The 71551-nt window shown below is 37.2% G+C and overlaps 9 protein-coding genes across 9 annotated transcripts; 2 read left to right on the top strand and 7 right to left on the bottom strand.

The window, feature by feature from the left end:
* Positions 1–19493: 19493 nt before the first annotated feature.
* CBG27540 lies at positions 19494–28300 on the bottom strand (the record flags this gene model as incomplete). The annotated part of the gene is made up of 15 exons (XM_045239183.1): positions 19494–19516; positions 19603–19732; positions 20084–20272; positions 20322–20384; positions 20967–21044; positions 22223–22309; positions 22356–22454; positions 24979–25167; positions 25219–25326; positions 26127–26303; positions 26532–26576; positions 26974–27051; positions 27740–27838; positions 27903–28106; positions 28157–28300. The coding sequence occupies 15 exons, from the start codon at positions 28298–28300 to the stop codon at positions 19494–19496; spliced, it is 1713 nt and encodes a 570-aa protein (XP_045099990.1).
* A 270-nt stretch (positions 28301–28570) lies between these two features.
* Positions 28571–30394, bottom strand: CBG27539 (the record flags this gene model as incomplete). The annotated part of the gene is made up of 3 exons (XM_045239182.1): positions 28571–28675; positions 30051–30182; positions 30227–30394. The coding sequence occupies 3 exons, from the start codon at positions 30392–30394 to the stop codon at positions 28571–28573; spliced, it is 405 nt and encodes a 134-aa protein (XP_045099989.1).
* Positions 30395–34768: 4374 nt separating this feature from the next.
* CBG27538 lies at positions 34769–35189 on the top strand (the record flags this gene model as incomplete). Its single annotated transcript, XM_045239181.1, has 3 exons — positions 34769–34786; positions 34832–35014; positions 35058–35189. 3 exons carry the CDS (start codon positions 34769–34771, stop codon positions 35187–35189), a joined length of 333 nt encoding a protein of 110 aa, XP_045099988.1.
* A 391-nt stretch (positions 35190–35580) lies between these two features.
* CBG27537 lies at positions 35581–40445 on the bottom strand (the record flags this gene model as incomplete). The annotated part of the gene is made up of 12 exons (XM_045239180.1): positions 35581–35673; positions 37464–37613; positions 37658–37897; positions 37946–38044; positions 38087–38188; positions 38238–38318; positions 38627–38788; positions 38890–38964; positions 39011–39151; positions 39199–39555; positions 39693–39884; positions 40317–40445. The coding sequence occupies 12 exons, from the start codon at positions 40443–40445 to the stop codon at positions 35581–35583; spliced, it is 1821 nt and encodes a 606-aa protein (XP_045099987.1).
* Positions 40446–41847: 1402 nt separating this feature from the next.
* CBG17421 lies at positions 41848–43461 on the bottom strand (the record flags this gene model as incomplete). Its single annotated transcript, XM_002643978.1, has 3 exons — positions 41848–41952; positions 43167–43325; positions 43372–43461. 3 exons carry the CDS (start codon positions 43459–43461, stop codon positions 41848–41850), a joined length of 354 nt encoding a protein of 117 aa, XP_002644024.1.
* Positions 43462–44247: 786 nt separating this feature from the next.
* Positions 44248–46165, bottom strand: CBG17420 (the record flags this gene model as incomplete). Its single annotated transcript, XM_045239179.1, has 4 exons — positions 44248–44634; positions 44820–44948; positions 44999–45107; positions 46092–46165. 4 exons carry the CDS (start codon positions 46163–46165, stop codon positions 44248–44250), a joined length of 699 nt encoding a protein of 232 aa, XP_045096201.1.
* Positions 46166–46202: 37 nt separating this feature from the next.
* Positions 46203–47020, bottom strand: CBG27536 (the record flags this gene model as incomplete). The annotated part of the gene is made up of 3 exons (XM_045239178.1): positions 46203–46544; positions 46798–46878; positions 46928–47020. 3 exons carry the CDS (start codon positions 47018–47020, stop codon positions 46203–46205), a joined length of 516 nt encoding a protein of 171 aa, XP_045099986.1.
* A 683-nt stretch (positions 47021–47703) lies between these two features.
* Positions 47704–61230, bottom strand: CBG17418 (the record flags this gene model as incomplete). Its single annotated transcript, XM_045239177.1, has 11 exons — positions 47704–47766; positions 48938–48991; positions 49145–51613; positions 52235–56586; positions 57000–57504; positions 57551–57730; positions 58245–58383; positions 58429–58664; positions 59451–59679; positions 60830–60923; positions 61095–61230. 11 exons carry the CDS (start codon positions 61228–61230, stop codon positions 47704–47706), a joined length of 8457 nt encoding a protein of 2818 aa, XP_045096200.1.
* Positions 61231–61413: 183 nt separating this feature from the next.
* Positions 61414–63185, top strand: CBG17417 (the record flags this gene model as incomplete). Its single annotated transcript, XM_045239176.1, has 4 exons — positions 61414–61519; positions 61566–61622; positions 61668–61723; positions 62931–63185. The coding sequence occupies 4 exons, from the start codon at positions 61414–61416 to the stop codon at positions 63183–63185; spliced, it is 474 nt and encodes a 157-aa protein (XP_045096199.1).
* Between the last annotated feature and the right edge of the window lie 8366 nt (positions 63186–71551).

Below are 71551 nucleotides of genomic sequence, written 5' to 3'. Positions count from 1 at the left end.
CTCAATCGAATCCTACAAAGTACATGTTCCAAAACACCCTAAAAATTAAGAAATCGTGTTCAAAATGTTATGTTTTTGCACTAAAAACGCGATTTAACTTTCAGAATAGTCCAGATAGGCTATTCTTAACTTATTCTGAATTTCTCAACAAACTCTGGGCTCACAAGGTGAGGAAAAAACGTGTATAGAAAAAACCAATGAGCGCTAACAGGGGAAGAACTTAAATAAGACAGACACATTTTGGAAAAATAAAGGAAGAAAATCGACAATTTTCCACTCTATCCAACGAGTAATTCGATTCATTACCGAACCGCTCATCGCGGCGGCACATCTTTTCGCGCTGGAATAAAAAGGTGCTCATTCGCATCATTGTTCTCTCTTTGAAGTGTTCATATGAGGCGGGGAAGTGAGAAAAAATTGAGGGACGTAGGGAGGGGTAAATAAGGAATTTTAAGTATTCTGATTCATTTCCGCTCTTGATTTTTAACTAAGCTGATTACTGTGTGTTCACACCAATACTAATGGGACACAAATTGAGCCAGAATCAATATTGAGACGATGAAAAACAATTTTGATTGGAAATTTTTACAAGAATGATGTGATTTTTCTAATACTTAAAATTTTAAAGGTTTCTCCTAAATTTCACAATGTCGTGTTTTTGCCCCTCCTTTTGCTCTCAACGCTAACAGTTTAGGTGTGAAAATTCAGCGCGCACCTAAATGCCATGTTAATTGGGCTTATCACAGATTAGACACTTACAGCCACGTCTGATAAGAGCATTTTGGTTCAAATCGCATCCAAATGTAACAGTTGAGTGTGTTTCTCTCTATCTTATTATTTACATTTGTACTCCCTACTTATAAGGCACTAACGTTAGTGTCAAAAATCCTGTGTACTTATGAGTGTGTTAGCAAATTTGATTTGATTACACATGTGGGGTGGTGAAAAGAAGATTACGGTAGGTTTGATAAGAAATTCCTGGGATGGCAAAGGGAGGAGCAGAACTTCAATTTTTGGGAATGGGGTGGGTGAAGAACCTTGTTCTCTGAAAAAATAAGGAGAAAGAGGTGTCAACTACCATTTGGGTGAGAAAAGGGGAGTGGGAGGAAAAGAAGGAGGAAAAAGTGGACCCTTTTTCCATCTCGCCTCAAATAAGATTACGTATTTACAATCTCAAGATATATAATGGCCGCAATTGAGGAAATAAATCATTTGAGGTGGTCTATTAGGCGCATTTTCGACATGCGGCACTGGAGCCGGGTCCCGTTTTCTCCTTCATAGAGTGGTGGTCCCCCTCCCCCCACCCCATTTTCTTTGTTACCGCATTAGTACCTGAGAAGGGTAAGTTCGTCTATTACATATAATTGAGAGAATGAGGCTTGGAGAAATTTGAGTGAAGCTCAAATACTGGATTGAAAAATTAAGAGCAGGTCTAAAAATTTGAAAAAGTTCGAACTTACACATTAAAGGTGGGGTTTTGTTCATAAACTTCTCCTGAAGAGTTGAATCTGTGGAGCCAACATTAAATGTGCCACGTTGCTACGAGCTGAGCTACGGTGAAGCAAGATAGGCTACGGCAGCGCTAGCTGAGTTACTGTAGCTATATCTAAGGTACGAGGGCGCTAGTCGCCACGTCAGAATACATACCGTAATCCTAAAAAATCTAGGAAGAACATCTTGTCCTTTAAAAGTAGAAAAAGTAACAAATACTGTGAAATATTAAAAAAAAATTCGCAAAAATTTTTTATGGAATTTCTCCTAAGAGGAACTTTATTTTCCAAAAATGGAAATGCCATTTTAGGGCTTAAAATTGAAAATACTAAACAAATTTTGTAGGCTCGGAATCTGAAAATACGAGTTTTTCGAAAATCTCGTTAAAATTTTTTTAGAAAAGGCTATAGCAAACTATCGTATTTTTCGAACACATTTTTGAATATTATTCTCCTAATTTTTCGATTTTTCGAAAAGTATCACCGTTTTTTTAAAATTGTATATTGGTGAAAAAGAAAATATAGGAAATAATACTTTAAAATAAGATCAAAAGAAACGGTAGTTCGCTCTTGCACCTTTAAAACAAATTTGACAAAATATCCGCTCTCAACCTTTCAGCAATATCTTTTTTTAAATTCACATCATGGAAAACAGTTACAATATTAAAATTTAACTAGAAAATTGAATTTTTCAGCAAAAATAGACCTTTTTCGAAACATCTGTAAAGTCTCAAGACTAGCACAACAGTGTACATATACCGAATCTATGTCTCGGCTTTTTTTTCTACCAGCTGACCAGCTGACGAAAACCTGTAAGATTCTGAATTGGCTAACAGATTCAAAACTACACACGAACACAAATCGAGGGGTTCCTCAAAACATGATGAGCAGTTTTATGAGGTGCCTGTCTCAAATATGAAATAAATGTCGTGTTGAGACAACGACATGAAAAGATGATGATGAAGAAGAAGAAGAAGAAACGGCTGCTCCTTCTTCTTCTTCCACACCGAATGCTATTATTGGAGTGACACGACAAGCGTTTGATTGAGAGGTTCGCCGTGCTGCTTTTTGGGTGACCCATTCTCCGAAAATGGGTGGCGATGATGATGAGACCGACATGAAAATGAGCCATTATACCAAACAATACCGTTTGTTTGAAACGAAAAGGTACTTGAGAAACACACATGGCAAATTAAAGGGTGCTGAGGAAAGACGAACAGGTGATTATTCTCGACCCACTGGCGCCCAGGGTCTTCTTTTCTTTCGGAACATTTAGTAGGCTTAACATTAGAAAATCAGAAAAGATGAAAAGTCAGAAAAATATCTAATTAGTCTAGAAAACAGCCGAAAGCTCAGAACAGGTGAGCTAGGAAACCCTAAAAAGCAATATGTTCCACGAAAATGTTTGATAAGTCTAATCTTTTGATAAACATGGGTGGTCACCAATGTCCGAGCTCAAACATATACACACTCATCTATAAGTTCTCTAGATTTAAAAATGAATCACTTGGCACACAAGGTACCAAATGAAATCCGCTAGAAAGTGACTTATAATTGAATATTGGAAAAGAACTAATAAGTTGTCTAATTGAGAACAATAGAAAATAAGAAGCTGACCAAAACTTCTTCTTGCACACCGCCCTCGGCACCCCCACCACTATTCAAAGAAGGCTTAAATCAACTGGAAAATATGTGCGCGGTCCGGATAATTCTTCTCTAATTACTCATATTTGCAAACAATCGACGGCGGAAATGGTCAGAAGATTTAAGAAGAATGAAGAGGGGGGATAAGGAATTTACTACTGTATTTTTGCGGGGTTTCGCTTTCATATCTCGCTAATTACAGAGTGTTCGATGTGAGACAGCTGAAATAAGAGTTTTCTGGTTCACTGCGCGACGTCTTGTTAAACTGTTCAATTGAAAGAATGGCAGAAGAGGAAACTTATGCTATAATCATCTAGTATTATTGTCTACCGGAGGATTAAAGAAGGGGTTTTATTTGTCTTAAATTACATCAAATTGTATTGGAATTACTGTAGATATTGTCCCGAATTTGAGGAACCAACTCGGATTCTGAATTGGAATAATTCAGGTTACGGTGGATTCCGAATCTCTTATTTAACAAATCTAGAATCCTGAATTCTAATAACCAATGCCTATAATGTGTGATTGACTTCAAAATTTGTGAAAACTGAAATTGCAGCTTTCTTTGGTTAATAATAAAACATGTTAAAACGAAACTGCTGTTCCCTTGATGATTTCTTAATTAATTTGAAAAAAAGCTGCGTCTCATATTTCTCAAATTTTGAGTATTTTTATACAATAAACTAAAAAAGTGCAAATCGAAATTTCCAGTTTTCTTTGAAATTAGGATACTTCAATAATCCATATTTTCTTGTCCGGCCCGCTGAATTTTGTGCCTAAAATTTACTTCAAGGCGCATGAATCAAAAAAGTATAGAAGCTTTTGAAAACGGAGAAAATTTGGCTTAAAATTATAATTTTCAAAAATCTTGAAATGTTTAAAGGCGCAAGACGCCAATATCGCTGCCGGACTTGAATTTTTTCAATTTTCAGTTAGTTTTTGACCAGTTTGATCATTTTCAGGCGTCTGGAGCTCGGCTGTCAAGTTTTCGATCACTTTGAAAATCTTGGATGGTGTAAAATATACTTTTTTTGCATCAACATAATTTTTGTGAAAATTCCTAGTTTTTCAGCTATTTGCCGTTTTTTGAAAAACACCTATTTTTTCGTTTTTAGTGCAAAAAACGGACCAAAAAGGAACGTCTTTCAGAAATCGGCAAATAACTGAAAAAATAGGAATTTTCGAAAAGTCTGTAAATGCAAAATTTTAAACTAAGTTTATTTCACAACCTCCAAAACTCAAAATCTGATCGGAAACTCGACTTTAAAAATTTTGAAAAAATGAACTGGGAGATTTCCCAACCTGCTTCCTCTGACTGTTGCTACAGTAACCCTGATCACACTACAGATCCTTCACTTTCCAAACACCTCGAGGTCTCGATTCAAGTCAACTACTCTACTTGAAAAGGATTAGCATAATTGTGCCATTTTGAGCCAATAACCAAAAGCATTCTGTCATTTCGGCTTTGTACGACATGTTTGATGTTTGAGGAATTACACGAAGATGGGGGGGGGGGGGGGGACCCGTTTCCCGTTTAACCCATATACCACTTTCTTTTGGTTTTTAAATGATGATTCCATGTGTGCCTATTTTATAGAAAGAAAGGGGGAAAACTTCTCATGTCTCGGTATTCTTCACCATCAAAAATTGAATCCATGGGGCTCATTTGGACCAGCCATAAAACTAATCGTAGTTTCTACTCGGAGAGAGAAAAAAGAAAAAAGGAAAACAAAAGATTAAATTTTGGAGGATTAGAAATGATTGCGCAACAAAATCTATGTAAAAGTGAAATTCTTGTAATAATATATGGGTGTAAACGAAGGAGAAGAAAAAGGAAAAATGAAGGGGATGAGCATTTTCCAATATGTGCGCTTATGATTAACGGATGACTATCATCACTATCTTGTCCGCACCTATTCCGCATACATGGCGGCTCTTTTGCTCATTCCTGAAGGACGTATGATGGATACTATGGCAAAAAATCGAAAGAAATGGATATATACAATTTTGTTAGAACAAAAAGATGCCCCGATGAGAAAACCGTGGGGCGAATCAACGATTTTTCTGGAAAAATATGAGAGAATGAGTCATAAGTGGGAAAGTCAAAATGTATGAATGACAATAAATCGAATTATGAAGAATGGTAGAGAAGTAATGTCCACAAAACACAAGGAAAACGGACATTCGGATAGGTGAAGAAAACGATGAGATGATTTTTGTATGACAAAGCAATTTAAGCAGGTGCCAATGGTGCAATGGGGCGTAGCGATGAGAAGAAGGATGAAGGATGAACAACACAACGCTCATTATCCTAACATGGTATTTCTGAGGATGGGGAAGGAGGCCAAAAATGGCAATTGGGTCAGTTGTTTAGAAAATCATCATCATTTCTCCAAACACCATCATTTTTCACACCTGATTTCACTTTTATTGGTTCATAGGAGGAAAAGTTTGAGAGGGGGTGGAAAAGGATGATGTCGGTTACGGTAAAAAACTAATTTGAAAGAAAAACATCTGTGAGATGCTTTGCGTAAAATTGATTTTAAAAATAACTTTTTAAAGATAGATATTGAAAATCAGTCGAGTTAGAGCTGAAACCATCTTCTTTTACATGCTTTTTGATCTCAATTATCTCGGCTTCTATAAGCGATATCAAAAAACTGTATACAGAAAAATTTTTGTCATAATATCTCTTGCATTTGATTAGTTGACAGATTTTTCATATCTATTTGAGAAATTGAGATATTTGAGCTCAAAATATGTGTATAAGGTAAATAAATCTTAAGATTTAAGAAGAAACTCTAACGAATAAGATATTGAGATAAAAGGAACGGGTATTATGGTTCCGGTAGATTATACATTTTATTTGTTAACACATTTTTTATATTTCTTATAGGAACCGAGATAATTGAGCTCGAAGTTCAAGTAAAGAGTGACATTCTAATGCAGCCAAAGATTCGGGAAGAAACTCTATCGAACGAATTCCAAAAAGTGAATGAATGGGTAATGTGGTTATGGTAGGAAAGAAAATCAAAAGCTGGGATATTGAATGGTGGAATATAATTTTTAAAGAAACCTCTGCCAAGATTGCTCATCAAAAAATCCATCAGTCTAGTCATCCTGTACGCGCTTTAAACTCAATTATCTCGGTTTCAATGAGAGATATCGAAAAACTGAAAACTGTTAAAATGTTTGTCAAAAAATCACTAATATTTCATTACTTAAGAAGTTTTTGATGTCTGTTTGAAGAACCGAGATAATTAAGCTTAAAGTGCACGTATTTGATGGGTTTCTATTAGAGAAAATACGATAGATACCGTTCATGCTCTAATCTCATCTTGTACAAAAACTTTGAGCTCAATTATATCGGTATCTGTGATATTTATATATATATATAGATATATATAAAAGTTATCAACTGACAAAACGTTTGACATAACATTACTAACATTTTATTAGTTGGCCAATATTTGATATCTCTCGCAGGAATTGAGATAATTGAGCTTAAAATACATGTATAAGATGGCTTAATTTAAAGATGTAGGAAGACATTTTATCAAAAATTCATCTGTGATGATTTTAATCAAATTACTCACAAACATATTTTTCGAAACTACTCACCCTCTCAAAGACGTCATCAAAATTCACTTCTTTGCAAGTGAATTATTAAAATTATTAAGAGTTTATTAACGGCTCAGAACACAAAACCTAGTGTGACCTGACTCCGGGCGCGAGACCTAAGAAACTCTTACTGTAGATAAGAGAATTTTATTGAAACAAATGACATTTAGGCGAAAAAAACAACACACATCACAGGCTAAACGAAGCGTCACCTAAAATGTTTGAGAGAAAAAGTGTTCAGTAGTGGGGTCATGCTTTCACAGCCATTTATCCCCGGCTCCCAATTGGCGAAAGGAGGTGAGAAGTGCGAAATTGGGGCGCGAGAAACCGGATTTGCATAAGGGACCCCACTATTTTTATTTCTTCCCTTTCTCTCCAACTTTTTAAATTGAATTGACCTACCATAACGTCTTTAAAACTGTAACTTTTGGGAAAAACGCTGAAAGGAGTCGTGGGACCTTTTTCAAGAGGGGTATCCAAATAAAAGAGGGGGAGGGGCACACACACATTTGGTATGACAAGCACACATAAAAACGTGTGAAATTGTGAATTGTGGGCGTGGTTTTAAGCCTCGACCAATTGAGAAGGAGCGACGCCATGAGTTGTGTACGCTTTTGTGAGGAGAGGGGTTTAACTTAAATGGGATAGTAGAGAGGGGGTAAAAGTTGCCAAAATGAAACAAATTTTTATAATCCTTCGAGAGTTAAAAGAGTTAAAGGAACTAACAAAAAAGTACAAAGTGATCCGAACAAATCAAAATGAAATGTGAGAACATGGCCAGATATAGAATAAATGATTTGTTTAAAGGAAGATTCATCTCTCATGGAGGTGCGGGTGACACTTCTCCTTCCTTTTTTTACCCCCATACAAATCGTCTCCATGTCATATCATCCGCTTCACTTTGATCATGTATCATGATGATTCTACCCTTTACCTATCCATCATTTCATATATTTTTTCCCTCTCACACACTTCCCATTTACTTTTCATTTTATTATCTTATCTCGACCGTTTCGTTAAAATAACACGGACCCACACGAACCGGTTCTCCCCTTTCCTCACTTCATCGAAACTCATGGCGCAGTATCAAATTAGTACTACACAGAAAAGCGAGAAAATTTCGACAGATTATCACACCCTTTCTCCCCCCTCGTGTCTCTCTTTGTCTCTCTCTCTCTCTCTCTCTTCCTTGCCTCCTAACACTAATAAATCATCAATTCTAACCCTATTTGGACCCTAATCACGTTATCAATCGTTTTAGTGTACATCGATTCAAATATAATGCTGCATACGGTTAGCGCGTCCAAACATAACGTGTTGCGTGAGCTGCAATATGACAAGAGATGAAGCCATATAAAGGGAGTAATGTGGTAGTAAACGAATGGGGAATAAGAATTATACCCGTACACAGGTAGCAATGAATCTCAAATCAAAACCCCGTAGTTATGTTCCTAGGGGTCTCATGTCGTGCTTCCTGACAACCTAATATGTGTCAGTTCTTACCAAAAACATGTAAATCAATCAAACCTCTTCTCATCTAAATATCTTTTTTGTTTTCTTGAGAAGGTCCCCCCTTTTGAAAAAAGGGGTGAGTATCATTTTGGGGGTCCCACTGTCCGGTTGTACCAATGAAAAATGAGCTTCGGAATATGATCATTCGCCGCAACTCTTTGTCTTTTCCGCTCCTCCTCCCTTTTTCGAAAAATAAAGCTTTGCTTCTAACTAATCACACCCTAATACCTTTCGGTAAACTCATTTCGCAAACATGCGTACAGATCCTTATCTCTGTTAGGAATCTTTCCCTCTTCTTCTATTGAAACATGACTCTCAAATGAAACCCCTAAGAAATTCAAGGAGTCTGGTAATCCTTGATTTAATAATAGAAGTTTTGAGTGTTCATTGGGTTTTAATAGTTTTTGGAGAGTTTGATGAAATATAGAATGATTCTATTGGAATGAGGGATTTTGTTAAAATGTGAGGAATACAGTGAAAAATGAAACGGACTCAAATTTTCAGAGAAAATTGAATTGGTCAAAACCATTTTTTGTGGATTACTGTAGTTTTTTGGAATGAAGGCAAATTGCATTTTTTGTCAAAAACTTAGTTCAAATCTGGTTTAACACAATTTTCTGTATTTCTCTAGTCCCTAACTGTCCCTTTTGAGCTAATTTCTCTCGTTTTCTGTTAGAAATAGGGGAATGTAGTCATCTGGAAAAAAAAAGTATAATTTTATTAAAAATATTTTGCAAGGTAAACATTTTTTGAACCGTAAAAACCAAAATACTGTATTTTCACAAAAACCAAAATACCATATTTGCTCTGATGGAAGTCCACAATAAACCGTCAACTTTGAGCTCAATTATCTTACTTCGTATGGAAGATATCACAAATTTGTCAATTAATAAAATATTGTTGATATTATGATAAACAATTCATCAGTTGACAAATTTTGACTGTCTTTCGTAGATTTTGAGATAATTAAGCTCAAACGTGACGGTTTGAGCGGGCTTCTAAGGAAATATGGTAAATAATAGCAAAATCAACGGCTAATGGGCCCTTCTATTACAGGTTTTGCAATTGATACGAAACAACTTTTCCAAAAAAATTTTTGAAAAATTTAAGAATACAAGTACCTGACTGATATATAATTTTTAAAACACATTTTACTCAATTTCAAAGAAAATTTAACTCAAATTTTTATTTTTGGGTTACTGTAGCCTAAATCCACAAAACAGACCTTTTTTTATTCAAAAACGAGGCCCACTAAAAGCACCAAAATCTGCTCTCCGATTACATCTAATTTCCTAAAAGCCAGCCTCACACACTCATAAAATTGGTCACTTCAAATTTCCGCAAATCATTTCAAAAAAGTACACCTTCTTCAAAGCTCCTCTCTTTTCCCTTTCCATTCCACCTAAACTACTGTAGAACAGGAAACTGAACGAGGAGGTCTTTCTAATCGGCTCAGCACCTCCCTCCCCCACCAACCAAAATGACATAATTGGCCCAAAAATAGTTGCGGTTGCAATAAGAAATGATGATTCGTCACAACATTTTGTGAGTGACGAAAACTTGTAAAAAGAATTAAATATGTATTGCAAACCACGAGGAGGGGAGGACTGTAAAACGGAAAGCTCTACGACCATCATCATCATCGGAAGAGAAGGAGAAGACAAAATTTTCGTTCGATTGCAAAACAAATCGAATGATTCGACTTGTTTCTGATCCTTTAATGATGTGAATTATTCAAAACTTATGTGTATTATTTCCTCTCTCTCTCTCTGTCGTAGTATTCAAAGATTGACGATTTGCGGAAGATTAGACAATTGTCTAGAAAACGGAGAGGAAGTTGTTTAAGAGGATGGTTTCTGAATGTTGAAAACAAAAGCGGGACCTTCTTTTGAGGATTAGGGAAATTGGAAAAAATTCCTTCTCGAATTTTTGGTATTTTCAGCTAAAAATAGTTAGAAATGAGGAACTTATTGTACTATTTTGGTACAAAAATCGGAGCTGTGGAAGAGGAACACCGCTACATGTGGCCAAAAGCCCCACAACGACAACTACCGTAACCTCAAATTTTTCCGGCCAACTCTCTCTGTTTTTCATGTTTGTATAGGTTTTTTTCGACTTGATTGATGAGAACCAATGAAAAACAAAAAAGGTGGATTGAAAACATGATTATTTTAGATTTCAAAGAAGTTTTTGGATTTCAAGGAGATTTTTGGATTTTAAAAAACCTTTCAGATTTCAAAGATCTTGAGAAACATTAAACTCCAAAATTATATTGATTAGAGTCTAACATTTTTGTTAAAACCCAAAATTTCCCTCTGAAATCCAGTCTATTCAAACCCCCCAAAATTTTTTTGAACCAATTTTTTTTTCACAATTCTAATTTTTTAATCAAAATCTAAAAAAGAAACCAATTAGATCCAAAATATTTTTCGGTTACCATAGTTCTTGTTTTGGGACCTTCAACCGCGGCCACCGCCATTTCTCTTCAACAGCTTCAATTTTTGCACCATAATAATAACTTATAGTAACAAATTATATTCCCCGGATTACGGTAGTACCTGGCCAAAAACTTTTCTTCTAAGAAGCCCAATTCTTCATTGTCTTCACTTCAAAATATAATTGCTTTTTCGAGCAATTCATTGAATAGAGCCAATTCAAAAACTAAGACAATGACTCAAATTTTTCAGGGTCCCCTCTTTATGGAAAACTAATTGGCCTTTTTCTCCCCAACAGATTTTGGTGGAGCCTATTCTTCTTTTTTACACATATTACATTGTAAAATTGTTGCCATTACGTGAGTGTAAATGAGCGAAAATGAGGGCCCAATAAGAAGAGAGGGAATTCTTCAAATGGATTTTTCACATCTTTTTCTTTTTTCACTGCAATTTGTTTGCCCAGATTTTCCAATATAAGAAGGAGTAGGGGCCTTTGAATCTGCTTGTTGTTGGATACTAACAAATTTAATTACTAACACTTTTGGCACCATCCCCCCGAATTGTGCCATTTAACGCTTCCTCTCCCATTTTGACGGGTTTTATTAAAATTTCTTCACGCTAGGGGCAGCGACAAATTGAGATTTGAACGAGGAGGGAGGAGAATTGGATGAGTGAGCACGCAATTTTTGAGGGTCTTGTGTTACTACTAATCGGAATGAAAATTGAATGAAGGAAAAAGGGGGTTGAGATGAAAAAAGTTTCGATAATGAACGGTTTGTGAAAAAAAAAAAACAAAAGAAGTGGTGGATGATCAAAATGGCAACAATGAAATGGGATTGGAGATTTCAAACGAAAACCCTTTTTTTAATCCGTTTAACTTACGAATTTTTTTCGTTGAAACAATGAAAACCATATACCAATTTTGAAATGGGATTTCAATTAGTCGGTTTTTTCAAGCATTCAGAAACTATTATTTTGGTACAAAAGAATTGGAGCAGTGACAACTACCGTAACCTGAAATGGTTTCATTTTCTGGATTCATTTTCTCAATTTTTGTACGTTTTCAGTCAATTTTTTCACTTTAAAAATTTTTTCCAAGTTTTCTGTGAATAATCAACGGAAAGACTGAAAAAAGAAAATATAAAATATGAAAACAAAAAGATTTTATTTTACGGTTTTATTTTACTGGAAATTTTAGTCACTGCAACCGTTTTTTTTTCGCCCATAGCTCAGATTTTTTTGTATCAAAATAATACAATACTTGCTGAAAAATTGAAAATGTTTCCCACTTTTAGTTTAAATCGAGATGTCTTTAACATACCGTAAAACTCCTAAATAGAACGACACCCGGATCGTCCACTTTGAGCCTATATATCTCATTTTCTGCAAAAGATATCAAAAAGTGGCTAACTAGTAAAATGTTGCTGATATCCTGATAAACATTTTACTAGTTAACCACTGTTTGATACCTTTCAAAAAAAGTGAGATATATAGGCTCAAAGTGGACGTTCCGGGTGTCGTTCTATTAGAGGTTTTACGGTATAATCAATTTTGTTGGTTATGACTGAAAAGTTTTCAGATCTACTGAATAAAAATATACCTTTAGTTTTGAAAATGATTTTTATGTAGAAAATCAATTGAATGATATATAACTCTTGACAGCAACCAAGTGCTGCAGCTTAGAAAAACTCAAAAATGGTTCATCTGACTTAAAAGAATTCTAAAAATGTTGTAAATTAGAACGTTGAACATTTTCAAGCATTATCTCACAATTTTTTTGCTGAGTGGATCTAAATTTTTTTCTAATTTTCAAAAATGGCTATTCTCTACAAAAATTGGTAAAATTACCAAATTCCCTCTAATAAAAGCCCCACAAGCAGACAACTTCAAGCCGGTTTATCTCATGTTTTGTAAAAGGTATCAAAAATATGTCAAATGATAAATTGATTTCCATAATTCCACCAATATTTTATCAGTTGACTAAGTTTTGATATCTTTCATAGAAATCGAGATATTTGAGAAACAAAACTACCGTATAGGAAAATGATTGTGTTAACCGAAAAGAAATAAAACTCCGATTGAAGAGAGGAAATCTTATATTTGTTGGGTTAGTTTTATGGGTTTCCTGGTGGTGTATCATCACTGATGGTCATAAAACAAGACAACTCACGAGTTCTTGAAATATATGGCATCAGAGATTTGAGATTTGAAAAATAAAATATTTATGATATATTGGAACTTTGACACCTGTTAAAAAGTTTCTCTAGATTTAAACTTTGAAAAAAACGCAATTACTATCCAAAACGGAAGGAAATATTTACAAAAGGTAGTATGCGACCCGATGACTCATCCAGTAACCATCACCAAGTGTCTCATTTACACAAAATACATATTAAACAATTGGACCATGTGGAGCCCATGCATTCTACTAATAAAATGATCGACCTTTTTGTTATTATACAAAAAAATGGTAGCCCTTTCATAACACAATACAAAAAAAAGCAACAAATAAATGTCCTAGCTTCCGATTGAGAAAAAAAAACGCAATTTTTTTGAATGAGGAACGGTTAACCAATATCTTAGGGAGGCGATGACGGATGCATTGAATCAAAGGCAACTACAAACAGATGCTCGTTAGTTGATGTAGAACATAGTCGGGATTTTGATGATGATCGGACCGAGATTTTATGGCGAAAAATTGAATGATATTGTTTTCAGATGAGACGTATTTTTTCTCTATGTTGAAATGAAAAATGAAGGCGCAAAAATATTTATTTGTGCCGAAAGTCTCAGTAATAAAGTTCTGCCTGTTATCACTCTGAGGTACGGTAACCTGAGACTCGTCTTGTCTGAACATGACAACACATGTCAGGTTGATCTCATCAGATTACACACGTCTTTTCGCCTTCACCGCAGATCTTGTTAATCTTCTCAATTATCACCGAGCTGCCGTCGCGGACGAGGTATTGAGTTACAAAGGGAAAGAATAAGACAATTATTGATATGATCAGCTTTTGTTGGTGAGGATAATAACAATATGAGGGAAGAGTCCGTGTTTTCGAACTTCAGAAAGCAACAAGAAATTTTGACAAGAATACTAAAAGTTTAGACAGTCGTTCTAAACAATAGTGGACAAGCACATTATTTATTTTTGATTTTGAGTGATATATTCTAAAAGTGTTCCATATTGATTATCACAACGTTGACTGGAGATATCGAAATCTTGTCAACTGATAAATCAGTCATTGAATTATCACCACTATTCAATCAGTTGACAAAATTTTGATGTCTCCCACAGGACCATAATAATAGCTGAAAGTTGACGGTTTAAGTGAGATCCTATGAAGAGAAATACGGTATGTCTGCATTTGAGCTGAAATATCTCATTTCTGAAAAAAGGTATCAAAAATATGTAAACTGATAAAACGTTGGCAATTTTTTGATGAGCATATTTTCAGTTCAAACAATTAGCCGATCTCTTACAGTAATTCAGTTAGTCAAGCTTTAAGTCCAAGTATATAAGAGGAAATACAGTAAAATTTAAAAAATTAAAATACAAAATTTGACTCTAGAATAGACCGATGTACGGTATTAGCCAAAAAGAATGCGTCGGCACTGTCAACTGAAGGTTTTTTGACTGTAACTTTCTTCAAAAGAGAGCTAAAGTGTCAAACCTTTTTGTCAAATGTAGCAAATAACCCTAGAAAAAATTAAGAAACGTCTTCACCCTGAGAACGGAAAACAACTTTTTTGGCGACAAAATTCACTTTTTGGAAAATTTCGGGTTTTTAGAGGTTTTTTCTTCAAAAACTTGGAAAAAATAGAAGACGATGATGAATAATTTTCAAAATCAAGATAAAAATTAATTTTACGCATTAATAATCATCAGGTTTTTGAAAACAAAAAATCAAAAAAATCCGAAATTTTCCAAAAAGTGAATTTCGTTGCCAAAAAAGTTGTTTTTCGTTGTCTGGATGAAAACGATTCATAATATTTTTATAGGGTTATTTGCTACATTTTACAAAAAAGTTTGACACTTTAGCTCTCTTTTGAAGAAAGTTACATCCCTGTCGACGAATTTAACCTGTCGACGCATTCTTTTTGGCAAGTACTGTACATATTGAAAAGGAATTATTTCAAAATAATACAACTTTTAGTTTTGTCATATTTTTTTGTTTTTCCAGAGAATATATTAGAGGCAATTAGAACACTCTGAATTGCTGATTCAATGCAAATTTCATCAGGAATCGACTGGTATACATATTGAGGACAACACTCTTACTGAGTTTTTAAAAATTTATTATCTACCAAAACACCTGGGATAGGAGGGCCGACCTTTCTTTTTTACGATTCAGACCTTCCTTGTATTGTAGGGGCCCTTCTAATGCAGGCTCAGGAGTGACAATGTTGTGGTTGCCTTTCGAGCTCAATTATCTCAATTCTGACAGGAGCTATCAATAATTTGTAAACTAATAAAATAAGGATGGCCTGATAATGAGCATTTTATCAGTTGACAGGTTTTTCATATCTGTTACAGAACTTGAGATGAATAAGCTCAAAGTGAAAGTAAAGGGGTGGAAAATACTATGATGAAACATTTGAAAATTTTATCTGACTCTGAAACAAGACAAATTTCATATTCTAAATCTTGATAAACTCAAAAAAATTGGTTTATATGGCATTTGTGTTTTAAAAGCTCTTTTTGGATCTGCTGTGACGTTTTGAAATGAAAAATTGAAAAATTAATATTATATTTTTTCGAAGGTGTTGATGGGAACATGGCTGATAATTGAGAAATAGACATTGATAGCCAATATTTCAGTTTTTGATACCAGCTGAAAACTTTTTTAACAATTCGCAAAACTGCATTTTCATGAGAAAATTCTCATTTTAAAAAACCAAATCTAAATTGAATTTTCTCGGTGCCATCGCTTTCGGAAAATCTTAATTTCATATTTGAAACTTGATCCGTTGCTTTTCTTTTTTTTTTCAATTTCCCCGATTATGGAGGCGCATTAAAAACAAACAATAACGGATTTTTTTTCTCGATGCAAAATATTTATTCGGGAACAGTTATTTTCAACGAATGAACAATTCACATAAATTTTTTCAAAAATTGGTGGAAAGTGATGTGGAGACAAGGGACATGAAGGAAGGGAACCAGAAAAATTTTTCGTGGAGTTTCAGGGGGAAAATCAAGTGTCGTGGGGTTTTCTAGAAGGTTTTACAAGTTTTGGGAACGAAAATCGTGGGGATGAAGAGACTCGAAAAAGTAAGGCGAGAAACGAGGATTGAGAGAGAAGGGAGAAAAAAGCTCAAATACAGTATTGATGGCCAGAGATGGGCTGAAAATTGGAAAAATTTGAAACCATGAAAAAGGAAAAATAATAAATGAAGTGGTTGTTTGAAAATCAAAGCAAAACCAATTTACAGGATAAAATAAAGATCGTTTCTGTTTTCCAATTAAGAGAGTTGACTATTTTCAACAGAAACAAAAAAAGCGTTTAGGTGACGGGGTGGAACAGAATTCGGCATTCCAAAACTCAAAAAAATGGGAGAGAGAGAAAAGCATGAATTGAGATGTGATGATCATAATTGAGTTGAGAAATGGGAAAAAGTCAAGTGAAATGGTTGTGTGCAAGTGTAAAATCATGAAAATTGTGGTAGTTTAATTATTTCTGTTTTCAAGTCAAGAGAATTGGCTATTTTCAACCGAAACAATCAAATATGCTGGGTTCGGAGACGAATACAACAAAAATGGAAAAAAAATGGTCAGAGGAGAGGAAAGAGCTGCTTGTGAAACTTGGGTTGTGACTTTACAAAAGTTAGTGTAGATTGGCGATTTCCAAAAGTGTAGACAAATGAATTCATTTCTGGAAACGTGATCAATTTTTGTTGCGAAACTTTATAAAATTGATTTTTCAATTTGACAACCGTCCGTTAATTAGAGGACCCAGTAGATTTTAATGGTTCTGAAAAAACTAAAAGTGATATCAAAATTCGGTAAACGCCATTCGATTTAGAATACAAAATAACCCCCAGGTACAAATTTTCATGTTCTTACCTTTTTTTACACCCCCGTACCAACAAAAAGACCCTCCAGCAGGCGTCCAATAATTATAGGACCCCATAGAAAAATGAAAAATCTCAACTATTTTAAAGTAAAAAAATTGAAATTTTTTGTTGGAAACTGTTGAAATAGCCTTAAAACAGTCTATTTTGACGTTTTACGCAAAAATTGATTCCTCTATTGAAGTTTTAGAAAAAATTATTTTCAGACATTTTCGTCATTTTTTGGGTTTTTGGAATAAATCGCGAATAACTTGGCTCCTGGGTAAGATTTTGCGCTGAATTAATAGGATATATCTCAAGAATGCTTATAATCATGTTGATATTGTTCTAGGAATTCTCGACCACTGGTAGCTCATTATTAAGCTTGAGCTTTGAACTGAAAAAACATGCCAAAACGAGAAATTTTCAAAGTTGTATAAAACGTCGGAAAGATGTTCTAAGTTACTAAAGTTGCCATTGAATTTGTTAGATTGTACGGAAACTTAATTTTATTTGTGAAATCAAGTTTTTAACGAAAATCAGAATTATCGAATTTCTAGGTCAGTTTTGGAAATTTCAGTTTTGCCTAAATTACAAACCACGGCTCGGAATAGCACCAAGACAATTAGTAAACACTCGAAACCACTGCAGAAATATTTCCAATTAATTGCAGCGCAAAATCTTACCCGGGAGCCAAGTTATTCGCGATTTATTTCAAAAACTCTAAAAATGGCGAAAATGTCTGAAAATAACTTTTTCTAAAACTTGAATAGAGGTATCAATTTTTGCGTAAAACGTCAAAATAGACGGTTTTAAGGCTATTTCGACAGTTTCCAACAAAAAATTTCACTTTAGTTGAGGTTTTTCATTTTTCTAGGGGATCCTATAATTATTGAACGCCTGCTGGAGGGTCTTTTTGTTGGAACGGGTGTCTAAAAAGAGGTAGAAACATGAAAATTTGGGCTCTTTATGATTTAACGGGGGTTTCCAAAATTAAGGAGGGTTTTGAGAATAGACGGGGTTTTGAGAATTAACGGGGGTTTCGAAAATTAACGAGGGTTTTGAGAATAGACGGGGGTTTTGAGAATTAACGGGGGTTCTCAAAAGGTGTCAGTGTCCCGGTTGGGGAAGTCCCCAAATTGTCTGAAAGCGCTACAGTTTTATGTTTTTTGCTTCTTTCAGTCGATTTATTCATTTTTGAAATCATTTTTCCTTTTTTCTTTGTTTCCATTTTTAAAGGAGGCGAGACAGCAAAAATTTCGGGGGACAGTTCGGAGGACGAAATCGCGCCGCGCTTATGTAGACCATCGGTCGTCAGGCGCCTTCGCGCCCCCGTAGCTCAGCCGGTAGCGGAGCTGTACCCCTGGGCTGCCTGTCATGAGTTCAACCTCTCATGGGGGTTCTCTATGCAAAATATCAGGAAAACTTTTTATTTGGTGTCTGGCCTCCTTTAAAGTTATTTTGGTTCTGTTCTCTGAACGATGTTTTGAGACACATCTGGAAATCAAATTTCAGGCTACACCCAGCATAGTAATTGAACTTGCTGCCATATTTCAGATTTCCCAGATGAAGGAAACATGGTGTTTCAACATAAGCCTACCATTGACAAAATCTTTCCTTAAAAATATTATCCAATTTGTCGTAAAATCAAGACTAGCACTTTGGAACATTTTGGGGACTTCACCAACCATTCCCTTGAACCCTTTCAAAAACCCCCGTTAATTCTCAAAACCCTGTTAAATCATAAAGAGCCAAAATTTGTACGTGGGGGTTATTTTGTATTCTGAATCGAATGGCGTTTACAGAATTTTGATATCACTTTTAGTTATTTTCAGAACCCCCAAAATCTAGGGGGGGGGGGGGTCCTATAATTATTGGACGCACTGTAAAAACCTTCCTAAAGTTTTGAAAACACAAAATAAAATTCTCTTCAGGATTTGTTGATTTTCTATAAGCAGAATATGATAATTCACTTGAATATCATAACAAATCGGGAAATATATTAGGTTGGAAGGAAAGTAACTGTCCATTTTTTAATTCGTGAATAACACAAAAATAAGAACTATCCAAGTTTGACAGTATGCACCGTCGTGGTCCACAACATGCTGACAACATTCACGTAACTTGTGGATACCATACCTCAAAAAGCCAGTTGGCTGCAACTCAAAGAATTGTTTTCAGTCCAGATTTTATCTCATTTACAGTGTTAAGTTTTTTCCTCCAGATTACGTTACGTGTCTCCTAATAATCAATAATGAAAGGGCCAAATCAGTAGTTTGAGGACGCGTAAAGAAAAACCGTCCCGCTGAAGCGGTCTAGGTCTTACTTGACTCCCCGTGGAACATAGAACCTCGTTTTATTTAAGGAACGGCAGTTCAGTCCTAAGCCGCTTTGGTTGAACGGCTTTCGACTTTCCTTAAAGTCCAGACTTGGTCCTTTTATTATTGGTTATCTGGAGATATACAACGTCATCTGGAGGGAAAATTATTTTGCACTGTCGATGAGATAAAAACGGCACTTCAAGAATACTTTGATACGCAGCCAGCTGGCATTTGGAGGTATGGTATCCACAAGTTACCTGAATATTGTCAGCATGTCGTGGACCACGACGGTGCATACTGTCAATCTTTGATAATTCTTGTTTTTGTGTTATTCACGAATTGAATAATGGACAGTTACTTTTTTTTCCAACCTAATATATTTCATAAATTGGGGAATATCTGATAATTTTTTGGATATTCTATTGGCTGGTTCCGTATACAACTAGAAAAGGCTTGATTGGAGTGTTTCTCTCAGTGAGTTCTAATACCTAAACTTTCACAGTTTAATAAATGCGAGAGAAATCTTACATTCATACGATTGATATCCGTTTTTCTTCAAGAAATCCGACGTATTCTTGTACAGAAAACTGTTGGAGCCAGTAGGTTCTGACGACGACTGTCCTTCAGAATCGCTGACAAAAACCCACTCATCATTAGTCTGAAAATGACAAAAGTTATCACGGAACAATCAACTCAAATTGTTTTTTCATTTTTCTTTTTCGAAAATTTTCCTAGTAACAGTTAATTTTCTGATTTCCAATAGTTTGTTAGATGAATCCTATAAAACTCTACCACATTTTCTCGACCTAACAATCTTTCACAAGTCATTTTCAGACTACTGCTAAATGTTCAACTTGTGCGGTAGATTCACATTGTTCCATATGGGAAGAATAATAAATTCTAGAAGTTGCCTAGTTTCTTTCTGAGAAAAATCTTTCAAAATGAAGTTCAAACCGAATTGGCCGGAAAAAAAACTACATTTTCGAATTCAACGTATTATGAAGCTTACTTTCGCGTCCAAGTCTTCACTGGCAACGTCCTTGGTGACAACAGAAGAAGTTGAAAGTGCGCATTCGTTCGCAAGTTGTTCATCTCTTCTTTTGTCCAATTTATCTAAGTCTTCAAGATTCAATTGATCGAGCGCTTTGAGTTCATCCAAAAGGGCTTGATATTCCGGTAAGACAAAATTTTTCATGGTCTGAAAATGCATTTTGTGAGTTTGAAATAATTGAAAACATTTTTGTTACCTCAATGTTTTCAACAGCTGTTTCGATGGCTGACTTCATAACTTTGTGTCTTTTTTGGAGATACTGCAAAAAATGTTATAAAGTTCTGGTACTTGTTATATTTGCAATTTTGTCAGGTTTTGTGAACTATTTATCTAGAGAAGGAAAAGGAAACACATGAAAATCATTTTCTGGTATTTTTACTGTACTGATGTGATTTGCCAAAAAATTAAATGAAAATTTGCATGTTTCAAGCTACGATAGTTTCACAGGATTTTAGTCTGGAAATTCTCTCTGAACAAAACACAGACATTGAACTTCATTATTTCGGAAAAAAAGATAGATTAGAATAAAGTTTTTTGAGTTTAATTTTATGTTGATTTCTGAAAAACATTCAGACTAGGGTATACAACAAAGTTGTTCGTGTGTCATTCCACCTTTTACGGGCACTTTCGGCTCAATCATTTCGCTTCCTACTAAAAATATCAAAACGTTTCAACTAATAAATCATTTATCATGATTCCACCAATTTTTTATCAGTTGAAAAGTTTTAAACATTTTTCAAAACAACCCAGATAATAGAGCTCATTACTTAGAGTCTTCTCAAAAAGGGAATACTGTGACTAGAAAATCTTGAGGTCCTTGAAGTCAGTTCATGTTTCTTACTTTTAGTCGCTCCTCGTTATCTCTTCTCTCTTCAGCCCTATTTTCTTTCTTCCAGTTTTTGACCAATTCATTGACTTCCTGGAAAAAAACACAAATCTTTTAAAATTACCGTGAAACTTGTGATTTAAGAGTTCCTTCAATGGAAAGGTCCCTCAAATTTTCGTACTTCTTCAGTGAAGAATATTATTCAGAAATTTCACAATTTCAATGAACTTCGTTGGAACTTTACTTTTTGCTCAAAAACTTGCTCAGTTTTTTATAAGTTACCATGTTGTCATATATTTGAACGAGAGTTCACTAATTTTTTTCATAAAAAGTTCTGGAAAAAACAAACGGAAAATTAGAATGATCCTCCAGGGGAACGGTGGAACAAGACAGAAGGCGCCTTACTAATACAGGTTTGGCGGAAAACTAACGTTTACTGTATATGCTATTTTTGTGAAAACAATTTCTCGATTTACCATAAAAACCATACTTGTAATCCGGGCCTTCGCGGGCCTTGCCATTGTTTCTTTCAGAATCATTATTTTCAGACCAACCAAATCATAGTGCTTGACTAGTACTACAAAATAATACTATTTGGAAAACTGTATCTTGCTCGCCAACAAAGTTACATACGAAAAAGGGCGAAAAAAGCAGGCCCTGCTCGGCACGTCCGAAAAAAACCACGTTATGGCCTGTAACTTTGTTTTCAGACAAAATACAGTATTCCGCATAACATCATCTTGTAGTACTCGACGAGTTCTATCATATCCTATTTAGTTGGTCTTAAAATTTTGATTCTGAAAGAAACTATGGCGAAGGCCCAGGAAAGGCACGGATTACAAGTATGATAAAAACTGTAATATAGCGCCATGGCGGTCTATTTTTCGGAGGGGTCTTTTGAGATGATGCAAGGTAACAACAATCGGTTTTTTGCTTGGTTAGCAGATATGCAAGTGTGTGAAATCTTAAGATTCCACTTATACTATGTGAATTAAGCGAAACAATTTTCTTCTGCTACCTATAGGTATTTAACATCTAATAGGCTTGTATTAGAGGGGTTGTTCTACTTCAGGTGGTGTTATATTACAGTTTTTAAGTTATACGTTTTTTACAAAGAGTTTTTAGACTAGGATTCAGGATAAAAGTATTTCTTAATGTATTTTTTACCAGGATTCAGGATAATGTATAAATATAATGTACTTTCTCATGCGTGAACTTCTCAAAAAAAATTGAAGTTTTGAGTTTAACTATCTTTGCAGCCGGTATCCTACCTCCGATCGCGACTCGAGTTTTTTCTTCTTTTCAGCCCAATTTTGTTCATTCCATTTTTCCACACGTTGAAAAATACTTTCCATTGACTGAAAAAAACAAAATTTTTGGAACTAATAATATTAGAGGACTCACGTTCAGATCCGAATCTTCTTTACAGTGTTTTTTTGAACAATGCGAGGCAGTTGAAAAACTTTTTTCGTTATCCATGGCTTCCAAAACACAAGCGCAATCCTAAAAATAGAAAAAAAAATAATTTTCGAATTGCTCAAAGTGCAAAAACGTGAGGGGTTCACTACATCATTTTTTTCCTTCATTGGCTTTTGTTTCAATATCGCTTCTGATTTTTTCATTTAGAGAATAGCAGTGGAAGGGGCTCTAACTGAGTTTACCGGTCCCATGGGAGTTTAGAGGTCCCATGGGAATTTAGAGGTCCCTTTTTTTCAATACTTCATTAATTGTGAAGTGTTAGAAAAGTTTGATTATTTTACAGGCCCACCTGCCTCCTTTTTATTTTTTTTTACTTAACTTCATGACTAGAAGTGTTGACAGTAACTACTGAAAAACTGAAGCATTTCCGCGTCATTAACAGAGGATTCATCCTATCAAAATTTTGTTCTGAAAAAAAAACCGCGAAGTTTTTCGGAATAAATCTACATAGCTCAATTTGTGATAAAGTTTGTAAGAAATATGTTTGTTTGCAATGTCCTTTGGTTGTTATGCTATTCTGAGCCTGTGTTAGTAATTCAAATGGAACTGCGATGGCCGAATTGATCTTGCCGAAATTTTCATACGGTGAATTTTGATTTCAGTTTTACTTGAATCACAAATAACGGCTCAGAATTGCATGAAAACAATCAGAGGGCGATGTAGACAAACGCAAACATATTTCCTATTGCATTATGCTGGACAGCTCACGCAGGAGCAAATTTATTTAGGACCAGCAAGCTGGTGCGCCTTCCGCGCGGTTCAATTTAGTTTTTTACTGGTTCGTGGCTCCGCTACTCAATTATTCGTAAAGTGTCACGTAAATTTATATTTAATTTTCAAGCTTTTCAAAAGTTGACAGACTGACACGAGAATGGACAGACGCCTCTAGCGTTTTATATATAAGGAAGATCTATTCCAAAAATCCTGAAAATAACACAAGTTTTTGAAAACAATTTTTTTGAACTTGAATAGATGAACCAATATTTGTGTAAACTACCAAAATAGTCTGTTTTGAGACTATTTTCCCAGATTCTGAAAAATTCACTTTTTTCTCCAAAACTAACAGATTTTTCATTTTCCAGGAAAAATTTAGTTAGGTGGACAGAACAAAATTTTGATAGGATGAATACTATCTTTATGATGCGGACTGTATGAAGTGCTTCAGTTTTTCAGTAGTTACTGGCAGCACTCCTAGTCAAGAAATTAAGTAAAAAATGACGAAGAGGCAGGTGGGCTTGTAAAATAATCAAACTTTTTTCAAACTTCACAATTGATGAACTATTGAAAAAAAAATGACATACGCTGCTTCGAACTACATCCCTCGGCATGTTTATGGGACCTGTAAACTCTCATGGGACCTCTAAATTCCCATGGGACCTCTAAACTCCCATGGGACCTCTAAACTCCTATGGGACCTGTAAACTCCCATGGGACCGGTAAACTCAGTTAGAGCCGCGGAAGGTTCCAGTTCAGATTAAAGAATACTTCGAACAACGTTTCGACTTTTTTCCAATGCCTTCTCAGCAAAATGAAAAAAAACGAAATTTGGAAACTTTAGTATTGTCAATTCAAAACAATCGCGCGGATGAACGCACACACAAAGAAGTAAACAACCTGTCGAGACGCTCCGCCCCTTTTTGAGGCGCGGTTCGGCGTGCAAAGGCGCCGCACAGTTTTTTTCATGGATTTGTTATTCAAGCCATTTTTTGGTAATTTTTCATCAAATTTCGTTCGAATTTGAAGACAATTAGGCTATTTTGTGAAAAGGGGCGGAGCGTCTCGACAGGTTGTTTACTTCTTTGTATGTGCGTTCATCCGATTGATTGTTTTGAATTGACAATACATGATTATTTCTTAAATGAGGGAAGTAGGAGATTTCTCGGAGATTGTTTTTCAAGTTACGCTATAAATTTTGACGTGAAGGTGTACAGTCATTTTAGATCTCAAATTGGTCAGCGGGGCAGTATTCAATTTTCAAGCTTGTCGTTATCTTAAGACCACTAGTTCAAATTCTTGGTGTAACGAAAATGTTGGCTCCTTCGATCACTCTGGTAACCTAAGGTCCCAATACGAAAACTACCGTATTGCTAAATCCCGGCCTGGCCCGGCCCGCGGGCCAGGTCGAACCAGAGGAAATTTTCCCTGGGCTCGAAATAATTCAAACTTTTTTTGTTGATTTTGGATAAAACGTTCGAAATTAAGCCGAAGACCCTTCTCAAAGCTGAAAACAATAAAATTCTATAAAATTTTCACGAAATTCCAGCTTTATCTCAAAAATGACTCATGAAAAATTTTGCCTCAAAAACCCGGGTCAGTAAAAATATTAGAAACCGGTATCTCATTTTGAAGGTGTTTTTGTGTTTTTTTTTCGCTGTTTTGGTTTTAAATGGCATTTGCCGGTTTTTTTTTATTTTGCGTTCTCTATGATTTGTTTTTTTCAGTATACCCTAAAACAAGCTAGACTATGAAAGTTTTTTGAAAAATTGGTCAGGCCGTCTTGACTCGAAAAAACCTAAATGTGTGAATTCAAGGTGGCTATGAAACTCACTTTCGGGTCCAAGTCGTTACTGGAACTTTTCTTCAAGACAGTCAAAGCAGTTGAAGGTGCGCAATCGTTTACAAACTGTTCTTTTCTTCTTCTGTTCAATTTCTCTAGGTCTTCAAGATTCAATTGATCTAGAGTTTTAAGTTCATCCAAAAGGGCTTGATATTCTGGGAAGAGGAAATAGTTCATGGTCTGAAAATGAATTGTGTGTCTTGAAATAATAGTCAAGTTCACGTATCTTACCTCTGATCGCGAATCGTTATATTCCTCCTTTTCCACCTGTCTTTCTTCTTCCGGATAATTCGAAGAGCTTTTCGGCAATGTTTCCTTTGTCGTCTCAATGTCAGCAAACTGAAAAAACATAAATTAGGGAACTTTAGTACATGACTATTTCTTGAAGTAGGAGATGCAGGAGATTTCTCGGAGTATTTTTTCAAAGTTACGGTATGAATTTTAACGTGTTGCTATTATGCCGCTTCTAGGTTTGAAAGGTCGGCGGGGAATTTTCTAAAAAAGCTTATCGTTAAACCACTAGTTCAAATCCTCGGTGCTAGGAAAGTTTCGGTCACTCTGGTGACGTAAGGTGCCAATACGAAAACTACCGTATTCTGGAATTCATCAAAACGTGTGAGGATTATGACGTAGTGCGCGAAGAAAATTTGGCTCTTTCCGGAAAGAACGGTCTCAAAACGGGACCGCCGGTACCATCATCGGACCACCGGTCCCAAGAATTGCAACAACGGTCCCTTTGTTCCGATAACGGTCCCAATGTCCCGAGAACGGTCCCCACGTTCCAACAACGGTCTCAAGGGTACGACAACGATCCCAACCAGGCTTAATCTGGAAACCCTATTCCTGAAATACAGAAAAAAACGGAATGGTCTTAAAAAATCTTTTCTTGTATTGTAGGGCCAAAACGCCTTTTTCGGCACTGATGTGAGCAAGGTGTTTCAGTCTAAGCCTAAATTGATTAACCAAATGAACTCTGAAAAATTCCTGTTAAAAAGTACTGGAATTATTAAGTATCAGCAAAATGTTCGTTTTTGTTGCTGAAATGTGTTTCTTAGTTGAAACAAAAATTGCACGTTTTGATGTTTCCAATAGTGTTTCCAGATTAAGGGACATTGGGACCGTTATCGGAACAATGGGACCGTTATCGGAACTTTGGGACCGTTATCGGAACTTTGGGACCGTTCTTGGGACATTGGGACCGTTATCATTGTCGCAATTGGTTGGGACCGGCGGTCCGATGATGGGACCGACATTCCAGCTTTGGAACCGTTCTTCCCGGAAAGAGCCGAAAATTTTTGCTGATTAGAAGCCGGTATCTGAATTTGAAGGTGTTTTTATGCATTTTCGGATGATGATGTGAATGGCTTTTGCCGCTTCTTTTTCGAAATTTTTGCGTTCTCTATAATTTGCAATTTTTTAAAGATTAATTTTAAAATGATTTTGAACAAGTGAGACTATGGAAATTTCTAAAAATTGGATCAATGTTGCCGGGTTGACTAGAAAAAAAAGTACATCTCCAAATCCAACGTGACTAGAAAACTCACTTTCGTGTTCCAGTAAATTTCGCTTTCCTTCGCTAACTGTTCCCGCTGCAAAAAAAATTTGTGAGAATTTATTTATTATTATTGCAGTATGTCTCTTTTTTTAAATATTTATCTAGGGAAGGAAAAGGAAACACATGAAAAACCTTCAATGTAAGAGATACTGATGTGATTTTTCAGAGTGTTGGTAGAAAACCAATCGAATCACCAAGAAAAGTCATACGGAAATATCAATTTTCTGGGTTACTGTAGTTTGATGGCATTTCAGTTTGAAAATTCCTTCTAAACAAAATACAAACGAGCTACAAAACACAGCTTTTTTTCTGTTTCTTGAAAGCACTGGAAACAGTATATTATTTTCGAATTAATTTTTTTTGGAAATTCATTCAAAAAGCAACAGAAAAACTGGAGGCCCTCATTGCAATAAGTTTTCCATGTTTCTTGCCTCTAATTGCTCCTCGTTGTATCTCATCTGTTCAGCCCAACTGACTTCCTTCCAGTTTCCAATCAATTTATCGATTTGCTGGAAAAACGAATTTTTTTTTAATTACCGGGAAACTTGTAATTTTAGGCTCCCTTCAGTGAAAAGGCATCTCTAATAACAGTTGTATCCAAGCAGAACTTGGAAAAAATAACGCCCCTTGACTAGAGGGCGCTCTCAAAATTTGTTGTTAAAAATTTCCAATTTTTGCCTGTTTTCAGTGAATAATGTTTCACAGAATTTCGTTTTCGCTCGAAAACTTTTTCATTTTTCTTAAATTGCTAGATTATCGTGAGTCTGAACGATATTTAATATTTTTTCAATCAAAAATTGTGGAACAAATAGACGGAGAATTAGAATGGCCCCCTGGAGGTACCTTGGAACAATTGACGTCCTTCTAATAAATTTTTTACGGAAAAAATAATTTTTACAGTACATGTTGAATTATTGTAGAAAAAATGTCTTGATTCACAGTAAAATCTGAAATAATGCGCCTTGTCGATCTATTTTTTGGAAGGTTGCTTTGAAATAATGCGAGGTAACAAAAATTGGTTTTTTGCTTTATTAGCAGAGTAGAAATATATGCAAGTGGGCCTATTGGTAAATACGGTTCCTATAAGTGTGGTCTTTTCTACAGGTAGTGTTATATTACAGTTTTTACGGTATACGGCTTTTACAAAGCATTTTAGCGAGGATTCAGAATAATGGATTTCTGAATCAGAAGACTTACGCTCAGGTCCAAACCTTCTTTGAATTGATTTTCCAACTTGATCGGGGCAGCAAGAGAGCTGTATTTGTCATCAATACTCTCTAGAATACGTTTGAACTCCTAGAATAAACAATTTTCTGGCTTTTGAACTGTATGGCAAAAAACTTGAGGTCTTCACTATTACCTGGTTTGGCTCTTTCTTTAATTCAGCCTTCAATTCTTTCAAGAAAGCCGTAAGAGCTTCAGAGAAAGAATCTTCTTGTTTCCACGAAGTTCGTTCTTCTTCAGTTTCAGAAACACATTGGTAGTCCTGTTCCGTGGCAATTGCTTTCCCGCACTTCTTTTGAAAAATCAAATTGATCAAATGAATGGACTTCAAGCCAAGTATCTGGAAACTTTGGAGATATACATATTAGATTCAAACATTCTAGTTTTTACCTTGAGCGACCTAGCAATGGCTTGCAATTGTTTCTCGTCTTTTCTTTCCTTCTGATTTTCCAATCCTGCGATTGTCACGTCAAGCAGGATTCTCTCTGCTGGCAACAGTTCGTCCAGCTTTAGATGGTTGTTAGCAGCTGACATCTTGAAATGGTGAGATGCCACCAATTACCCTGCAAGCTTAGAATTAAAGAAAAATGGCAAACTTAAAATGAAAGTGAATGTAGGATTGAAACAAAAAGGTATGACAGCGTAAAAAACGCATTAAAAAGGTGGAAAAGAAATAAGCAAACGACATAAAGTGTGATAAATTTTATTGAAATTGATACAGTACAATTTCAAGATGCCACAAACTGAAAACTGGCAGAATTCATATAAAAATTGGATGGATTATGAAAAATCCAGGATGAAGTTCTAGTTGAAGATCGGTGTGACATCTCTTGATCTCCTCGGAATTTCTCGGCAGATTCTGTCAGCAAATATGTCGTCTTTGTAGTTAGTGATGGTCATTGGAGACCTCTGAAATGAAAAGAAACTATAATATATCTTCAAAAACTTTGTTTTTTTCTGGCTAGGAGAGCTTTTTACAAAACTTCTTGCCCTCTCCAGATGAATTTTTTGCTTTCTTGACATCAGCCAAACTTTTGAAACTTCATTTAAGAAAAACCACCATTACCAAGAAATGTTTTTTTTTCGGGATTTTTCTAGATTTTTACTATTTCAATGTTTATTAACGGGGAAAACTACCGTAACCAAAAAAAAACATTTTCATAATATTGCTTCATTTTACTAATTTTGACGATCCTTTTCTTTTTTCTCTACATATGAGTCCGGAAATAATCAAAGTTGTCGGAAAACGAACGAAAGTTGAAAAAGTTTAACCAGAGAAAACATAATTTCAGGTTACGGTAGTTTCCATCATCCTATCTTTGGCTACAGGAACACAGCGATGCTCACTGCTCCGATGAGAATGCGGGTGAGGTTTTAGCCAACTCTTATAAGAAAATTGTAGTCGAATAGCATTTCTAGTCCAAAAGTTATATAAAATGTGGCCGGTTCCGGCAGAAGCTTTGGACATATTTTCTAAATTCAGTTGAAAATACATTACACAAATCCAGATAATCAATTCTCAATTTTCCGTTTCAAACTTTTGTAAAAAGTAAATTTTGCCTGGAACTTCGACGAGCCATAAATCAGCCATTCAGCGAATTTCACAACTAGCTCACCTCACGCATTAAGTTCTGAAAAACATATTGCTAGGTTACTGGTGGTCTTACAAAACGTATTTTTGGTCCTAATACGCTCCATGCTCACCCCAAAGCTGACAGAGTACAGGGTGAAATGTAAAATACAGGGTGGCTTTTAATTACCCGCGCACAACTTTGGCGCCCATGGTTGTCGCTGCTGGCGCGCATATAGTGCAGCAAATTTTTTTATTGATTCATTGATTCATAATTGATATGTTTGCCAAGTTTCAGCCGTATTGTTTGAGTTTTCAGTAAATGGCGAGACCTAACGTTTACCATGCCACTGTCATCAATCTTTTAAAGTAGGTCATCAGTCGAAACAAAATCTTCAAACGCATTGGTACTGCCGACATGCGTATGTTTTGGTTTTTTGTCTAAAAGATAGCCCGAAAAAAGCTTGAATGCTATTACTCAAGTTGCAAATTACACATATCAAAGCGTCCGTATTACTAAGAAAATGTATATCGAGAAATGTTTAATACGCATCTGTTCTTATGGACCAAATCTCATTGTGGACGGGAACATTTGATTTACCAGCATGGCGGAGCTCCAGCCCACACCGTCCTAGAAAACCTGAGGACATTATTTTTCACAAATGTAACAGTCTAATGATTTCCGTTTAAAAACTTGCGCAAATATTCACTAACCGAGGATTTCATACAATGGGAGATAAGCAGTCTGTCAGTTCGTTGCTTGTAGTAGCAGAACTGCTGAATCCAAATCTGTCCAACCATTCTTGAAGAATCCTTTTCTGATTGAACTGCATGGCTCGGAAGCAGCTGAAACATTGTTGTTTTGAGAATAAAAATCAGACATTTTGTACCTGTAGATGATAGTCTTCAAAACGAGTTGTCTGGTCGGTGATAAGATCGATTGGTGTTGGGTAGACCAACGAGGGTCGGATCAAACGAATCGACGTTGCAAACTTTGAGATGATAACCCGAACGCCAATGAGGATGGGGAGCTTCTCAGTAGTAGTGTCGATTGCCATGCTGTAGTGGTAAATTCTTATGATGCTCATTGAAAGATTATGCATATATGAGCTAATCAATGGATCATGCTGAAATCAAAAACGTTACATTTCAGAAAAATACCGGTAGAATATTACCTTTTTCGGGTGTCATGATGACTGTTTTGCATTTGCCGCTGTCCGTTCACCGTCCTTCTTTGACTGTCAGTGTCCGTTGTCCATGGGAAAAATCGGGCCTTTTCCGTGGGGGAAAACTTGTCCGTGGTCCGTAGTGAAACTTTTGTTTCAGTCGGCGGCCGACAGGCGACCAAGCTGACCGAATCAGTGCATTTGCGCGTCAACATAAAAGTTCGTCGACATTTTTACGATCAAATGCCTGATTTCGGTCAGCTTGGTCGGCGGTCGGTCGGCTGGGTTTGCTGTCGGTCGACCGGCTGAATTGATCCGTATTGATCCATTGTCCGTCCGTCGTCGTCGGATAAAATTTTTCTCCGTTGTCCGTGTGAGGAGAAAAATTGGTCCGTTGTCCATTGCCCGTTTGTTGTTCATCGGTTGTCCATCCCTTGTCCATCGAAACAAATTTTTCTCTGTTGTCCTCGAGAGAAAATTTCGTTTATTGTCCGTCCGTTGTCCGCTCGTTGCTTTCGCAACAAATTTTTCTCGGTTGTCCATGAGAGAAAATTTTGTTGGTTGTCCGTTGTCCGTCCACCGTCCATCGGTAGTCCATCCCTTGTCCATAGAAACAAATTTTTCAGTTGTCCTCGGGAGAAAAATTTGCTGGTTGTCCGTTGTCCCTCCGTCGTAGCCGAAACAAATTTTTCTCGGTTGTCCAGAAAAATTTGTTGGTTGTCCATCCGTTGTCCGTTCGTTGTCGTAGCAACAAATTTTTCTTGGTTGTCCATGAGAGAAAAATGTGTTGGTTGTCCGTCCGTCGTAGTCGCCGCAACAAATTTTTTTCGGTTGTCAATCCGTTGTCCATCCGTTGTTCATCTGTTTTGGTGAAAACAAATTTTTCTCAGTTGTCCTCGGGAGGAAAATTCGATTGTTTTCCGTTGTCCGTTGTCCACCCTTTGTTCATCGAAACGTCATTGGGACTGAAACCATCAAACATTTACAGATGTACCTGTGTAGGAATCATTCTATCATACCTCTCAAATCCGTTCGAACCGTACAACGTCGTCACAAGCAATCTTTGTTTCTGTCCATTGGATAACTCTATTGTAAATGTTTTCGAAGCCTATATTGGTTTGATGAAGGGGTCTTCCAGCCATCTGTCCCGTTTGCGAATTTAGATTGATCCGGATTCGTGACATACTTTTTGAAATCCGCTAGGCCTACCTGTAGCTGCAGAGGAAGAACTAGAAAATGACAGAAAGTTTTCGAGATTGCCTGGCTTGAGATCGTCCGGCTTCATAGAATTAAATGTCGAAAACTATTGATGGGTCCGAGCAAATAGGGCAAGGAATCTTCCTCTCATTGCTCAAGATAGGCCCACATCACCGATTTTCGACACTTCTCTCGCCATCTTTTTTATCTGTAAAATTTGTTTATTTACTGTTTTCAGTATATTATCCTACTGTTTCAACATTTTTTACAAAACTTTCGCGCCAACCTAATAGTTCTCATAGATCAGCGAAGCAGTGTTTTTTTAGTTCCTCTCGTTCTTCTATATTTCTTTCCAATTTCCGAATTAACTGATCGACGAAGCCATCTTGATTCGGAGATTACGTCTATCAGCCTTCTTCTGGTGTGACTTTTGGATCATCAGGAACACTCATTATCATTGGTAGCCGAAATCTCCTGAAATAGGCCTCTGTCGGATCAATAATATAATTTCTGAGCGAGGATTGTCAGCAAATTACAACTTGAAGTAGTGAAAAAGATACTTGAGCAAGTCGGAAACGCACAAATAAATGAGCAATAGAGTTAAGAAAATATACAGAACTTCATTAATACAGAACACTAAATCAATACGAAAATTTTAATAGAACCATTATTGTTTCAATCAAAAACTACATTTTGGAAATGCAAATCAAGCAAGAAGGGACAAGGGACAGGACAAGCTAAGCATTTTATGTCTATGTAGAAAAATTGCGACTACTCTAAGCGTACAATACAGAAGCAATTAGCACAACAAGATAATAATTTTCTCTACCGTCTCTCAATCCCTAATTTTTTGGGGAAAAATGAGATTTGGGAGAGAAAAACTACCACATACAAAAATGAAAATGGACCAGCCGAATAAAAAAAGCAAATCAAGCGCAGAGGATACAACTAAAAAGCATATTCTACAAGAAAATACAATACAAGAAAAGTGAGCAATACCAGATATCTGCCTACAGATTCAAATCAGATGTGCGCCTCTTTTCTCTGTCGTCTCTCAATTTCCTTCACTCTCTACCCCGGAAAATCTCACTGGCGCATTCCAGGAGACCGGAAAATGCGCCAAGGCCAGGAATAAACGTTCTTGAAGAGAACAGACGAGGAAAAAAAAACGAACGAAGGGAGAGGCTAAGTTGAAAGAACAAAATTCTAGAATACAATGAAATTATATATAACGTGTGGGTTAGGACCATACGGATTTTACAAAGAAATTTATCAAATTATCCGTCGAAGCAGAATCCCTTTGGAGCAAAAATTGTTGAACACCCAAGAATTTCATCAATTTCTCCGTCCAGCTGATGGTCCGGAAGCCGCGGCATGCTCCTGAAAATAGAAAGTTCAAAAAATCGACTGAAAAAATAGAGAAAGCTTAGCTCTACCGGCGAGTGGGTCCTTTCGGGAAAAACGCGTATTTTCAAAAAAGTTGGGTCCTTTTCTGAGAGCGGGGGGGGGGGGGGGCATCAGGGTCAATAACAACCGTGATAGTTTGCGCTCATTCATTGTTATCATTTGATTTGATTTAGCGCATCCTTGGCGCATCCTATCAATATCCCGAAAATGAACATTTGCATCAACACAGTGATCGAATTAGTTTTTTCAGATCAGACATTGTGCGTTCCTTTCGCAAGGTGTGCGACCTATTCATCTCGATGTTATAACCTCTCGGTTTTATCTTCTATTTTTATGAATACCGTATTTCCTCTAATAGAAGCTCACCTCTATTTGAAGCCCACTTCTAATAGATGCCCATGTACTTTTATTAAAGACTATGGTAATTCAAAATTTCTGAATTTTCGGAACTGTGATTTTAGACATTTTTTAGGATTTTTTTTCGGAATTTCAGAATTCCTGAGTTTCGAAATTTGTGATCCTGAAATCTCAGCATTTCATTAATTCAGAATTTTGAAATGAAGGATTGCAAAATGAAAATTTCGAAATTTTCAAAACACTGAATTTTGAAATTTTCCATTCCGAACTGTCAAATTTCTGAATTTCGAATTAAAGGTAGGGGACAGGAGATTTTACGGAGGATTTTTGGACCCAGAGTATGTATTCTGCTTTAACGGTGTACAACGCTTAATGTCACTCTGCGTACAGATGTCGTCCTCACCCTTATGTTTATCATTGTGCGCCCGCTCCTCAAGTCCCCTCACCTTTAAGACGTTTTTAAGAATAAATGATTGAAAAATAGAAGCCCATCCTGAGAAAGTAGTTTAAAAAAGATCTTGGGCTTCTTTTAGAGAAAACACGGTATCAACAAAAGACCAACAAAAGAGAATAAAATAGATTCGGAGGTTCTTTGTGAACATGGTACCACGCAGATTGTATGCATAAACTTGTTGGTGAAAAAATACTTCTCGTTCGTTACGTTGCTTTCTGACATTATACAGTGCTCCACATAATGATATGGTCACTTCTAATTTTTTTTTTTTCGAGGCTTTGTGCGTCACCATCTCAATGTCTTTGTAGTACCGCCTCCCAAAATGCGGGCAATTTTTTTCTAACGATCGTTATTCTTTTTTATATATGGTCACCATCTGACTTACGGAGACCTATTCTTAGGGGTTTCAACGATGAAACCTTTACTGAAAATGATTCTGGAAACCCCATTTTTTTTTGAATCTCTATTTGATACATGTACCCCCAGGAGTTGTTCCTCACTACTGTAGAACAGATGTTCAAAGAAGGATGGAAAATTCACAGAGTGGCTTTTTGGTAATCACCCTGAAGGATACGTTTCAGTTGTTCACATCTTCTCTAGGTGACTGACAGTTTCAAATTTGAAAATAAAAACAGAATTCAGATACGACGTACATCTCATATTGGAGAGTTTGTATACCAAATTCTATAAATAATTTTGTATACAGAATCGTTGACTCTGCCGATTATAAAAACAGTAAAACAACCCAAGTGTCCCAATGCCCAGTGCCAGGTTGTCTAGGGTGGGGGAACACTCTCTGGGCGGCCTGTTGCTATCACCGAAAGGTGGACGCATGTCCAGTGTTCAAGCACATGACGCGAAAGCGACAGGTGAGAAATTTAAAATTAATCTGAAAATACAAACACGCTTTCCAGGCCCCTTATCCAGAGGGGATTCCATACACCACACCGTCCTTTCACCCAATCCCACACCCAACCTCACTCTCCAACATCGTCGCCGCCGCACCAGTCGCCCCAGCCCCAATCAATCCGATCGTCGCCCCAGCTCCAATCAATCAAGGCCCACAGCTCGTTGTCCCCGCCACGATCTGGCAACAGGTAAACAATTGAAAAAATTCAAAAACTTAAGTGCTTCTTATAGATTGTGGTAAATCCCGCACTGACACAATACCTCATCAGCATTCTGGAACCAAATCAACACACCGAGGACAACGGAGCACTCACCAACGGAGGCCTCACGGAGAAGGAGATCAAACAAGAGTCGCCGTTTTAATTTCTCCTATACATTCTTATTACAATCTGAATAAATTTTTATTACATAAACAGTGTCTAGAAAATCATCTTGAAAAATATCCAGAACATCGCCAAATTTTTTGAATCTGCCAGAAACTCGAGCCCTCCAAAATTTTTGAATCCACCAAAATTACAGAGTCGTCAAAATTTTTGAATCGGCCAGAAATTCGAGTCCGGCGACTCCAAAAAAAATTCAGTTGAGGATAGTCTGGGTCAATTAAGGATCAGCTCATTAAGGATCAGCTAAGGATGAGAGAGAGAGAGACGCAGAGAAAGCGAGAGACGGTTAGAGAAGCGAGAGAGTGTACGCAGACGGTTACTTCTCTTAAATGATTGCTTCTCTTAAATGATTGTGCATTTTGCGGAAAGAATCATTTTTCCGACAATTGTGGGATAGTAGTCAACTCCTTGGATCGCGAAGACGCACTCGAACGAAGTGCACGATGCAGACGTTGCTTGGATATCTTCAAGTATGGTCATGGAAAGAAATGTCGTCACACACCCACTTCTACGTCAGAGACTTCGATTTGCAGCACCAATACTCTTATCGATGTGCTGTAGCCGGAAGCTGTGTTTCAGCAACATGCAGCATGACGTCTTTGCAAGATCAAATCAAGGAATTGAGTCTTTACGCGAAGAAGTCGCCTGGATACACCGAATGTTTCGAAGGATGCGGATGTAACACTTGTGGAGGATGCTTTCAATGTGATTCAAGTTGTCTCTTCAACAGAGTCTACGCCACGAACAGGAAAAAAATGTGAACGAGATCTTCCCGTGCCCATTATGGGCAACAATGGTCTACATCACTGTCAGTCTTGGAAGCAATGTCTGAAATGAAGAACTTCACCATGGAGTGCCGTACAAAATTCCAAGGACAAACATCTCTCTAACAATCACTGGTTTTTCGACACCACCTTCCCCCATTTGTGGCGCCACATTCATCAAGAGAAACAAAAATCACAACAAGAACCAGATTGGATACTCGCACACATCAGTGGCACAGAGTGGATATTCATCAAAAGGACTCATTGGGGAGCTACAATGTGCTACGAAAATCGATGCCGCCAACTTCAGCTGCCACTTCGACGAAAGTTTGTGTACCTGCATTTGCCAAGGAACATACGTTGGCTGTCTATGCAAACGGATTTCACTCGAGAACATTGTACGCAGAACATCACTTCCAAGGGGCACATAATTCTGAGGGTACAATAATTCGGGGGTACAATGGGGTACGAAGTGATTTAGGGGCACAAAATTCACAATTCGGGGTACAAAACTAAGTATTTTGTACCCCCGAATTGAAGATTTTGTACCCCTAAATTGCTTTGTACCCCAATGATCCCTAAATTTTTGTACCCTCCGAATTATTTGCCCTTCCGAAGAGTGAAGCTTTCCATTAGCTCTTATCGTTCAACCCCCGCATCACTTTTGACGTCTCTCTGAAAATAACGCTCTCTGACTGAAATTCCTTAAAAACATTGTATCATTTCTTCTGACTCCTCATTGACTCATCCCAATATGAAGCTTATGCTTTATCAGTTATCAGGCATTCTTTTTCTCTATATTTTTTCTTCACTAAATTGTGTTCTTTTAATTGTAAATCTTGTTATATCCTTATACAAAACGGTTTAATTACCCGAGTTTGAGATTGTCACAAGGAAAAAATAAGCATTCTACCACAACCCAGCTGGATCTGCCCCAAAAGACATATACAGCACACCATTTTGAGCAACCATATACATGTAGAAAAGAACATTGCTGGATGGATTGAAATTTTTGTAAGTCAGTTGGTTTTAATGACAATCTTTTGCCCTGGATTACCGCAAAATTCCGTGAGCTATACATTTTGCGGTCGAAGAATGTTTGTACAGTTTTCAGAACACCACCGACAGCAATCCGGCACAATTATCTTCTAAAGCTTCAATAAATGGTTTTAATTGAACAATAACCGCCCCAGTAGTCGTCTAGTCACAAAAATGTCACAGTTGTTGTCGACCCTGATAGGATCCCCACAATAATCCTAGATGAGCCCCTCTATTAGAAGGGCTCTTCAAAAAGGGCTTGGAAAAATAGAAGGGCCCCAACTCGTTTAAAATTAAAAACTTCTGTACGTTTCCAGGGAAAAATGTGAAAAATGTCCAGTGGAAAAAATAATAAAAATAGGGACCCTCTTTAATTGAAAAGACCCTGTAATAGAAGAAGCGGCTTTTCTAACCCAAGTTTTACGGTATATAAAAATTCCACATCAACTAACCCGATGTGGTCCCATTTGTGGCACTGATCGATTTGGCTGTGGACGACGATTGAAGCGGGCTGGAGGAACTCTAGCACGAGCCGTGGAGGTATTGGCAGTCGTCGCATTTCCTGGAGACGTTTCTCTTGAAGTGTATCCAGTTCCAGTGCTCTGAAAATAAAAATGATTTGAAAGTTTCATAATTTTCAACCCACCGATGAAGCAGTATCCTCATCTGGCAAACGGAAGTTTCGTGTGTTCATTGGTTTTAATAGCGGCGACACCGACTGCATGGTCAATGGACCGTTCCCAAAAAACCCACTAGCCAATTCGACTCCACCGTTTATAAGCACCTGAGGTGGATTTTGGTGGAAGATGTTGGTGACACCGACATTGTGATGGAATGGTAGACCGGAAAGAGATGAGGTACGATCTTCCGATCCGACAACATGAAGCTGTAACCAAGTACTGAAATTTCAGAAAAGAAAACTCAAAATTCTTACTTGCAGTGAAATAAGGTCCACATTAGCTCCAACAAACATTGAACTTGTCAGAACTTTGCGAACTTGAGTAGAAAGATTTGCCACCACTGCTTCGATTGTCTGAAAAAGATCAATTGGAAAGAGGAAAATTCTGAAAAATACCTGATCGAGTGTTGAAACAGGATAATTTTCATACTGTTCTGGAATCACCAATTGTGGAACCTGTTGGTAAGCGTATTGTGCGGGTTGTAAATGGTACTGTACCTAGAAATGAGGATTTTGAACATAGTTTGGTTTTGTATTAAGGTTTTACTTGCTGGTAAACAGGAACCTCTTGAAGGTGATATGGCACATAGTTCATCACACCTTGACCAGGCACGTAAATTTGTACTGGCTGGAAAATGGGTTTTTTAAAGATACAGTACAAGACAAAATTATATATTATTCGGCTTTGTTCCAGTTCAGGGTTCTCAATATTAAGGGGACCCTGAAGATTAGGAGTCTCACAGCCAAAATGATTTATAATATAAAGAAATTTTGGTTTTTTTCAAACGTTTTTCTTCCTATTTTGGAATCTGTTTTTAATAATTCTAAAAATTTTTTATTAGCTTTAAAATTACACATTATCTTGACTTATCTGCTTGACTTTTATGGTGCTTTATTACTTTTCAGTGTCTTCCAATTTTTGAGCAAAATTGGTACCTGATCAAATCCTGGTTGACGAACATACTGCAGCTGCATTTGGGGCTGTGGAGCATAAGCCGGAACACCATAGATTGGCACCGCTTGTACTGGCGGTTGATACATCACCGGATGGTTTTGAATAATACAGTGCTCGCATTCTTGTTGATTATGGGGACCAATCTGAAATCACATGAATCAGTACACCTTATATTTCAAGAATTTTTTTGATTTTAAAAAATTGAGGCTTGAGATTTCCAAATTGTTAGGAATTTTATACACACCATAACATCTGGAACGTAATGTAATTCATCATCGCCTGGTAGTGGTGCTGGCTGGGCTGGTGGATGTTGAGCAAACTGTAAGTCAGAATTGGAATGATTTTAACATTTCAAAAATCACTACCTGCATTGGAACGTTACACAGAACATCTGGATATTCCAAGAGCTGATTGTTTTGTTGTGCTGGATCATTTGATTTCTCTGACGCCGCTGGGCTGGTGTAGACAGAAGAGACGGATTTTGGAACCGGTGGAATGTTGGAAATCTGAAAATTGGAAGAATTATAGGTCTAACTTTTAAACTTGAATTTACCTGTGGTTTTCCCTTCCCTTTACGCTTCTTAGCTGTTCTTTTCTTTTTTGCTGTCATCTTGACTGCAGGCTGATGGTTCTTGTTCACTGGAGCTGGTTTGGATGGTCCAGGAGCCCCCGTTGCAGGAGCAGAGCTAATATTTGCCGCCGAAACCAAATTCAATTTTTGGATTGTAAGATTTTCATTTTCTGTTTGCGGATCTGCAGGATCTGCATGGTCTTCCAGCATTGGGTCAGGTTTCTCAGCTGAAGGAATGTGAGACGCAGCCTCCAACCAAACACCAACCGACTGACGTTTTTCTATCACTTCCATTTTGCACTTAATTAGGAACAAATCTTGCGCAGTCACTCCAGGAATCTAAAATTGCTAGAAATTGGATTATCAATATAATAAATTTGGTTTCGATGACATATTTTTTGATTGAAGTTAGGATATCCGGATCTAAAGTGATTTTGAAAAGATTTCTCGTAACAAAAAATGACTTTCTAACATACCGCCAGTCTTTCAGCTGCTTCCTGCAAATCCTGGTCCACAATTTTCCTTGCCTCACCATGGACACTTATTTCTTGTTCCATACGTTTTAGTTCTTCCTCAATTCGGTGATAGTTCTTACTGTAGAGAGCTGGCTTGCTTGGTTTTGAATATTTCCTCATCAAAGTTTCAGATGTTCCACTGGGTTCGGCAGTCTGAAGATGTATATATAGAACAGATGTCTAAAGTATGAAATGATTTTTTTTTTGATTGGAAGAGATGAAACATCAAATGAAGGTTTTCACAGCGAGTCTGGGATTTAAAGGTCTGTTTTTTATAAATTTTTCTTCAAAAAAATACAAAGAAATTCTGAATTTTCAAATCTTTTTAAAAATGTGGGAAAACCGGTGCCGTCAGGCCTCGCCCTGAAAGTCCCGGTTTTTTACTTTGATTGTTCAAACAACTCACAGTGGGACCAAACTCGGAAAAATTCACGTTTAATGAGCAAAATTATTATTTTGTTAGTTTAAGTGTTTTACGGGTTTTTCGATATTTTCGGTTCAAATTCGGTTCAAATCAAACTACACCGTATTCTACCATTTGAAAAATATGTTTTCACAATTTTCTTTTTTTTATTTCAAACTTACCATTTCCTTCCGCTCATCAACGAGACGCTTCAATTCTTTTTCGATTTGATCTTTGTTGTCTAGAGCTGATTTGCTTGGTTCATATGACTTTGGCACCGATGTTCCAGATGTTTCACCGGGTTTGGACATCTTTAAAACCACGTGGCAAAATATACAAGAGGAGGTAAGACGAAAAGAGAGAGAGAGAGAGAGAGAGAGAGAGAGAGAGAGAGAGAGAGAGAGAGAGAGAGAGAGAGATAAGAGAAATAAACAGTTATAGATATACGAGCGCGTAGTGAACGCGTGAAAATTAGAAAAAATATATAAGAGGGCAAAACCCTCCTAAAACTTTATGTATTTATTTTTCAAGAGTGAAAAATTGTAAAAAAGAATACAACAGAAGCAATTTGATTAATAAAGTGTGGAATGGAGAAATCGTCTGCTTCTAAACCAAGCATTTTTTTGAGATTTCAGACATAATTTGGTGGAGCCGAGATCAACAGAACAGTGAAGTAACACCAATAACTGCATTCAACTAACATCACAGTCAAATCTGTAGAACTATGCACTTGGGAATAAACAAAGGAAAACAGAAAATTAGAATAAAATAGGTTATGCAATAAAGGACAAAAACCATCACAGTAATGTAATTCGATATGCCTACAAATCTGAATTTGACTATATCAACCATTTCAAAAGCTGGAGTATCATTAAAGAAAAGAAAGGGTCATGGTGGATAAGATGTTTTAAAGCTAGACGGTTTTTTACTAAGTGGTGTGTTTTGATCATCAAAAAGAATTATGAAAATATAGGAATTTCCACAAAACAAAAACAAAGATAAGATTAACAATGAAAATTCTCAAGCGAAACCTAAAGAGAAGATCCTTTCGATTGTACAAGTGTATGGTAGTCGGAAAAGTCTTAAAAAGAAAAATAGTCGTCGAAAATTAAAGTTTTTTCTGATTTTTTCATTTATCTGGATTCCTGTAAAAGATATCGAACGTTTGTCAACAGATACCGTATTTCCTCTAATAGAAGCCCACCTTCTAATAGAAGCCCATGGGCGTCTATTAGAGGAAATACGGTGATCAAATATTTCAGAATTTTCGAAACTGGTATTTTAGAACTTGAAAATTTCTTAATTTCTGATCTACAGAGTTCCTGAATTTTGAATTTTGAGATTCTGGAAGCTCAGAATTTTATAAATTCCGAATTTTGGAGTTTAGAATTTGCAGAATAAATACTTCGAATAAAAAAAATCTCGAAGTTCAAAATTCTTAACTTCCGAATTGCCAATTTTCTGGTTTTTTGAACAAAATTTTTTTGAAAATTAATCATTGAAAAATAGAAGGCCGCACACTAATTGAAGCCCACCTTCTATTAAAAGTGCATGGGCTTCTATTAGAGGAAATACGGTAAATTATTTGTTGTGTTATGATAATTAACTTGTCAGTTGACATGTTTTTGATTTCGAGATAATTCAGCGCAAAGTTAACAGCTTGGCGGGGTTCTATAGGAGGAAATGCGGTCATGCTGCCTAGAATGTCCTTGGTTAATCATCCTCTGGCAAATTATTATTCTCTTCCGCTTGTTGTTGTTCCTCCTGTGCTATTTGTTCCTCCTGAACCCGAAAGAACTCTTCCATAACGTCACCATCCTGAATTAATTAATAGTATTACTATTGCCTGATTAATAGTGTTACTATTATCTTTCAGTTTTGCTGGCCTAGAGCTAAAATCGACTACAGACTTTTTAGAGCCTAACAGGATAAGCTTCGGAGATGGAAATGTTATGAGGCCGTATTCATGAACATTTACCTTTAGGTAAATAGAACGTGTAAATGATTTACAAAGAGGAAAATAGAGTGATTGGTATTCATGAAAGTTTGGTAAAAGAAAGCATTTTCCTTCAGATTTACAGTGATTTTTCTTTCACGTCACTGAGATTTTCTTTTTCTTCTTAATTTTTCAGTGATAGTTTTGTGTAAATATTTACTCCTGTAAATCGATTAACCAAAAAATGGATTTACCGTATTCACAAAAGGATTTGCTCTAAGTAAATATTTACTCTTGTTATATGTGAGGAAACAAGAATGATTCTGTGTTTTTTATCAGTTATTAACACAATTATGGCAGATATGACAAAAACTAGAACTTAGAACTTAGGGTTTGAAAGAAATATTCGAATCTTGGACATAGCTAGAACTCAATTTGGCAATTCACTTTTTTTGTTGCCTATCAGCATCCCTTCTCTTTGGAAACGATAAAGAATAGTTGCATTGACTTAAAGACAGTTATAGACCACCTCTAGAAATCGTCCAGAAAAATAAAAAGTTGAGATTATTTAATGTTGGTCAAACTTAAAAATTTAATTAAAACGGTCTAGAAGTTCTCAGAAAAAGACTAAATTTTGAATTTCGTTAATTATAGAAATTACTTTTTGGGGGTATGCAATTTTTTTTGATTTTTTTCTCATTAATTTTATTTGAACATATTATATTTTTTCATATTATTCTCAGTTTCATCAAAATTCAAAGTTTTAGTTTCAAAACTTAAAATTTAATGTATTGAGTTTATGAAAATAGTAAGGTAAATATCATTTTCCTACCCCCAATGTTGGTAAATAAAATCAAGTGAGTAAATCATTTATCAATAGGAAAATAATTTTCATGAATACCAATCACGTTATTTTCCAATGTGTAATTCGATTTTCCCATTAGAAATTTTAAAAAGTAAACGTAATGTTTTCCTTTCGTAAATATTTTCCTTGGTAAATGTTCATGAATACGGCCTCTGGTAAAACACAAATGCCGTAATAATCAGTTAAAATCAATTCAATGTTAAATTTCAGCTTTTAATTGTAAAAGTTTACCTCAAGTTCTAGCTCCTGAACCGGATTTGGATCATTGTTCTCCTGGTTCTCCTGGTTCTCATCAACTACCGGATCAACTGGCTGCTGATCTCTGAAAATCATTATGTTCATCCTGCGGTCGAAATCGTCAAGTCGTTGCATTAAACGGGGGTTTTCTGCCTGAAATATGTTGGAAGCTCAAGAATTCTCCGAGGAAAAAACTGACCAGGCGAGCAGCAATTGCATATAAGCGATTGATGTGCTCTTCAGATAGACCAAACTCGTCCATGAATTGACGAATGAGCCAATCGTCCATTCCTCTGTCGATTTTGTCTCTGGAATTTTACAAATTAGTGATGCTTAAAATATAGGGATGCTAAAGTTAGAGGAAATTGGCCCAAACACAACATCAATAGATATCATAGCGTGGTGGACGCGTAAAAATAGAAATAAAATTATATAAAAGGCAAAGCCTTTCTAGAATATTATGTATATATTTTTCAAGAGTGTAAAAACGAAAAATGGAATACAACAGAAATAATTGAAAGGTGTGGAATGGATTAAGGACTGTTTTTATGCTGGAGATATTTCAAAATTTCAGACTCAAATTGATGAAGCAGAGTTGAACAGTGAAACACCATCAACTGCATTCAACTAAGATTGCAGTTTTTAAAATTTCAGAAATATGCCATTGCGAATAAACGAAAGTAAACAAAAGATTAGCCCGAACGAAAATAATTGAGAAAAACACGTTAGATAATAAAGCAAATAAATTGTACGCTGAAAACTTCTACAAAATAAAAGCAAAAATGAGATTTAAAAAATGAAATATTCCAAACAAAGCATATCGGGAAAAAACCGTTCAGATATTACAAAAAATACAGGTGGAAAAGCGTTTGAAAGAAAGTTAGTTATTGAAAATTACACCTTTCCTAATTTTCTCCATTATCTCCATTCCTGTGAAAGGTATCGATAATTCGTCAACTAATAAAATTCTGATGATGTTGACAATTTGTCGACATTGTTCACACGGATAGAGATAATTCAGCTCAACGTTGACAGCTTGAGTGTGTTTCTAAAGGAAGAAATACGGTAATGAAGCCTAGAAAGTCCTCTGATGATCATCCTGCGGCACACGATTGGCCTCTCCATGTGGAATCTCTTGCACAGTATCCTCCTCTACCTCATGTTGATGTTCTCGCACACTTGCAACATCTTCCATTCGGCGAAGTGCCTCCGCCAGATTGCGATGTTCCTCATGTAGAATACGGTTTAGCTCGATAGCTCGAAGAGCCTCATCCATGGCCTGACGTTCTTCATTTATACGATTAAGCTCGATGGCTCGAAAAGCCTCATTCATTGCCTGACGTTCCTCATTAACTCTGCGAAGTTCCTCGACCAGGCTGTGATTTTCCTCCCGCAGCATACGGCCACGCTCCTCCAACTCCCTTACTTCATCTGCCAATTGGCGCATAGCCGCGCCTGGTTCCTGAATTGATTAATAGTTTCACCATTGTCAAGATATACTTCAACTTTTCTGACCAAAATTGCTAAAATTGGCTATTTTTTAGAGCCTATCAAGTTTAGCGTTGGAAATAGAACTGTCCTGGTAGAGATCAAATGCCGTAAAATCAATTCGATGCTTAAGTTGAATTTTCCATTCAAAAAGTTTACCTGAAGCGCAACTCTCTGTTCCCAATTCGGATCATTGTTCTCTTGGTTTTCACCAAATACGGGATTCACAGGTTGTTGATCGAGATTGTCAAGTTCCTGCATCAAACGGGGATGTTGGCCGTCTTCAAGCTGAAATAACATTTTGAAGCTCAAGATATGTCTTTAGGAAAAAAACTGACCAAGCCTGCAGCGACTGCATATAAGTTATTGATTTGTTCTTCAGGAAGACCAAACTCGTCCATGGCTTGATGAACGAGCCAATCTTCAATGCTTTTGACGATGGTGTCTCTGGAATTTAACAAATTAATAATACTTGAAGTATCGGGATGCTTAAGTGGGAGGAAATCGGGACAAACACAACATTAATAAATATCATAGCGTGGTGAACGCGTGAGAATTAAAAAAAAATAGTTGAAGAGGGCAAAGTCCTCCTAAAAGTATCATGTATTTGTTTTTCAAGAGCGAATAATTGAAAAAATAGGAATACAACAAAATCACTTGTTTGGTGAGAACAATAATGGAGACATGGTCTGGCCAATGAGTTTTTGATTAAGCATATTTCGAAATTTTTGATTGAAGTTGGGAACACTTACTTGTTAGTTGAACGAAACAATGAAAAACCAGTAACTGCTTTTTAGTGACATTTCAGTCATTGAAATTTCTAAAAGTATGCCGTTGAAAATGAAGACAAGTGAAAAAATGAACAAAAAAGTGAGCACAAGTAAGACAGAAGTTAGCCCGGACAAGAAAATTAGAATAAAGCGCGTAAATTCTACACAGTAAAATGATTCGATATGCCTAGAAATAATAATTGTGGTATGACAATAGTTTCTAAGGCAGGAGTATCATTAGAGTACTAAAAAGAGTCATGGACTACTGTAGGAGCTTTCGAAGCTAGAAAATTGAGATTTTTCAAAATGGTGTGCTTTGAGTATCGAAGAGAAATTCGCTATAAACTTCTGCACAACGAAACAAGAATGAGATTAAAAATAAAATCCATAAAACAGAGAATGATTCGTGAAATCAGACTAACAACTTACAAAACTGTGGCTATTAAAAAAAACCTGCAATTCAGAAGTTCAAACAAAAATGAAATGAAAAAATGATCTACAAAGTCTGAAAAGTTTGAAAACAATCAATTGTAAAATTTGGGTCATGAATCACAAAGAAAAATGGAGTAGGTTCCAAATTTGGGAGTGTCGAATGTGGAGGATATGTATCCAGAAAGAGAAAGTCGACAAATAGTTTCAACAATCAAGACTTGTGGTTTACGGGCGAATGACGTTGCCATCGTCGGCGTTGTCGGCATCCGCGTTTCCAGCCTTTCTTCCAATCTCGATTTTCATTGGGATGACAAGATTCTGAAATTCAATCAATGAATTATCAACAATAAAATGTTTTTGGCTTACCTGTCCAGCCTGTCGGCGCTGATTTGGGTTCTGAAGACGCCGCTGACGACGTTGAGCTTCGACCATCTGCAGCTGTGGATCTCGACGATTGCGAGCAAGAGCCGTGTTGCGGCGCAGGGCTTCCAATTTGCGTCGTATTTGTTGAAACCAGTGACGATCCTCCTGGAAAACACGCTGAGCTTCCTCGAAACCGTCTCAAATCTTTTGGAGAGCCTGCTCCAAGTTCCGTTGTTGCCCCTCCAACACCCTCATTTCCTCCCACAATTCGCGAATACGAGCGTCTTCGTTCTGAATTGATTGATAGTTTCGATATTGTCTACATATCCTATAACTATTAGGATTTTAAAATTTTCGAATATTCCGAATAATGGAATTTGGAGCTTTCGGAACTCCGTTCCGAACATCCCTGCTTTGCTGGCCTAGAGCTAAAATTGCATATAAAGTTTTGAGAACTTCAAAAGTTATTGTTTTAGGAATGAACTGTTGTGGTAAAGTTCAAGCGTTACAAAAAATCAAATGAATTCCCATTCTGAGCTCAATTCCAAAAGTTAAAAGTTTGAAAAGCTCACCATTTCCTGACCCAAATTTTCCGCCATTTGAGCAACATCGTCATGTTCGCGCTGCAGCCCTTCAAGTTCATGAACTTCGATCTGGAACATTTTCTGAAGCTCAAAAAGGCTATCTCGGGAAAAAACTCACGATGTCAGCCATATCGTCCAAAGCACCAACTCCCATTTGCACACCGGCAAGAAACCGCTTGTCCCGGGCTTGATGATTGGGTCGCTGGTCCATGCCTGAACGATTGGCAATTAAGACAAGCACAACATGAACAAATATCATAGCGTTGTTAGCGTATAAATGTTGAACCTAAACTGTTCCTTAAAATTAAATTTAGTTTATATACTCATTCAAAGAAATCAATTTCTATTAAACAAATTGAAATATGGGAGGGAAGGGAGATAATAAAATTTTGCGGGGGACAAAAAATGATGATCAACATTAAAACGGGGGAACCATAATTGAGTATCGAAAAAATATGCTAAAAACCCTGGAAACCAAAAAACCAGATAAATACGAGGTGGTGGGTTATACTGGTGGTTAGAAAAATAATTGAAAATTAGAGAGCTGTGAAAAATATTATATAAGCATATAAATTGAACCGAAAAACGAGAAAATATGACAGAAACCGGGGGGGGGGGGGTGAAAAGAGACGAATTTTTGACTATTAAAGAAGGAAACCCAAAACCCAAACCGAATATAACATTGAAAAAAGAAGTTCAGCGGAGATTAAAAATTTTGAAATGTTACGAAGACCTTGAGGAGGGAGTTTGAAAAATGGAAAAAAATTTGAATATGGAGGAATTGGAGGAAATGGAATATTGAGAAATTGGAGGATATGGAGCAAGTGGTGCAAGAGCTGTCAAAGATGTTAGGAAGCATTAACGTTGGTGCAAGATTTGAACGAAGAGCAACTTCTACATCTGAGGTGGGCGCTGCTGATTCGGAGGCATCTGCATCATCATAGGGTTAAAACCCATCTGTAAAAATAGTGGTATATTTTTGTCATTTAGAAAAAAACACAGATTTTTGGACTGTTGGAGACCGGAGGAACCACTCCTTTTTTTTTATATTTCGCATATTTGGAAGTGTGGAACCTCGTAACTTCAGGATTTTTGCAGCTTCGAAAAAATTAATTAGTCATGGAATTTAAAAAATTAAATTTTTCTTGGAACATTGGGTATCTTGAATTTTTGGCAAATTCAATATTCATCTTTAAATTTCGATAATTTGAAAATGTTGGAGTTTTGAACTTTTCCAATTTTCTTGGTATTCAGTAATTTTGAAAATATTGGAACTTTCAAGATTTTTACATTTGTTGGAATGACTTCGTAGCGTTGGAAATATTGGAATTTCGGAAAATCTCATTACAATTAGAAATTCGAAAAAAAATTGGATGTCGAAAATATTTGAAATTCGATAGAGTCAAGTTTGTCTTGGAATTTCGAAGTTTGGAAAATTAAAGTTTTGAGTTTCGAGAATATCGTGAGATCGACAAATACAATGTTTCTTAATTGAATTTTGACACTTTAGGAAAACTTAAATTTCATTTTTTGTGAAATTTTGATTTTTTCAATTGTTCTATCGGGAATTTTGAAATTTTGGAAATTTTGGATGTTTGCAAAAATACTTTTTTCTGGGAATTTTGTGATCTTGAGAATATTCGAATTTTGAGAATTTTGAAATCCCCAATAATTCTTATTTGGATTTTTGAGAATTTGAAATTTAGGCGAATGCAATACTTTTTAATTTCGGATTTTTGGAATTTCGAAAAAATTGGAATTTGTCAGGTGATTTAAGAACGAGTTTTTCGTTTAAAAAGTCACGGTGAACTAATTTGAGAGGTTCAATAATGACTGTTTCTTGTCTAAATTCATTACTGAAAACACTTTTAGAGCTCATGTTCCGATTTTTATTAAGAACGGGCCGAAGTTGTGCTGAGAAACCAATTTTTCAAGAAATTCTCAAAGATTGTCTGAAAACACCTCCCCTGATGCCTCTATTTCAATACCCCTGGGAGCATGGGCCGAGAACTTTTTCATGTTCGAAAACACACATTCACAAATTTTAAAGAAGCTATCACCTATTGTTCAAAAAAAAAACGATATCTTCTTAGGATATTATTTCAAACAACGTAAAATTTTAACCTACCTCCGGATATCCATTGTTCATCATCGGATTGGGCATATTCATATGGGCCATCCTCTGAAAGAATAGTATGCTTCTGAGAGAAATCAAATCTCGGTTATTCTACTACTACAAATTCTAAAAATTCAATAACGCCCAGCTTTTCCATCAAAAATATATCGAACTAGTTGGTAAGTTAGTAAGATAGTTATATTCAATAATTCAACATACCTGATCCTGACCGCGGTTGAACACCTGTTGGGTTCCTTGGTGGAACGGAGGAGCAACGCCTCGTTGGACCTGAAATCCGAAAATTTGCTGAATATCGTAATAAAAATATCTTACAGCTGCAAAATTCTGCTGCTCGAACCACTGCATCTGCATGGGATCCATTTGCCCTTGGTAGAACTGTTGCCCATGGTTCATGAATCCTTGATGTCCAAAATAATGTTGAGAATTCTGGACGTTATGCTGCTGCTGCTGGGCATTTTGAGCTCCAGGTTGCATCATTGCTCCTGTTTGGTCGTTACGTCTCGGAGCATCTGCCGAATCTCTTCTCGGTGGCTGTGGACGATGATGTTGTTGCTGCTGTTGTTGAAGCTGTTGTTGGCGATGCTGATGTTGCTGATGCAGTTGTTGTTGTTGCTGCCACTGGAAATACTGTTGTTGTTGCTGTTGTGGTAGCTGTTGTTGTTGCAACTGCCGCTCCTGCTCTACCCTCCTAGCTCCGGCTGGCATCAAATGGTCTTGTTGGATGGGATTCGGCTGTTGAACTGGGGCTCGGAAAACTTCTCCTGGACGGTGCTGATGTTGTTGCTGCTGCTGTTGGAACTGATGTTGTTCCCATTGGCGTTGCTGCTCTACATTCCTTGCTCCTGCTGGCATAACATGCTCCTGTTGGAAGGGATTCGGTTGTAAGGCTGGGGCTCGGACAACTCCTCCTGTTGGCTGTTGAAGTTGTTGTTTCTGATTCTGGAGCTGCTGTCTTTCCTGTTCAGTATTCATTGTGCCTTTTGGCATTATACCTCCTGCTAGATTCTGTTGGAAGGGGTTAGGCTGGTGGATGGGAGCTTCGACGACTCCTCCTTGACGCTGCTGTTGTTGGTGGTGGTGCTGTGGAATCTGTTGATTTTGATGCTGCAGTTGCTGTGGATGCTGCTGTTGTTGCGGCTGCTGTTGTTGTTGCTGCTGTTGTTGGAGCTGATGCTGCTGCCACCGCTGCATCGCATCTAAGGGGTTATTCGGAATTGGCTGGTTATTACCATTTCGAGCTTCGTTTGCTGCTGGTGGCTGCATGCGTTGTTGCAGTTGTTGCTGCTGTTGCAGATGTTGCTGCTGTTGCTGCTGATGAAGCTGTTGTTGTTGATGCTGCATTTGCTGCTGTTGCAGCTGTTGCTGCTGTTGAAGCTGATGATGATGCTGTTGAACCTGTGGATGTGGCCAACGCTGCATATTCAGTGGTTCCTTCTGCTGAGCCGGATTTGGCTGGTTATCACCATTTGGAGCTACGGCGGCGGCTGCTGGTGGCTGCATACGTTGTTGCTGTTGTGGTTGAAGCTGCTGTTGTTGAAAGAACTGATGATGATGCTGAGGTAGATCCTGGTAATGCAGTTGTCGGTGCTGATGCGCCTGCTGCTGCCACTGTTGTAGCCTGCGCGCATCCTGCTCTCTTGCCGCCATCCGTGGTACTGGTTCATTCTGCTGAGCCGCAATCGGCTGGTTGGCGCGATTTGAAGCGTCTCGAGCTCCTCCAGGTGTTGGCAGATGCTGGTATTGGCGTTGCTGCAGTTGCTCCTGGCGTTGCTGCAGTTGCTCCTGGCGTTGCTGCATTTGCATATTGTTATCCTGATGATGCTGTTGGTTCTGAGACGGATTTGACTGGTTAGCGCGACTTAGAGCTTCTACTGGTGGCTGATGGAGCTGCTGACGATTTTGGTGTTGAACCAGTTGATGTTGCTGATGTCGCTGTTGATGCAAATGCTGCGGTAACGGCAGATGCTGTATTTGATGGTGCAGTTGCTGCAGTTGGTTCTGAGGCGGATTCGACAGATTAGCGAGATTTGGAGCTTCTCGTGCTTCACCAGATGGCTGCAGATGTTGTTCCTGGTGTTGGAGCAGTTGCTGTTGTTGCTGTTGCTGCTGTCGTTGAGGGCATCGGTGCTGCTGTTGCTGTTGCGGCTCCGCATTCCTCATTGCATCCTGGTCTCTCGGCTGATTGTCACGAATTGGAGCTTCTCGAACTCCTTCTTGTAACTGCCGATCCCGTTCCTGACGTTGCTGTTCGTAGTTGTTCCAGAATTGAACATATTCCTGCCGCTCTCGTTGCTGATGTGGAGCGTTTGCATTTGCTTGCGCATGTTTCTGAGAATTTTCTGTTTCTTGCTGGAACTGTTCTACAGAAAGCATCCCTTCTTGAGATCCACGATGACTTGGTGTACCAGACGAGCTGCTTGGATTTGAGGTTGATGGCATTGATGACACATTGCGACTCTGAAACAAATCCGAGATGTTTCCTGGAGGAAGGGAAGAAGAAGTGCATTGGTGTTCTGTTGACGAAGTTTGGTCGCAGAAATAGTCCCATAAAGGAGGTCCTTGAGGGTTCTGGTTGCCATCAAAAGCACTTCCACGCCTGGAATCAAGAGATTGCTGCTTGGGTGGGGAACCATTCTCAGCAGCTTCGGATTTCCTTTTTCTCATAATCTGAAAAATGATAGTGTTGACTTTTGTACTAATTTTCCGAAAATTAATAACAATCAATACCAATGACGAAAGTTGGAATTCCTAAAAAAGTAGTTCTAAATTTTTCGATTTGTCTGACATGGGAACCTTAAGAACTTGTAAATCCAGATTTTTAAATAAAATCCTAAGAGTAGATATGCTAGCCAATTTCAACCGAGATATCAGTTTCAGTGCCAACAGTCGCGTTTTCAGTGCAAAACAGCAATTTTCAAAACGATTTTCTCAGGTCTAGGGTGGCATTCAGTTAGAGGCTGATACTTTATTATTCAGAACCAGAACCAATTTCTACTGAAACTCAACCCCGAAGTACTCTCATTTCAACTCGTTTAAAAAACGACTTTCAAGGTTTTCTTGATTTTTGCACTTCTTTTTTAGACACTACCTCACCTAAGGAGTTTGATATCATCCTGAGACATTTTTGAGAAATACAGTACGTAATGTATTTTTGTACAAAATACTGTGTCCGGAAATTGAAGTATAATATCTTTTTTTAAAAGACAACTAATAAAACATTTTATTCTGACTGAATTGTCTTCTGACTAAATTGTCGTCTGACTAACTGTAACCTATCTGATCAAAAACTGAACTAACCTTTTCCGATTCTTCAATGCTGTAATTTAACAATCTTAACAGCTCTTTGTCTGTCTCCTGCTCAATTCTCCTCTGGGGCTGATGATCCTGCACCTGCAGGCCTTGCTGGTTCAGTTGGTCTTCCTGTACTTGCGGTTGCTGCCGAACCGACAGGTCTTCCTGCACCTTCAGATCCTGGCGACCCTGCTGCATCGGCTGCTCCGGCTGGTCTTCCTGCATCTGTAGTTCCGGGTGCTCCAGCAGATTATTTTGCTCCGGTTGGTCTTCTTTCTGCTGCGGTTCCTGATGGTTCATCTGTTTTTCCTGGTCCTGCTCCATTTCTTCCTTATCCAAGCGTTCACACCAAATATCCAGGAAGTCAAGAATTTTATCCTCATCAGGTTCAGTTGATGCCACTTCTTGGTCAGATTGTGAAATTTGCGGAGCTTCTTGTCGTGGTCGTTCTCGATTTTCTGGTTGAGGAAGTGGAGAATCGAGAAGTTCAGGGGAATCTTCTTTCAATGGCGGCTCACGACCGTCTACCGAAGATCCAGAATCTTCAGAGCTTTCTCGAGCAACCAGAGCTTCTTCCTCCAACCGCACTCTCTTCTCGACGACATCTTCCTCAACGACATCTAGATCCGCTTTTCGCTTTCTTGCCTCCAAATCTTCTTGATGTTCAGAAGAAGCAACTTCTGCATCATTGCTAATCATTCTGTGGACAATTGGTTCGTTGGAAGTCGACGAGTGTTCGAAAGAATCTACTGCCTTTTCTTCTTTTCCGTATCCAGGTAAATCAGGAAAATATTCTTCCACCGAAGAGATGGACGAATTAGTAAAGCTTGGAAGAGAGGAAGGACCTGATCCATGCTTCTCATCTCTCTTCTCCATAGTTGGCGATTTCAGAAGTGCTTCTTGTGATTCAAGAGCATGATGTGTTGATCTCTCACCATTGGATGTTTCAGCAGTTCCACTTTCTAGAACCACGTATTCCGAATTATTCTTTTCTTCGGGTTGGCAACCTTCGTCGCCACCATGTTGCTGTGATCCAACTTCTGAATCACTTTTTGAAGCATTATTTGGATTCGAAGCCTCACCTTTTTCACTCTCATTTCCGGCTGGTTTTTCAGAAGTTGGGCAGACTTGATCCCAGAAGGACGTCGAAGTTTCTTTGCAATCTTCCCGTTTTTCAATTTCCTCCATTTTGGAATGTGGAACAGAAAATCGATGTTGTTCCAAAGAATTTTCAAAGCTATTCTGGGTGTAGGAGGCAGTGTTCTGGGGAATAATTGGATCTTCTTCTTCTTCTACATCATTGAGCTCGTCTTCATCTGTCAAATCACTGATCGAATGATCTTCATGATAATTCTCAGCTGGGGCATCGTTTGCAAGTGTACTCTGTGGTTCGGATTCAGGATTGGCAACATCTTGGTGCATCATTGAACCTTCATTAGCTTCTCTGGAAGAAAGCACTTCAAGTTCCTCGATTTCAGTTGGAGCTTCAGCGTCTTCTTTTTTTTCAAATCTAGCTGTGTCGTTTACATCCGCCAAAGTTGAAACTGAAGATTCGGCTTCCTCAGTTTCTTCAAAATTAGAAATTGCATTTGGATTAGGGGCTTGCTCATTTTGAATCTCTGTTTCTGGTGCCAAGCTTGAAGAACCAAAAGGTTCTGGAACGGATCTATGGAAGTCTTGATTGTTCTCTTTTTCGTCTTCTTCTTCAGCAGATTGATATTCAGCTTCTTTTTCATTTTCATCAGCAACTTTTTCATGAATATCTAAATCCTCGATCGATTCAGCCGGCTTCACGTATTCTTGAATGATTTCTTCTCGGGCCAAGTTTGATGAAAATGGAGATTCTGGAGTAGACATGGAGACGTTCTGCTCATCCTCTTCTTTTTCTTCACCTCCGGCAGATTGTTCTCGAGCAATTTTTTCGTCAATTGAAGACTTTGGAGTGGCCGCTGTAGAGTCCTGCCCATTCTCCTCCTCTTCTTCTTTTTCTTCTTTATCTCCTTCATCACCACTGTCTTCATCATGATCAGAAACTTTTCCTTGAGTATCGGCATCTTCGGTCACCAGTTGCGACTCTAAATCTTCTTGAATAGTTGCTTGCTGTGTAGAGGTTGAAGAAACAAAACATTTTGGAGTGGGCGCTGGGGAGTCTTGCCAATTCTCCTCCTCCTTGTCTTCTTCTTCTTCTCCTTCACTATTGTGTTCATCATGATCAACAAATTCTCCATAATCATCGTTGGTTGATGGTTTTGGCTCAAAATCTTTTTGATTTGTAGCTTTTCGTGCTGGGATTGAAGAATACAAAGGCTCTGAAGATGGCATGGGGGAGTCTTGACTGTCCTCTTTTTTGTTTACTTCCTCTTCTTCAGAAATTCCTTCATCAACAGCTCTCTGATCATCTCCCGAATTCTCGGTAACCGCTTCTAGCTTCACATCTTTTTGAGTGGTAGCTCCTGGTGTCGAGCTTAAATAAAAAGAAGATTCTAGAACTGGGAAAGAGACGACGTACCCATTTTTTTGTTCTTCTTGAACATATTCTCCTAAAGCGAATTCTTCATCCTCCTCAGCATCTTTGGTAACATCTTCATCGTTCTCGGTAACTGCTTCTAGCTTCACGTCTTCTTGAATGATTGCTTCTTGAACCAAGTTTGAAGAAACGGAAGGTTCTGGATTTGACATGAAGAAGTCTTCATCGTCTTCTTTTTCTTCTTTTTCTCTGCAAATATCTTTTCGAGAAATTTCGTCCTCCTCTTCATCAGCAACTATCTGACCATCTTCCGAATCCTCGGTAACGTCATCTGGCTCCACACCTTTCTGGGTGGTGTCTTCTGGGGCCGCGTTTGAAGTAGAAGAAGATTCTGAATCTGGCATGGGAGAGTCTTCGGCAATTTCTTCTCTATCAATTTCTTCTTCATCATCATCAACTGTTTCATTAGTATCTGAATCCTTGAATTCTGTTGAGTCCACGTCTTGTTGAAGTATTTCTTCTGGCGCCAAGTTCGAAGAACGAGAAGATTTTGGAGTGGCCGCTGGGGAGTCCTGTCCATTCTCCTCCTCCTCCTCCTCCTCTTCTTCTTCTTCTTCTTCATCTCCTTCATCACCATTGTTTTCATCAAGATCAGCTACTTTTTCATGAGAATCTGCATCCTCGGTAACTACTTCTGGCTCCATTTTTTCTTGAATGACTGCTTTTGGGGCTAAGTTAGATGAAAATGGAAATTCTGTAGTAGACATGGGGACTTCTTGCTCATACTCTTGCTGCTCTTCTTGGACATCTCCAGCTTTTCCATAAATCTCATCTTCATCATCAGAAACGATTCCATTCTCTCCAGCATTTTCATTATTGTTGGGAGTGGCAAGCTTATCTGGAGTCTGTGATAGTTCTCTGAGATTCGAATCATCATCTACATCTTCGTGATTTTTGAATGAACCGATGTGATTCTTGTCTGACGAAGTCCAGTCTTGAAGATCATCTTCATTGTTGAGGTCCTTCACAGAATTTGTGAAATCATAGGCATATTTTTCTTTTTCTCCTTCTTCTTGCATGTCGTCTTCGTCGTCTTTTTCATCTTCAATGGAAATTCTATGAAGAAGTGATCTTGAAGAACTTTCCCTGGTTGAGGACTGAGAAAGAAAATCAGAATACGTCACATTTGGAGTAGAATCTTCTGGAGTGTGTTGCACATCACCATTCTTTTCAGCAACTCTTTCAGGAGAGCTGTAATCATTTCCTTCTTCTTCATGGATTGTTGGAGAGATACAAGAAGGAGACGGAGCTGGAGATTGGCTCGATCCCATTGCAACGTCAGGTTGGTCTTCAGCGGCATCCTCGCTTTCATCGAAAACGTCTTCTGTAGGTTTTGGAGTCCATGGCACCTCCTCAGCGCGTCCTTCGTTCTCTTCATTTTCATCACTTTCTGATGCAGCTTCTGGAGTCTGTGACACTTCTACATCTTGTTCTTTGGCCTCCTCTTTTTCATTCGCTTCTACTGCAGAATCTCGAGTCTTCGTTTCTTTTGCTGTATCTTCAGTTTCTGACAATTTTGAAGCTTCTTCATTTGCTCCTTCTTTTTCATCCGCTTCTGAAGTGAACATAATCGGAGATACCGGAGCGTCATAGTAGTAGTCCGGAACATCATCTCCCATTTCATCCTCTTCACCGTTTTCTGGTTCTTCCGACGGAGTACCGGAGGGATCATCATTTTGGAGAGAAGGAGGACGACGCACGATTGGATTGAAGATATCCTGTTTATTGAGTGTATCTTCGGCGAGTGTGTCCATAGCTTCAAATTGATCATTCATGAAGTCATCATCCGCAACTTCCTCTGCCTGCTGGCTGGTGGATGGACCTGAAAAATATCACAAAATGAAATAAATTAATAAAAAACGAAGTTTTTTGTTTTCACTGAAAATTATTATTCATGATTTTTTTTTTCATTTAGTAAACGTGCTCAATTTTTTATTTCTAAAATTGTTCCTCTAACAGTGAAATTTTTTGAAATATCATTTTTTGAAAATTGACTTTTTAATAAGTTGATGTTTAAAAAAGTTTTCGGAGGGCCAGCATGATACCGTAGCACAACGTTTTATTTTTGATTGAATTTTCAAAAGAAAAATCTTAAATTTGATTCAGCTTAAATGGTCAGCCAACAATTTTCAATTTTTCTCAAAATTTTTTTTGAGATGACTAGGAAATTGTCGTTTTGTGAGAAATAGTCCTGGTGACTACACTATTGCTTTGAATTTCGAAAAAATCGCATACCCGTTTCCGACTCAGGTTCAGGTGAACGTGGTTCCATTTTGATCCGTCTGTGGTGTACTTCTTCCTGATTGTCCTCGACGTGCTCCTCATCTTCCTCGTCTTGCTCCTCATCTTCCTCGACTTGCTCCTCATCTTCCTCGTCTTGCTCCTCATCTTCCTCGACTTGCTCCTCATCTTCCTCGACCGGATGTTCGTCTTCTGAAAACCAATTTGTTTTTGTTATTTCAAACTCAAAAATGCCCTTACTTTGATTGTAATTGTATATTCTTTTAATTTTATAAAAGAAATCGTCTTCTGCCTCCTCTTCCAGACCAGTGATGCATCCGAAGCATTGCGACTTGGCCGTTATGCCAAAATACAATCGTTCCAACGTGGTCCTATCCTTTCCACAATTGCTGCATTCGCCTGCGGTCCCGTCTTCGTCTGTTGTCGCGTCTAACGGTGTTTGGGGACACGGAAGCAGAATCTGCTCACACCCAATAATTAAGGGACGGAGATAAAGATACTGGAGTAAAATAAATAAGAAAATGTTTTGATAAATTGCAACTCACGTTTTTGGTATGGAAGACGGTTTGTTTGGGCGCGACGGGCTTGAATGTGACCCTGCCCAACAACTCAACAAGCTTCGTGAGGCCGTTTTTTCCATCCACTGCCCAATACTGCGTTTGGGGTCCAACATCCACTGGGCGCCAGGCTTTTCGGAACCGAGTGGCTTCTTCCTCCGAACACTCCTGAAAAATAACCAAATTCAAGAATTTCGAGTCAAATCAAACTATGTATCAATTCTTATTCAAGGTGAGTCAGATTTTTAAAAAAACATTCAGTTATTTAAGTTCAGCAAAAGTTGAGAAATGGTATTGAGGATTCATATTATGTGTTAACTGTTCTAGCTAGCTGTTCTAATTCTATTGCGAAAAAAGAAATATTGAAAATTGGAAATGGCGAATGTTTGAAAAAATGAGTTCATTTAGTTTCTCAAAGAAACATCTCCGACAATTTTAGCAGTGAATGCCCAACACTTTTTTCAAATTGTTTTTTTCAAAATGTGGAAAGTTTCAATTTTCAGGAGACGTGAATTCAAGTCCGATGAGCATAAGAATATATCAATTGGATGACAATTCTTGTTCTCAAATGATTTAGATGTTGAATTGGGCTGACATTGCAGAACTTTTTTAAACGTTCATTTGGGATAGCGGTCCCCAGTGAACATTTGGATCCGTCTTTTCTGAGTCTAATAAAACGTACCGTATAGATGATCCTTGACAAGAAATGAAGGACTTCCAATTTGTCCTCTGGCTCAAGTTCCGGGGTCTCGACCTTTTCCTCTTTTCTCCGTCTTCTGCCTCCTCTTTTCTCATTACCTATCGGCTGGTTCGATAGGAAACTGGAAAAAAAAAGTTTTTTTTTGTTGTTTCAAGCTTAAACCCACCGATAGAAGAACTTGGCCGATTTTGGATTTAAATCGTTCATTTCGAACGGAATGCGAGCTACGCGCTCCGGCGTGCTGAACTTGATGGCCTGGATGCAAAGATCATGAACAACGTTTCCATAATGATTTTTGGCCATTAAACATTGCACGAAATCTCGGAATTTTGTTTTCTCATATCCATCAAGGCTGGATACAACAGCCCAACTTTTTGTCAATTTGAGTGGCCAAGATTCTGGCTGAAAATATACATGAATTATTTTCAAGTAGCGATTTCGATGAAAATGATTATGAATATCTGACATGAAATTTTTGGCTCTGATGGGTTTGAAACACAATTCGAAAACTTTTCTCTAATTTTTTAAGAGATTATAATTTGATTTCAAACTGTTTGGAGGTAAAACTCCTAACACTCTAGTCATAAAAATTTACAAAAAAAATAATTTTGTTCCAAAATACAACAACAAACACCAGCTGATCTCTAGAATCTATAAAAGTGCACTCCTTTGCTGTCAGCGTAATAGTTACCCCCCAAAATACGTGCTCTACTAATCTCCAGTTTTAAGGCTTCGTACTACTAAAATCTGTTTCCAAGTTTCTCTACTACATCGTTTTCTATTCGTGTTCAACGCACCTGGTGTTTCAGTGAAATGTTATGTTTCTAGAAACCAAAAAGAATTTCGATTTTTTACACAAAGTAATTTTCAAAAGCTTTACTTCTTTTCTCTGTTAGAAGCCCAAGTCAACTTTGAGCTCATTGATCTTGATTTCTGTAAAATATATTAGTAATTCATTGATTGATAACTTACTCATCATAGCATCGTTATTATTTTACTAGTTGACAACTTTTTGATATTTTTCTCAGAAATCGAGATAATTGAGTTCGAAATTGACGGTTTGGGTGGGCTTCTATCAGAGAAAATACGGTAGGTCAAATTCGCAATTTTTTTGTACATAAAAGCTCCATTTGACCATAAGTGTTTGACATTTGTATTGAAAAATATTGAAAAATTTTTAAAGCTCACCAAATTTGGCATCGGCCGAAGGTTTTTCGCACTCAAGGCGAGGCTTGAAACCTTTGGCTCTTGGCGTGGTCTGAGGATCCGTCTTTTCTGACTCCGACTGAAATTGGGGAACGAATCCTTCCAATTTCTCCAAATTTTTTTATGACGCTTGGTATCGAGTACCTTTCCCAACACTTCTTGGTACTTCTCGAATGAAGTAAAATGGTGTTGCTCACCATATTTGCCAATACTGAAAATTGTTCTGAATTACATTCAACTAGTAACCACTTTGCATTTTAAAATTTTGAAAATCGGTCTGCGTTTTTTTGGAATTTTTGGATATTTCGGAATTTTCAGAATTGACGTAAAATTTGGATTTTTCCGAATTTTTTAATTTCTGTAACTTTAGAATTTTTCGATTTTTGGAATTTTCGGATTCATTGGGAATTTTCGAATTTTTTGAATTTCTCAATTTTTCGAGCTTGTGTTAGAATTTGTTTTAAGACTGAATTTCAGAATTTTTGGGGTATTCTAGCAACGATTTTTTGAAAAATTTCGATTTTGAATTTTGAATATTTTGAAATTTTCATAGATATTTTTGATTTTCAAATTTTCTAAATTTTCGAATTTCGGAATTTCGAAAGTTTAGGAATTTTTCGGATTTTTCGGATTTTTTTTAAATGTTTTGAGTTTTTGAGCTAAAATTTGTTTTTGAAAAATCACGATTTTTAGTTTTTGAAATTTGAAAAATTGTGAAATTTTTGAAGTTTTCGAGGTATTTTCTGAGTTTTTTTTCGAGAAATTTCTAAAAACTGGATTTCTGGAAAGTTTTGAAATTTTTGGATATTCTAGCTAAGAATTTGGTTTTGAAAAAATTTGAAACTTGAGTTTTTGCATTTTGGAAACTTCTGGAATTTTTTTTGAATTTTTGAATTTCCAAATTTTTTCATTTGTGAATTTTCACAATTGTTGAGTTTCAATTTTCTGAGTTTTTAACTGAATTTTTCTATCTGAATTTCAAAATTTTCCAAATTTTTGAATTTTTCGGAATTTTGAAAGTTTTGAAAATTTTTGATATTTCGGAACTTTTTTGAAGCTTTTTTTTCTGTTTTCCGGGTTGTTTAATTCATATGTTTTGTTTCAGTTTTTGAAAAACCCAAATTCCAAAAAGCGTAAAATTTTTGAAACAATAATTGGTTTTCAAGGAATGTATATTTCAGAAAAAGGTTTCATGTTTTGATTTATCTATTCTCCTCGCTATCAAAATTTCGATATTTTTTTCATTTTTAACCAATTAACATGAAAATTTTGTTTACTGTTTTCCTATTTTTTCCTAACAACCTATTCTTTCCTAACAATTTATTTTCCTAACAACTTTCAAATTTTCGTCCCGGGTGGGCGGGGAGGAAATTTGTGGAATTTCTCGAGACTCACCTGTCACCTCTTCTTCATCTTTTTGTCTCTCCGCATTTCGAGCTCTCCTTCTTCCATTTCCTAAAAGAAGCAAATATAAATTTCGACATAATTATAACTCTCTGCTTTATGCTGATCTTTTGACTAGAATGTAATTTACTGGTATTTAAAGAGAATTCTAGAATCCTAAAATGCTAGTTCTAAAGTACAACATCAAATATTTCGCTGGGTATTCTCAGTTTTAGTACTTACCTCTTTTAGTTTCCGTATTTCCACTTGTAGGAGCCGTGCTTGTGGATGGTACGTTTCTGATGTCGACCAGCTGATCCCCCGATTCAGCTGGACGAGAGACGCGACGAGTTCCTTTTTTATTTCTTCTTCGTGCCATTGTTGTTAGTTGTTGAGCTCTGAAATTCCAAGTATCAGAATCATACGGCATAACATTTGAGCAACAAGAAGGAAATTATGAGATCATGCAGAAAAAGGAGCTACATTTGGAAGTAGAAGAGATTCTGTTTTGCTTTTTTTTCTTTTCAAATTCACTTTTTCATTGCTAACATTACGTTTCAGAATGTATCGAGAAATGCTTAAACAGGGAAATGTCGAAATCTACTGTGATGTCTGGCCGTGTGATAGAGAGTGTGGCAAATTTCATAAGCCGTTTCTCAACACTACTAGTAAGTTTCAAAATTCAGAATATTGTTACAAAGCGTCAATTTTCAGAACTTCGGCAATTGAAGTCGAGGACAGAGTCAGTGGACCAAGTAGCGAAGAAGGAAGGTGTGAGCTTCAGAAAAAAATTTTAGCGATGAAATGAATTTTTAGCCAAAGAAAAGGCAAAAGGAGCGTTTGAGGAGATCATGGAAGCAGCAGCAAGAAAGGTTAGTTTTTCCGGGTTCTGTGAAATTTTTATTGGAGAGACGGATACATAGTTGAGCGCCCCAAAAATGGAGAAGTGTAAAAATACCGTAGCCTAAAAAATCAGAAAAATTCCAAAACAACTTTGCTGACAAAATTGGAAGTTTAGATTTTATCATTTTAAAGGTGTGGGAGGAGGACATAGGAAGATAGTTCCCGAAACTCCATATATATGAGTTCGAAGAGAAGTTGAACACGTGGGCTCACCGATTCAGGTAGCGCGCCAGCTGAGGGCCAGTGAGAATGTTCGGAAGGACATTTTCGGAATTTTTCGATATCTCGAAAATTTCGATTTTTCGTATTCCGGAAAATTCCGATTTCGAAAATTTGATATTTTAACAAATTCCTATTTTGTCTACTTTTGAGATGGAGCCGTCAGTACTATTGTTTCGGATTACTTCCTAATATCAGGTACCGTAATCTAACCTTTCATCAGTAAAACTCCAAACATCGGGTCCCAAAGTACAAACTTTCCAATCTTCCTTCTCTAAACTCACGTGAAATAATAAGCAGTTGAGAAAATGCAAACCACAAATTGAAGAGAAAATTTTGGAAACGCTGAACTTTTCCAGCGGCCTTAGTTGGCGAATTTACGGGACCTTGAAATTAAAGAATCAAACATCCTACAGGAGAACTCTAAATTTCAAAGCTCAAACTACAAACAACATGTCTCTAAGTGTTTATCTTGGTCACCTCTTCCAAAAAATGTATATGTGATATCAACTAATTGAGGGGTCGAAACTTTGTTTACTTTATCTTCAAGTCCCGTGATAGTTGAAATTTCGAAATATTGGAAATTCGGAAGTAATGACCAAAGTAGAGAGTGAATGACAAAAATGTTCCAAAAACCTAGTTAAGTTAGCTTTGGAAAATCTAGCTATCGAAAAGAAATTCTGAAGAAAAACTGTGAAGGTTCTGGTTTGTGGGACTAGCTCCAATTACCGTATAAGCCGTATGAGAAGGTTCCTAATCACCTCTAAAGTACTTCTGTTAAACGGTCCCCGAATAATTCTACTGTGTCTTATTTTTTTTGTTGAAAATTTGAATTAGTGAGTTTAGAGCTAAACCAGAGATCTTGAAAATATGGATGATCAAAGCCCATTTTCATTGATTTTCACAATTCACCTGATGATAAAGCAAAAATTTTTTAGAAAATTTTCATAATTTTAGGTGCGTGACTTTCGCGCTTTTTTCCTTCATTCGGATATTTCCAGAATTAAGAGTGGAAGTATTCAAAACTCAAACAGATTTGATGCTCTGAACGTTTGTCCAGCTACATGGATATCAGATTTTTCGCAAAACTCAGAAGTCGAATTTTTGAATTTCTATCGAAAATTTGAGAATATGTGTAAAACGTTCAGAATTCACTCCCTTCTCGAAATTGGAATAATAGAAACCCCAACACTTCAGAAATTATATTGTTAGAAAAGTTTTGGAACATTCTATAACTTGAAAAAATCTAAACTATAGATTTCAAAACTTGTGAATAACAGAATTTCTGAAATTTGGAAATTCTCGAGTTCTCAGAACTAGGGTTTCCATGCGGGTAGCGGTATACCCGCCCGTACCCGCCCGTACCCGTACCCGCTTGATACCCGGAACTTTTTGTGTTTGCAGACAATGCGCGCAACTTGCCGACAATTCGCGCGCATTTTCGGTTTCTTTCCGAAACAAATTCGTCCATTTTTACTTGCTGATGAATTTTTATACCTGAATTATTTTTTATTTTCACTTTAAAACTTTTTTCGACATTAATAAGCGTCGAAAATTGTCAACAAATCATTCAAAAAACATTTCAATCGAAGTGTCGGCAAGTTGCGCTCATTGTCTGCAACACACAAAAAGTTCCGGGAAGCAAGCGGGCGGGTAGCGGGCGGGTACGGGTGCAGGCGGGTAGCAGCTACCAGTTCGCTACCCGCCCGTCATGGAAAGCCTACTCAAAACTTGTAATTTTGAGAATGTTCCGAAATTTAGGAATTCTTGCGACTTTTGATGATTGAAGGAATAAAGTTTGACATTTTGAACATTTCAAAGTTAAAAAAAACAAAACTTTTTTAAACCGAAATTTCGGGAAGTTTTTTTTCAATTCGGAATATCACAAGTTTCCGAAATTTTGATTTTCAAAATTTCCGAATTGTTGGAATCACGGAATATTCCGAATATCCGATAATTTACGATGAAATCTGTGATAGAAATGCCTCTCTAACTTTTTACTTTGAGGTCAATTATCTCGATTTCTAAAAGAGATATCAACAATGTGTCAACTGATAAAATGATCGTCATAATGTCCCCAACATTTCATCAGTTGACAATTTTTGATATCTCTTATACGGACCAAGATAATTTATTTCGAACTGGACAGTGAGTGCCCTTCTATTACAGGTTTTACTGTGAGTTTCTGATAATTCGAAATTTAGAAAATAATATTTTCAAACTACAAATTCAGTTAAATCCCGTGTCTGACTAAAATTTCTTCTTTGAAATCTGAGGAGCCTTGTTTGGTTCTAGTTTGGAGCATTTTTTGATTTCGGTTTAAATCATAACATCTCGAAATCATTTTGAAATTTTATGCCGGAAAGTGAAAAATAATGATAATGAAAGGTTTGATAAGGTTTTGAGGGATCTCTGGTTTGACTAAATTTGCTCATTTTTCAAAAGTACAAAAGTGTGATAATCAAAAAAAAGTCAGACCTTTTTTTTCAAAATTTTTCCGTTTGATGATTATATCGAAGCAACCTTTTTTAGATTATTTGAAGGCACGAAACAATTTTGCTTTTTTGCGATTTCTTAAGCTCAGTTCTTATTTTAGGGACATCAACAAGTTCTCGAGAACATTCTTCTTTTTTTTCACTTTATTCTTCTTCATCCCTATCCCAGTTTCAAAAAAAGAGGATAAGAAAAAAAGAGAAGAAGAAACCTCGTTTCCGCTTTCTAGATCTCCCATTCTCTATGTTGTTCTATCCGAAAATATTCTCTTCTTCTTTTTAATTTTGTTTCGGCTTCTCTAAAAATCGAGAATCGAGGAATAACTTATAGAGTGGTGACAATGCTCGTCTTCTGGCACGCAAAGGACAAGGAATAATATGTTTATCAGAATAGAAAGGAATATATGTAGAATGAGATGGATGAGGTTTACATAATAGAGTGAAAATGTCAAGAGTGCGAGAAAATGAGATGGCATTACTTGAACAATAGAATAAACAACATCTGAGAAGAAATGATAGTTTTTCGAGACAAAACATGGGAAAATGTGAAGACTTTGGGCAAATGTGAGCCAATAAAGTGTGTGAGAGAGTGAATAAAACAGTTTTAAAGTTTTGAAGATGCTAGACACGAATCAAGATTTGTATAGAAGATGAGATAAGAAATAAGAGAAAATCAAAAATAGTGGAAGTTTGCGGAATGGGACTTTCTGAAATTTATCAAAAATTTATAAAGTGTCGGATTCTTCACAATTTTAATATTCCGAATTGAATATTCAAAGAACTTTCGAATTTCTAAGAATTTAGTTTTTTTTAATCTAAAAAAAAAATTCTGATATCAAAACATCGGAACGTTTAGAACTTTAGAAATTAACAAAAATATTGTATTTGCTAATTCAAGTTTCGGAACACTGAAAATTAAAGAAAAAAATTTTGAACTTTTCCCAATTTTCAAAAACCAAAATTTTGGAAGTTCAAAAGTTGGAAGATTCTTGGATTTTTGGAATTTTGAAATTTCTGTATTTAATTTTTTCAGAACTTTACCTGAAATTTTCAAAATTTCAAGATTTGAATTTTTGAGAATTATTTGAAAACCGAAATTTTTGAAACGTTGGATATAAATATTTATTGTTTTTGGAAATTCAAAAATAATCCAAAAATTTCAAAACTTTTAACATACAAATTTTGCAGGAATTTTCTGAATTGTTAAAAAATAACTAAGATAATTTCAAAATTTGAAATTTTGAGAATTTACGGATTTCCTAAATTCTCGGAATTTTCAAAATTAGGATTTTGAAATTTTCAGAATTTATCCGAATTTTCAATGTTTGAAAATTTTAATATCCAATTTTTACAATTTTCAGAAAATCGAATGTCTGAAGTTTAAATTTTGGAAATTTTCAAAAGTTTCAAATTTGGAGAAGTCGATTTTTCAAAAATATGGAGTCCTCAAATTCGGGAATATTCCTAATTTCCAAAATTTCAAAAATGCTAATATAGGCCCTTCTATTGCGGGCGCCTTTCTATTACAGGAGGCCCTTATAATTTTTCACTTCTATTAAAGGAACCTTTCTAATACAGATTTTACTGTAATTGAATCTTACCTATGCAGGCGATAGTGAGTTAAGATTCGTTTTTGACAGTTTTTTTTCAGAAAACTAAAAATTCGATAAGAGACAAGAGAGAAGAAGAGAAAAAGAAGAGACGTATGAGTCTTGAGAGTTCAATAAAAGAGCTTGAAATTCATTTTCAACGGTTTTTCAAGAACATTTTGGAAAAAAAACGAGATTATGATCAGTGTGTCTTTTCGAAAAAATGCACAATGCGGCATTCCGAAGTGTATGGCCTTGGTGTGATTTCTAGGATATTTTTAAGTGGTGGCCTAACTTTTACAAATTTGTTTTTTTAGGCCACCACTTTAAAATGACCTAAAGAACACACCAGGTGCATGTCAGGCGATTTCTTGGTCATTTTAACGTGGCCTAGAAAACCAACTTGCAAAAGTTAGGCCACCACTTCAAAATGAATTCGTCTCGAGAAATTTTTCAAAAATTCCTCGAGAAATTCCTAGAGGAATACCTCAAAAAATGTCGTGGAATTTCTTGAAGTCGTGTCGAAAGAATACACTGATTATGATCATCTATACTAGCTAAGAAAATAAAAAGATTATTCAAACGAGGCTCCATTCACATCCTTCCAGTTTCAAGCTTCTGTTTTTTTGTGAATTTGTGGGAAGTGCAAGTGGAGCATCGTTTTTTGTGTGACGGACCGACCGGCAAAACCAAACAAATCACAACAAAGAGCCTCATGCATATTGTAAACTATTGCCAGTTCCAATCAAATGAGAACTGCCGCAAACGTCGACGCCACGTCAGCGTGGCGCGAAATCGTGGCCACTAATGAGCGAGTCGAATATGCACTTAACAAAAAGTTTCATACGCAAGCAGGGAGGCGCAGAGAACAAAATGAGAAAAGCAAGAGGAAGAAGTGGAAAAAAGGGGTCCGCGGCCCTATGGCTCTATTTCTCCTCTTTTTTCGTCAGTGAAAATGAGAGAATTAGAGCCATACCTCCAGAGCCAGAGAGTATTAATCCCTTTCAACCAATCCTCAACTTTTTTCTGCGGATCAAGGGCCGAGCGGCCCTCCCGTGTAACACATGCTTACTTCTAAGGCGTGCACTGGAGGGAGGAAAAGGGGACCCGCACTCCGAAACAACACAAGGAGAAGAATAAGAAGAAGAAAAAGAAGAAAAGAAGAGTGAAGATGATAGGGTCGAGAATGTCGAATGCTTCCCGCCCGAAAAAAAATAGAAGAGAACAGCGAGCCGGCAGTGGAGACGTAGACATGGGGAGGGGAGGATGGGGTTCTCTTGAAAAGGTGGGCGCTGTTGGTCTTTTTTGCGAAGCGCTCCGGCCCCAGAAACAGAACAAAAAGAGTGGAGAAAAAAGTGTGATGCCTGAATAGAGAAGATGAATTTGACGTTTTGATTGATGTGGGTCCGTTCAATTAAAAGGAGAAGAGCTGAGATTGAAAAATAAGAAAGGAGATGGATTTTAGATGAATAGGTTAAGGGGATTTGAGATAGATGGAGAAAAAGAGAAAAAAAAGAGATTTTCTTTCTTAAAGGTCGAGGATGAATGAAAATTTCGGAATTCATTATATCGAAACAACCTTTTTTCGCAATAATCTTAAATTCAGTCAGTAATGAAAATCTGATATTCAGAAAATAAAAATTTTGAAGTTTGTAAAAGTGGGTGGACATGAAAAATATTTCTCTCGAAATTACGTTCCCCTCGTGGAGTCAAACTTGTGGACCCACCGTTGGATGTTGCTACCGACTGAGCTATGGTGGCGTAAATTAAGGCGGCCAAACGATGGGATAATTAAAAGTAGCACGATACCCTCGCGTTGTATGAACACTAAATACTGTACATAGCCACGTCAGAATGGATACTGTAACTCCGAAAAAAATCCGAAAATTCTCATGGAGAGGACATTTTCGGGTATTTTTTCAGGCGAGGATATACGTTTTGGCGTGACGGTGTACAATAATTTGTGTTTCTTTACCGCGTAGCCACCTGCCACTTTCAAATATTAAGTTGGTCTGCTTGTGCCACCGTAGCTCATCTGGTAGCAACTCAGAACTCCTGACGGTGGGCCCACAACAGGGCTGAGCAAAAGCTCCGAATAAGGATTCCATTCGGTTGGGGAATTCAGCCGATCTACCGACCACCGACCGACAGCCGATCGACAGCCGACCGAGCCTACCGTTTTCGTGCATTTGCGCGTCAACGCGTTTGCATATGTAACCATTGTATTTTACGACAAACTACTCACTGAATGCCTCGTTTGTCATAAAATATGTCGGTCGGCTGGGTCGGTGGTAGGTCTGCGGTCGGCAATTCTCGACCGACTGAAATGGAAGTCTTAACTCCGTGTTTATGAAAAAAGTTTATTTTTTCATAGTTGCAAAAGCCCGGCCCGGCCCGCCTAATATATATATGGATAATTTTTTTGAATTGAAAAAGAAAAAATGTGACATTATTTAACAAAAGTAACAGAGTAAAATGTAGTCAAAAAAAAGGTATTATCTCCTAAAATTTTTGAAAATGTTTTTAAAAACTTCGAAAAAATTCAAAAGAATCAGCGTCTGTACGAACCCCAGCCCGACCCGGTCAGCCGAATTTTCTGACGGGCCGGGCTGAGATTTCGCAACTATGGTTTTTTCAATCAACTTTCGTAGAAAATCCCCATACTTTGAGACCAGCTAGAAAATTTTTTTTTTTCAATTTTCGATCTCGAAATTTACCATTTCCAGACCTTCGAAAAATCTTTTATCAAGGTTTTTTTTTCGATTTTAAGCCTCGAAAATGAATTTTCGGTCTCAAATTTCTTTTTGCTCAGCCATGGCCCACAAGTTTGACTCCTCCGTCCCCCCTCCTTTGAAGACAAATCGGATGAAATGAGTTCCCCCTAGCAAAAACTAGAAAAACTGAAGAAGGCCGTGTTGCAAAACAGTATATTGGAGAAGAAGTGTGTGGGCGACTCTCTAGCAGAAAAAAAACGATGACATGCAAATTGACACCAATTCTCCTCCTCTTTCTTTTTCAGCCCTGCTTTTGCTTTTTTACATCTTTTTTTTGGATAATTAGATACATTCTGAAGATTTTCTATAGCAAGAAATATTCAGAATGGGTCGAAGATCATTGAAAAAAAATTGAAAGCTAAATTCCGAAAAAATAGTAAAAACTGTGATTTTAAAAATCACCTGCTTCTACTCGGCATTTTAAATGTAAATTTTTGAGAAATCAGACTCGAAAGTTGGGAAAAAATGGAGACGGATTCAGAGGGAGTTCCGAATGGGAACTGATGCTCACTTCTTCCTTCCCCCTCTTTCTCTCCCTTTTCCTTCTTTTTTCAGCCATAAAGCTCTCCTGATAATCTTTTCCCGTTTTTTATGCACTGAATGTATCAGTGCATATTGAAACCAGCGGCTCATAAGTCATATTTAATCCTCTAATCGTTTTCTGGATCTTTCGAGAGGGTATTTTTATACAAATCAAATATTTTTAAATTTTTTGAGATTACGGTAAGATCCTTTTAATAAAAATACCCTCAATTTGGTTAGTCTCGTGATATGAAAATTGAAAAATATACTGTAATTCGAACAATTTGCAAACTACAGTCATCCCGTTTTCATGAAACAACAAAAATCTGACCTACGGTGATTCTAGACCAAGGCTGTCCATAACAAGGCTGCAGCCTGCCACGGCCGGCCTTGATTGAGGCCGTGAGTAGGTTACCGTGGCCTCAATCAGCCCGTGCTTTTGAAAATGAGCTCAGCCGCCTGAAAACTTCCAGAGCAGCTAGGTCGCCAAATGCTACCCATCTCAAAAGTACCTCAACAAAAAAGCCGCGGCCCCGATTCGATAGCCATGTTATAGACTACAGTTATCTTCCCCTGATATACATACTAGAAAAACAGTAACCCATCTTTTCTTTAAATCTACAGTGATTGATGCACTGGCCTTTTGAGCATCCAAGCTATCGTAACCCACCCTTCTATAGAAGCTACAGTAACCCTCCACAGACTTTTGCTAATTATTGAATTACCGTAGCCAGCTTGTTTCTTCAAAACTACAGTGCCCTACAGCACTCACAATACAGTAACCTCAGCTTCAAACCATCTACGCTATACCCTGAATCATCATTTCCCATTGACACGATGATACTAACCACTTACATGATAGTTCATCTGAAAGCCGGGGCATATAGAACTCCTTGTCAAGTTTTATTGCCATCTCAGCACTTCATCCCACCCCGTCTAGGCTTTCACTATACCTCTACTGGTCCACAGATCCTTCCAGAAGTCGAGAGAGTTTGGGAGCGCTTAGATGGAACAGTCCAGAAAGGAGAGGGGATAGGGAGGGGAAAGTGCAGCTGCCACCACCTCACCGCAAAAAATATGAAATGCAAATGGCGGTCGCTCGGTTTTTGTGTCTCTCCTCTCTCGCTCAGTTTTTTAGCCCCGCCCCTCAGCCCTCTCTGTCCTGCGGACTCCGCCCCTTTTTCAGGAGGACAAACGGGCGAGGGAAGGAAAAACAAGGGAGATCATAGAGCTTACAGGGAGGCAATGGGTAGAGAAAGAAAGTCAGAGAAAGTGAGGAAGCGCAAATAAAGAGAATTGGGAAGGAAAGGGTTCTGAATATCACCGACAAAGACTTTCGGAGCCTTCTAGAAGAGAAAATCTGGCTCCGCCTATATTCCGTGCTGGAGAGTGTTGAGAAAAATGGCGTGATAAAGAGTAGAATCGAAAAAATTGAGAGTCTCACGGATGAGAAACGGCGGGCGGAAATTGGTTTTGATTTGGATTGAAAGCAGATAGAAAAGTGTTGAAAATTATATGAAAACGGGAAAAAAAGGAAAAAAACTCCTAAAATAGATTTGGCATGAACATCAGAAGAGACCATGCAGGAGAATAGGAGGATGTACAAATCTACCGTAACCCGTTAGATATCACTAGGTTCGCGAATTCTACAGTAACTGCTTACAAATATCTACAGTGACCGCTTTAAGAAAACCTACAGTAACCGCTTCGAAAAATCTTTAGTAAACGCAATAAAAAATCAACAGAAACCGCTTCAAAAATCTACAGTAAACACATTAAAAAATCTACAGTAATCGCTTCAAAAATCTACAGTAATCTGCTCGAATTGAAGTAGCAAAAAAACGACGACTTTAATGTTTTTTGAGTAATTTTGGGAAAAGTGTCTGACGAAATAAACAAAGATAGCAACTAACTGTTCATTGCGCACCCTACAGTAACCCGCCTGTTCCCATTCCATCGAAAAATAGCTGACGTGAACATACAAAAGTGCAGCATTGGAAATGCAACGGTTGTTCCCATCATAAAAATGGTGAATCTGCCCCCTCTCCCTCATTCGATTAGCTATTTCACTTCTTTTTTATGATCATTTTTTATGTGATTTCCCATTATGACGTGGAGAGATGAGATACGGTAGTTTTGCTCTAACCCCCTTTTTAGAATTGGAATGGTTCGTAACGATCCTTCAGATTCAATGTGGCTTC

The sequence above is a fragment of the Caenorhabditis briggsae genome, assembly GCF_000004555.2.
Source record: "Caenorhabditis briggsae complete genome, chrX, whole genome shotgun sequence".
NCBI lineage: Eukaryota > Metazoa > Nematoda > Chromadorea > Rhabditida > Rhabditidae > Caenorhabditis > Caenorhabditis briggsae.
Note: the sequence above shows the minus strand (reverse complement) of the source record. Positions and strands in the feature narration are given on the sequence as shown.